The sequence below is a fragment of the Pipistrellus kuhlii genome, unplaced genomic scaffold (assembly GCF_014108245.1).
Source record: "Pipistrellus kuhlii isolate mPipKuh1 unplaced genomic scaffold, mPipKuh1.p scaffold_m20_p_2, whole genome shotgun sequence".
NCBI classification, from domain to species: domain Eukaryota; kingdom Metazoa; phylum Chordata; class Mammalia; order Chiroptera; family Vespertilionidae; genus Pipistrellus; species Pipistrellus kuhlii.
Genome location: NW_023425515.1, coordinates 62,525,721 through 62,586,668, shown reverse-complemented (window position 1 = coordinate 62,586,668; position 60,948 = coordinate 62,525,721). Strand labels below are relative to the sequence as shown.

At 37.9% G+C, this 60,948-nt stretch overlaps 1 protein-coding gene across 1 annotated transcript; it reads right to left on the bottom strand.

Moving 5' to 3' along the window:
- Window positions 1-6,343: 6,343 nt before the first annotated feature.
- Window positions 6,344-24,619, bottom strand: LOC118724167 (60S ribosomal protein L37). Its single transcript, XM_036447136.1, has 2 exons — window positions 24,281-24,619; window positions 6,344-6,356 (listed from the first exon to the last, which is right to left on the bottom strand). The coding sequence occupies exon 1, from the start codon at window positions 24,584-24,586 to the stop codon at window positions 24,293-24,295; it is 294 nt and encodes a 97-aa protein (XP_036303029.1). The 5' UTR covers window positions 24,587-24,619; the 3' UTR covers window positions 6,344-6,356; window positions 24,281-24,292.
- Between the last annotated feature and the right edge of the window lie 36,329 nt (window positions 24,620-60,948).

Here is a 60,948-nt window from a genome sequence, read left to right as displayed (position 1 = left end):
GACATTAAAATTTGGACTTGAAACTTTTGGGAATTGAAATTTGGACTCAAAAAACTGTTTGACATTGAATCTGGGATTCAAAAACTGTTGGCCCAGAAAGAAATGTACTGCAGACTGATTTCATTTGACTCTCAGCATAGCCATTGTTGCTTATTTCATTTTTTTGTTTGTTTATTTCTAGTCTGCATATGTAAAATTTTTTAAGGAAAGAAAACGGGGGAGATGCTGGAAACCAAATCAGTTTCACTGAAAAAGAGATGTTGACAGGAAGCCAGGAAGGCTGGTCAACAACCTTAATTGCTCTAACCTTTAGTTGAGATTATGTTAGCTGAAGCAGAATCTACCTTATTTGTCCTGTGTAAGTTTCTGTTATTTCCTGCCTCAGGGCTACATGTAAATTTCTGTTTATGTTGCTTAAGATGTTTTCCCCAAAGCCTCAATAAAAGGGGATGGCAGGGCCAGAGCAAGAGTAGTTCTCCCGCTAGAGTTGGACTACCGCCTGGCCCCCCAAATCGCCAAATTGAATTTCTTCAAGTCTCTTTTCATTTGTGTGCGGCCCTTCTCCAGAAGCTGAACCCTGAATTGGAACTCTTTCTACGCGGGCCGTGAAAGAGAAGCCTATAGCCCTCCTTTCCGTAATTATTTTAGGAATACCTCCTGAAACCAGGTCAACCCCATCACCAACCAAGCGGTTGAGTTTCTGATACTATATGAATTAAGAAGTCAATATATATAACATTCTGAGGTGACTCAGGTTGAACATTAAATGTTGTGCTATGACTTTTCTTTTTATGCAGAGTATCTGTTTGCTTTCAGAGTGGCTTCCTGGCTTGCTGCCAGCCTGGGCGTAGTCCACACTTATGAGTTCAGGATCTATGACAATGTGAATAATTCAGATGCTTACAATAAAAACACATGAATACATGACTCCACTAATGTTAATGTTTTTTTTAAAATATATTTTATTGATTTTGTACAGAGAGGAAGGGAGAGAGATAGCGAGTTAGAAACATTGACGAGAGAGAGTCATCGATCAGCTGCCTCTTGCACACCCCCTACTGGAGATGTGCCCGCAACCAAGGTACATGCCCTTGACCGGAATCGAACCTGGGACCCTTCAGTCCCCAAGCCGACGCTCTATCCATTGAACCAAACCGGTTTTGGCACTAATGTTAATGTTTAACTTCATGGAAAAAATAGTCCTTTGAGTCTTTGGTGGTTAGAAATTAAAAACCTCAAATCATGTGTGATAAACAGAAAATAAAGTTACTGAATGAAAAAAAAAAATACACTAGAGGCCAGGAAACATTCAAAGAACTGGGGAAACAGTGAATTTCCAAATCAGAGTGTATATTATTGCTACAAATACAGTATTTCCTACTACTTACAACATGTACAATGTAATGTATTAGATGCCTTCCTATCGCATGAATTATGTATTCTCATAGAGTAACACTGGTACATATGTTATAGTTATGGCAGTATGTCATATCCTATCTATATTAATAAAAGGGTAATTACCCTTTTATTAATATAGAGACCTTCCAGAGACCTTCATGCAACTTTCCAGGTGTCCTTCCGGACAAAGCCATGGTGGTAGAGCCGAGGCAGAGGTGGTTAGGGGTGATCAGGTTGGCAGGGGATTAGGGGAAAGTTGGGGGAGAGCAGGCCAGCAGAGGGGACCAGTTGTGGGTGAGTAGGCTGGCAGGGGGGTGCAATTGGGGGCAGCAGGCCAGCAGGCAGAGTGATTAGGGGTGATCAAGCAGGCAGGCAGATGAGCAGTTAGAAGCCAGCAGTCCTGGATTGTGAGGGTGCAGTCGGACATCCCTTGAGGGGTCCTAGATTGGAGAGGGTGCAGGCTGGGCTGAGAAACACCACCCCATGCACGAATTTTGTGCATCGAGCCTCTAGTGATAAATAATATACAATGGACTCTGTGATGAGTAACTATACAAATTAGGTGTGTTTCTTTATTCCGTTATTAGTTGTCTTTTTACTCCAGCTAATGCAGAAGCTGAGTTGTTCAAACTACCTAAGATTCCCATTCCAGGCTCTAGATTGAATTACTTAAATTTTGAATTTAAAAAAAATTATTATTATTGTTTTCATTTCTTTATTGATTGTTAAAACGTAGCATTCACAACGGGAATGCACCAGTCTGGCTTAGTTCAGATGAGAAACAAAGTAATAAAACAAAAATTTGCTGTTTCCTGACTGAGCAGCTTTGTTTAGCTGTTTTTCAGCAATTCATAGTTTTGGGGGGAAATGAAATGACAAATTCATAACTACATATTGTTAAAAACCTTATATTTATATGTAGAGTCTTCAATTATAATTTTTCTTTATAATAACATTATGAGAAAGAAAGGGTAAGTATTTGTACCAGCATTTTATAGGTAAGGGGGTTGAATTGCTGAGAGATTGTGACAAAGTAAAAGGTAACTAATCTTTTTACCCCTCAATTTTTAATTGTTTAAAATATTATATACTAAGCACCTGTTGCTGGAATATTCCTGCAAGACTTCTGGAGGGCTTCCCTCCCGCCACCTGCACCTCTTCTGACCCACCACCTCTCCTGCTGCAGTGGGCAGAACTGGGTGGGGTGGGCAAGATGGGCGGGGCGAGCCCTGCCTGCTCCACCAGGCCCGAGGCCACTGCAGCCGCTGTCTCTGTGGCCGCACCCGCTGCCTCTGCTGCGCACCTTGTCCCTGCAAGCGCTGCCAGTGCTTTCCCTCCAGCAGTCGCAGCCGCCTTGCTTTCCACTTTCCCTCCCTCCTTCTATGCTGTTTTCAGTCATACTTCTCCCTCCCTCTGAGTATGCAAATCAACCATCATCTTCACTGGGTTAATTTGCATACTCGCTCTGATTGGCTGGGGGGAGTGGCTGGTGGGGGTGGCTCAGTGAAGTGGAGTGATGGTTAATTTTACATATTACTCTATTATTAGGTTAGATAGTAGTACATATGTTTCCTCCCCTGCCCCCATTGACCTTCCCCCAGGCTTCCCTACCCTCTGTCCCATGCCCTCATCCCACCCCACAGTATCTTGTGTCCATTAGTTGTTCTTATATGCATGCATACAAGTCCTTTGGTTGATCACTCTCCTCTCCTCCCCAGCCTTCTCAATATAATTTGACAGTCTGTTTGATGCTTTTCTGCCTCTATATCTATCTTTTTGTTCATCAGGTTATAATTTTCTTTATTTTCCATAAATGAGTGAGATCCTGTGGTATTTTTCTTTCATTGCCTGGCTTATTTCACTTAACATTATGATCTCCAGTTCCATCCAAGCTGCTGCAAATGGTAAGAGTTCCTTCTTTTTTATAGCAGCCTAGTATTCCATTGTGTAGATGTACCATAGTTTGTTAATATACTCATCTGTTAATGGGCATTTAGGCTGTTTCCAAATCTTAGCTATAGTGAATTGTGTTGCTATGAACATAGGGGTGCATATATCCTTTCTGACTGGTGTTTCTAGTTTCTTGGGGTATATTCCTAGAAATGGGATTCCTGGATCAAATGGGAGCTTTTTTGAAGAAACTCCATACTCTTCTCCACAGTGGCTGCAAAGGGTAACTAACCTTTAGACTGCCAGTCTCTGGCCCCAAACTCTAATTATGGTCTATATGATAATGCTATTTAAAATATGGAGTTGGCTATATATATGCCAATCATTTTGTACAGATTTAACAAATTATATAAGTTTAATAGGTTATAAAGACATATTACTATTTGATGACAACTTGCATACGCACTTTCTCTCTTAATTTTTTATTATTTAAGTCCTTTGAAACTGTTATTTCTTACTTAAATTTCTAACTCAGATGAATTTTGTATTTTTCTCAGCCTGAAGGCATTTGTAGGTTTATAAGAATGTGGATTCATATATAATAGATTTCTATAACAGTTGTATTTTAGACTTTGAGTAGCTTATTCCCAAGCATTTCTGTAAGATTGTCGTAAATGTTTTCTTTAATATTACCCCTAGAGAGTATCCCATGCCTTGTTAATTGAAATTTTATTGTTATCTTTGTACTAGAAGCAGATATTGTTCCTTATGTATTGTACAGGGTCATCAGTATATATATATATTAATCTCCATTTGTGACACTGACCTGATCATGGTATCTTTCATATTTTTCAGCTAATGAATATGATTTTGTCTTTCCCGAATAATTATACATATTATACAGATATAACAGGTTGCAAAGACACAAAAATCTACCTTTGAGACATGACAGGTTTGCATTACCATTCTTTCTCCTCAAAACTAACACTGCAAAAAGATTAAAAAATAAAACACATTTTTTTCCCTCCTGTACAAATTGTATGTCTCAGAGGAGCTCATGGATGCTTTAAAGATTTTTACAACAATATTATTGTGATGTAAATATTTTTTTATTATCATCAACAAATATTGATTGAACTTTTATTAAGCTAGGAAGGCAGGAGGCAAAGATATTTAATGTTGTATAAGCCTCAAGACAAGGTATATGCTAGATGGAGTATAGAAGACTTACTAATAAGAGATAAATAAAAATGCAAATATTCTAAGTATATTGAGCATTGCTCATGTTATAGAAGCACAACTACTTAAACATTTTCTAAGTAGGAAATGTCACTGATGTGAACTATACTATTGGCCAGAGCAAAAGCATGCCAACCCAGCATGCCAGCATGCCAACAACAGATGGTGTTGATGGCCTCTTATAAAAAGCATTAGGCTTTACAAATAGATGGGGTTTTAAATGGCCTTTCTGATCCTAATGATTGTAATTATATGTAAATGCCAAAATAATTCAGCAAAGAATTCAAAAGATTGAAGTAGTTGGAGAATATGGGACTTAAGATATACTTTAATGAAAGAGTTAGACATATTAATAGACAGCAGGAAAAGGGAATGAAGTGAACAAGGAAATGGAGATAAAAATGTGAATGACCACTTAGGACAGCGTTTTTCAACCGCTGTTCCGCGGCACACGAGATGTTGCCTGGTGTGCCGTAGGTGCAGACAAGACAAGAATTTTATAATTTTTCACTATTTTGTTTACTTAATATTTCATAATAAAGTAATTATAAAATACTTTCTTTGTGTTTATTTGATTCCTATTCAAGAGAATTACTTTATATATAGTCAATATAGGCACAGAGTTAAATTTTTTAACATTTTCTAATGGTTGTGTGCCTAGTGATTTTTTTCATGAAACAAGTGTACCTTTGCCCAAAAAAGGTTGAAAAACACTGACTTAGGAAATACTAAGTAGACTTACTCTTTAGGGTTAAGTGTAGTGTTGCTTTAGATGTTTAATATATTATATATCCCATGACCAGGTAGATAGAGGGCAGATTGAAAGTTTGAAAGTAGAGAGTTATGTATGCAAAAAATGTGTTAAATGTATGAGATCTGTTACTGAGAGAAGGTGGAAATCAAGCAACCAGTTTTAGGTGAGAGAGAAAAGGAACTGCATTTAATTAAGCATCTACTATGTGCTGTTTATTGTGGTAGATGCTTAAAATATGGTTCTTCATTTGACTTCAGAAACTATTGTAAAAACGTAGGATGACCTACGTTCATGGGGTAATATTAAAGGGAATAAAAAGGAAAAATAAGTGTTTTTTTTTTTTTTAAATTTATTTTTCAACTAGAGGCTCAGTGCATGAAAATTCATGCACTGGAGGTGGGTCCCTCAGTCCGGCCTGTCCCTCTTACAGTCTGGGAGCCCTCAGGGGCGAGAGGTGACCTGATCATCAGGCGAAGGTGATACCCCCTTAACACCTCTGCTGCTGCCACTTCTGGCTGTGCAAGCCTCAGCTGGCCCTGGTTGCCTGAGCCTTGGGCAGCTCTGGGCGGCTGGGCAGCTACCAACCAAGGCTTGCCTGCACCTTGGGCGTTGGCTGGGCAGCTGCCATCTGAGGTTTGCCTGTACCTCAGAACAGCCCTTGGCAGCTGCGGGCTTGAGGAGATTGGGGGCCTCTGGAGGTAGGTGTGCAGAGTGGCTGGGTTTGCCACACACCTGCAGCCCCAGCATGGCCGAGGGGACTGGGCGCCACCATCTTGTGGCTGTGGGCACCACCATCTTTGAGGGCATGGCAGTCAATTAGCATATTCGCTCCTTATTGGCTATGGGTGCTGCCATATTTGAGGACATGAGAGTTAATTAGTATATTCCCTCCTTCTTGGCTGTGGGCTCCACAATCTTTTGCAATGGTGTGAGGGTCAATTAGCATATCCCTCTTTATTAGATAGAATTACAGTTTATATTGAATACTATTTTGTATTAGTTTCAGATTTATAGCAGAGTAGTTAGGTAATCATATACTTTACAAAGTGATTCCCCTGATAATTCAACTAATCACCTGCACTGTATATAGTGTTACAACACTATTGACTATATTCCCTGTGTTGCACTTTACATCCATGTGACTACCAGCTTGTATTTTGCAATTTCTTCACCTTTTTATCCAGTTACCCAAACCTCTTCCCCTCCAGCAGCCATTACATCAGTCTGTTTTCTGTCCCTATGAATCTGTTTCTATTTTATTGTTGTTGTTGCTCATTCACTTTGCTCTTTAGATTCCACCTATAAATAAAATAATATGGTATTTATAAAAAAAAAGGAACAGTTTTAATTTGACAGGACTTGATGCCTATACCTAGGGGTAAATTGAGTATGGGTCAAAAGTATCTTAATGTTTTTGAACTGAGTTTAGAGATACTAACATTCAGGAGTTGGGAGGAGGAAGGAAAATTGTGATTCCAAAGGTAAAGAGCTTGAACTAAAGAAAGAGAATGGGATACACAGAATAATAGAAACCAAGGAATGACAAAGTTTTAATAATAAAGAGCCCCATTTATAATTTGGGTCCCCCTGTTTCCAGTGCTATCATCTATTCAATTACTAGTATGGCTTCTGGGGTTTGAAATAAGTGTTTCTTTCACCTATAAACTTAGCTCCTTAGGGAGAAAAATGGTGGGTCATGACTCTTTTGACAGATTCTGATTTTCCTTTTTAACTTTCAGGAAAAAAAAAATCTTTAAATCATTACTATAAAACAACAAAACATTAACAGTCTCATAGAAGTATTCATTAGCATTATGTGTGGGTGCTCTTTTTCAAGAAACTCTTTCTAATTTTTCTTCTCTCTTCCTGTATTTGCTTTCTTTTGTTTTCTTTCTTTCTTTTTCTTCTTCTTTTTTTTTTTTTTACTTAAAAGATCATTATTTTATTGATTTTAAAAACAATAAAAGCTTTTAAAGGTCAAACATGTTCTAAATTTCTATTTATGTACCCCTAACCCTCTTTCATTTAGTAGTGAAATGAATGGTATTTGGAGATAATAAATTTACACAAAAAATATTATCTTTACACCTAGTATTTTGGAGACCCCATAGTCCTTTTGAGTGGTTCCTAAACTGTAGCTATATCTGATATCTATTTAAAAGGTTTCTTAAGGCTACACAAATCTGTTTTTTTTTTCTTCTGTTTGTATGTTTGTGTGTTTCATGTTCTATATGAATAAAATTTTTGTGCTGGGTAAATGATTCCCCCTTTCTAGTTTCATTCATTTCACAGATGTCACAGAGAAAAAATAAAGACTAAATTCACATTTATAATTAAATTGGTTTTAAATTAGTCTCTTTGCTTAATTTCTTGCTCTCAATTGCTGGGAAATAGTCAATGAAAAAACAAGAAAGCAGAATAAAAAAAATACCCCAACACTTGGTTATTTGGATAACATGAGATAATGGTATCTTGGTTACTGCCTTATATCCCCAACTGTGCCATTTAGTACTCTGAAATCACACACTCCAATTAATACACACAGAGAGGAGAGTGAAGAGCAAAATCACAAAATCTGGGTAATCTCAGGGTAATGTCATCAGTGAATCTCCACTGCAAATTTCACTGTTCTAGCTAAAATAGTTTCTTGTTTCAACAATGAGGAAGATGCTTTTCATAGTAAGGCCTCATTCAAGGATGAAGGACTAATGTAAACCTATTATTTAAGTTGATGGGTGTAGTTTGTCTTTAATCAAATATATTTGAGCTAAACATGATGGGAAATTTAATTTTAAAACCTATTCCTGTATAGTTTTAGCATCAGACATATTGTCTTAAGATAATAAATTTATTAAATGACTTCTTTCTAACATTTGTGATATGATTTATTATTGAAAAGAGATCCCTCAAAAAGTGAGACAATGGGAAAATTGAAGCTATATTTACTGTACTAGTATGTCATTAATAAAACATTATTTCACATATTGGAAAATACCAAATTTTATTTATTAGTCATTATCTTTAATTGTGCACACATAGCAAGTGAATGCCCAGATTTATGAAGTGCAATTTGAAAATGTATGTTTACTATTGTAATTGAATACATAAAGTGGATTTTCCTGTACTTCTGTCTATGATTGCAAAACAAAGCAACAGATTTAGTGTGAACACTGACCTACAGTCAAATTCCACAAGGGCTGGAAGAGAGAGTTTGTGGAATGCAAACCAACTGCACACATTCATAGCATGGCAATATATATTAGAATCATTAGAATATATATCCAGTACCCATTTGACACCATACATAGAAATTATATTATTAATGACTAGATTCCCTATGCTGCACTTTATGCTTAATTTCTAAATAATGCTAAGGAGGGATATTTCTAAATTTGTCCAGAGAATAAATGGGATAAAAGAGGATAGAATATGATCTTTTTTTTTTTTTTTAATATTTGTGTATCAAAGTGGTTGAAAAATAATACTTGGCATATAGAGAACATTCAATAAATATTTACTCAATAATTGGTTGTTAATGACTTAAGCTTTCTGAATTCTGCTTTCTGGTGATTAGCTTTAGTATTCCTTAATGTATTAATTTTATTAATAATGTAGAGTAGACTATGAAACCTGGAATAAGAAATATAGTAGAAAAAAAGCAATGGGACTTTTTTGGGGGAGTAAAGCTGTAGTACACAATTCTATTTAAGTCTAAGCATTAAGGTTTGGGAAAGACCATATATATAAGAATGGAGAGAACAAAAAACTATAAGCTTGGAAACTACAATGCTTATGAGAGCAATAACATTTATGGTTGAATTTATGCATTAGAACATTGGTTTCTAGAATCACTTAGCTGTTCATCTGTAAAACAAATGAAAAATTTGTCACTCTGGCTGGCATTGGGCAAAGTCAGCTTGGGGCTACGCTACTTTGGCACCCAACTTCCTCTATGACAATCAGAGAGGGGCTCTGAAGTGCCATGTGTAAAGATAACTTAGAAATAAGCTAAGTGGGTTTCACAGAAACACAAATATTTGTTGAATAAATGACTGTGTGAGTACAAAAATAGGCTCATGAGAGACTACTTGGTGAGATTATTATAACCTAGAATAATATTAAAAGGTTTTGTTGAGATGGGACATAAAATAAAAAAGTATAGGATAGGTAATATTTTTAAAATATATTTTTAAACGTTTTAAAAATATTTTTTTCAATTTTACTTGACAAACATTATTATATTAGTTTCAGGTATACAACATAGTGATTGTACATTTATATAACTTATGATATGGTCACCCCAATGGGTCTAGTACCCACCTGACACCATAAATAATTATTAAATTTTAATGACTAGATTCCCTATGCTGTACTTTACATCCCTGTGACTAATTTTATAACTTCCAATTTGTACTTTTTAATCCTGTCATCTTCTTTTTTATCTATCCTCCCAAGCCCTCCTCCCATCTGGCAACCATAAGTTTGTTCTCTGTATTTATGAGTTTGTTTTTAGATTTCATACATAATTGAAATCATGTGGTATCTGTCTTTCTGTGACTGCCTTACTTCATGCTAGCCTCTAAGTCCATTTTTGTTGTCCCAAATGGATAGATTTTATTCTTCTTAATGGCTGAGTAATATTCCATTGTATGTATGGCATGTGTGTGTGTGTGTGTGTGTGTGTGTGTGTGTCTTCATCATAGACATGGATGGACACTTAGGTTGCTTCCACATCTTAGATATTGTAAATAAAACTACAATTAATATAGAAATGCATATATCTTTTTAAATTTGTATTTTGGGTTTCTTCATATAAGTATCCAGAATACCAAGAGGTGGAATTACTGGGACATATGGTAGTTCTATTTTTATTTTTATTTATTTCTTAAAAATATATTTTATTGACTTTTTACAGAGAGGAAGGGAGAGGGATAGAGAGTTAGAAACATCGATCAGCTGCCTCCTGCACACCCCCTACTGGGGATGTGCCCACAACCAAGGTACATGCCCTTTTCCCAAATCAAACCTGGGACCCTTGAATCTGCAGGCCGATGCTCTATTCACTGAACCAAAGCGGTATCGGCATCGTAATTCTATTTTTAGTTTTTTGAGGAACCACCATACTATTTTCTTTTCTTTAAAAACATTTTTAAAATTAATTTCTTAGAGAGGAAGGGACGGGAATAGGTAGAAACATTAATGATGAGAGAATCATCAATTGGCTGCTTCCTGCACGTCCCGTGTTGAAGATCAAGCTCCCAACCAGACATGTGCCCTGACGGGGAATTGAACCACTTATCTCTTGGTTCATGGGTAGACTCTCAACCACTGAGCCATACCAGCTGGCTCATACTGTTTTCTATAGTGGCTGCATCAATTTACAATTCCACCAACAGGGCATGAGGTTCCCTTTTCTTTAAAATCTTGCCAACACTAATTTGTTGACTTATTAATGATAGCCATTCTGCCAGATGTGAGGTGACATCTTATTGTGGTTTTAATTTGCATTTCTGTGATGATTAGTGACTCTGAACATCTTTTCATATATCTATTGTCCATTTTTATGTTCTACTAGTATTTGGAGAAATGTCTATTCATGTCCTCTGCCAATTTAAAAATCAGATTGTTTTTCTGGTGTTAAGTTGCATGAGTACCTTCTATATTTTGACATTAACTCGTTATTGGATGTATTGTTGGCAAATATTTTCTTCCATTCAATAAGTTTATGGTTTTCTTTATTGTGCAAAAATTTTTAGTTTGATGTAGTCCCAGTTTTATTTCTCTTGCCTAAGGAGACATATAAAAAAAAAAGTATTCCTAAGAGTGATGTAAAAGAGTTTACTGTTATGCTTCTTTCTAGGAATTTGTTGGTTTCTTACATCTTACATTTATTTCTTGAATGTACCTGTCTAAATTTCCTAACACCATTTATTGAAGAGAGTGTCTTTGTCTCATTGTAAATTCTAGACTCTTTTGTCATATAGGCATTGTTTTACTTCTGGGGTCTCTATTTCTTTTTTTATTTATTTAATACATTTTATTGATTTTCTATAGAGAGGAAGGGAGAGAGATAGAGAGCTAGAAATGTCAATGAGAGAGAAACATCGACCAACTGTCTCTTGCACACCCCCTACCGGGGATGTGCCCGCAAACAATGTACATGCCCTTGCCAGGAATCAAACCTGGGACCTTTCAGTCCGCAGACCGACGCTCTACCACTGAGCCAAATCAGCTTTGGCTGGGGTCTCTATTCTGTTCTATTGATCTATGTGTCTGTTTTAATGCCAGTACCATGATGTTTTATTAATATAGCCTTATAATATAGTTTGATATCAGGTACTATGATACCTCCAACATTGTTCTTCTTTCTTAAGATTTCTGTGTTTTTTTAGGGTCTTTTGTGATTCCATACAAATTTTAAAATGTTTTGTTCTATTCCTATAAAAATGCCTTTGGCATTTTGATACGGTTTGCATTGGGTAGTTTAGACATTTTAATGATGTTACTTCTTTCTATTTATGAACACAATGTATAGGATATGAGAATGATATGGGAATGTTCTAGGAAGATATAAAATAAGAATAAAAACATGGATTATAGATGTTATATATGCAGGCATCATTGTAGATCAAGATCTGAATTATGTTTTGGGTTGGGCAACTGAGAAGTAGAATTGAAATGATGATATAGTATTTGGAGTGTGACTTAGTTTGCTCAGGTTGCTGTAATAAAATACCAGAGACTGGGTGGCTTAAACAACAGTCATTTATTTCTCACAATTCTGAAGGCTTGGAAGTTCAAGGTCAAGGCACTGGAAGCTCCAGTGTCTGGTAGCAACCTGCTTCCTGATGTGAATTTCTGTCTTCTCATTGTATCCTCATAAGGCATAGAATACAAAAAGAATGCTCTCCTCTGTCTCTTCTTATAAGGGTACTGATCCTATCATGTGGGCTTCACCCTCATGACCTATCTCTCTGGGTCCATCTCCAAATACCATCTCATAGGGGATTATGGTTTCAAGTTATAAATTTGGAGAGCAGGAACAGCCATTTAGTCTATAACAGAAGGTCTTGAACAGAGAGTTTAGAGAGTGTGTTCTATTTTGAAACTGATGGTGGATGTTTTTTGGAGAACCAAGTAGTAGGTACAAAGTAATATGATTACAGAAGTACTATAGTGGGATTAATGTGCTTTTGGATACAAGGCTAATTAGTAAAAGGATTGAATAGATCTGAACTAAGGATACGTGTGAAGAGTGATAATAAAAACTCAGGAATGGGTTAATGAATACCAAAATTGGAGTCATGGCAATGGGAATACCATTTAGCGGAGAAAATCAGGCATATATATGATGGCTGAATTTAGTTACTTACATTTGGTCACAGGTTAGAAATTTGACAGTGAATTTCTGCTGAATATTTTCTAAGGTGCAAAAACAACTTTGTGATGTGATAGTGAAATACAGTGGCTGTGGCTCCCCTCCCCCGCCAGATGGTTCAATTTGTTGCAGCTGTAAATCACCATATAAATATCTGGCAACAGGAAACTGGTGTTAGACACAAATTGTGTAAAACTGAAACAGAGGACATATGGTATTATTGAGAAATAAATATAAACAATTTAACAGAAAGAGAATTTGGCACAAATATATTAATTGGAAATTAATTCACTTGCATGGATCATCTATTATGCACATATCTAATTATACTGCCAGAGATTAACACTCACTTTAAAAGACCAACCATAACATTTACACTTGACAGAGATATAGTTCTCTTCAATTTTATGGATTTAATATATGAAGTCATTTTAAATGTTAGTGGCAAATTGCTGCAATTGGAAAACTATATTCCTATAAATTTTCACCAGAAAAAAATGGTTACTGGTAATTTTAAGATGTTATAGCCATTCCATTTTACCTGATATTAATATCATAGGACAGCAGAGGTGGTAAACTTTTCCATAGCAAATATCTTGCTATCCTAAAATTCAAAAAATACTATCTATCTATACTAATAAAAGGGTAATATACAAATTGGCCCTTACAGTAACAACTGACCAGCAGGCTGCATGGGGCGACCAGGCTGGCAGGGGCGGCAGTGAGGAGTGACCAGGCCTGCAGAGGGGGGCAGTGAAGGGTATCTAAGTCAGTGGGAAGGGCAGTTGTGTGTGACCAGGCCAGCAGGGATAGAAGTTGGGGATGACTAGGCTGGCGGGGGGGGGGGGGGGGTGTGTGTGGAGCAGTTGGGGGTAACCAGGACAGCAGGCAGAGACAGTTAGGGGCAAACAGGCTGGCAGGGGTGGGCAGTTAGGGGTGATTAGGCTGGCAGACAGAGGTGGTTAGGGGTGATCAGGCCAGCAGGGGGGCAGTTGGAGGTGACCAGGCCCACAGGCAGAGTCAGTTAGGGGCAACAAGCTTGGCAAAGGGGGCCGTTAGGGGTGACCAGGCTGGAAGGGGGGCAGTTAGGGGAGATCAGGCTGGCAGGCAGAGGTGGTTATGGGCAATCAGAAAGGCAGGCAGGTGAGCAATTAGGAGCCAGTGGTCCTGGATTGTGAGAAGAATGTCCGACTGCCGGACATCCCTTGAGGGGTCCTGGATTGGAGAGGATCCAGGCTGGGCTGAGGGGACCCTTCCCCCCCCCCCAAACATGCATGAATTTTATGCATCGAGCCTCTAGTAATGCATAAATATCAAAGGGTATACTATACATTTTTTTTACTGTAATATTTAACCAATGTCTTTATTGCCATCAGTAGAGCATATATTTCAACTCTTGGGTTGGAATCTAAGGCAATATAAATTCTGAATAGTTTAAACTGAAAATGAAGTGATGACATTTGTTTAAGGGGATAAATGAACAGGGATAAATGTTCACTAAATCTATGGACATGTGAATGTGCTCAGAATTGTATAATTTCTATCACAATGTACAACTTCCTTTATGAATAGCTCTGGAGGATCCCCATTGCTGGCTCATGAGGCTGTTAAAGACTAAAAATGGGGAGGGAAAGAGAGAGAGAGAGAGAGAGAGAGAGAGAGAGAGAGAGAACATTCCATGATATATCCTACAGAAGGGCTGAAGGTCAAGGTGTAAAGGGCTAGTTTTTATGCCTTAGTACGAACATCCCTCTGAACTCCAACATTCTAGAGTTATAATATGGCTGTCTCTCTTCTCCCATTCATGTTTTTGCTTCATAATCCCCATATTTTTCAGGGTTTGGAAGATAAGGCCAAGAATTTATTTTACTTTATTTTATTTTTCACTCTCAGGTTTTCTGTGAGTTCTGTAAGAAAAAAGTTAAGAGGAAACAAAAAGTGAAGCCAACTTAAAGCTGGGTTGAGAACGATGCCAAGCCTGGCTTTGGTGTCTTCTGACCTCTCATTTGTTGATTTTCTATGATCCCTCAGTTTGTCTTTTTCCCAATATTTTTGGACTGAATTGTGTCCCCATCAAATTCCTATGTTGAACTACTATGCTTCAGTATCTGAAAATGTGACTGCATCTGGAGATGGGCCTTTAAAGTAGTAAATAAGGTAAAATGTAGCTATTTAGATGGGCTCTATAAAATTTGGTTTCATTATAAAAAAATAAAATTGGATGCACAGAAAGAAACACAAGAGGTGGTATGTGTACAGTGGGATAACCATCTACAAGTTGACCATCTACAAGCCTAGAAAAGAGCCCTCACAGGAAACCTACCCTTGATTTTGGACTTCCAATCACCAGAACTGTGAAAAAATAAAGTTCTCCACTGTTTATGTCTTGCTCTATCTCTTTTTTCTTCTTTCACCCAGGATATGGGATTTTGTTATGGTAGCACTAGCATACTAATATACCAATGTTTTCATGAAACTCAAGGTACCCCTATGATTGCCTCATTTATGCCATCATTATCTTCCCAACTAATGGGAAGTTATTCTGCTGGATATAAAGTGTTACTTCATTAAGCTAATTTATGGTAAAATAATCAAAGCACAGAGTTTTATCATTATCAAATTGCCTAATAGCCTATATAATTTTTTTTTGGAGAATTTTATACTACTTCCTTTAGCTTTTTAAAAATTAAAATATTTTAATTTAAATTCTTATTTTAAATTTAAATTCTTTATTGTTTAAAGTATACATATGTATCCCCCTCACCCCCTACCATTGATCTTTCCCTGGACATTTCCACCCCCTAGGGCAAATTCTCACTGCCCCAATGTTTGTGTCCATTGGTTATGCTTATATGCATGCAACAAGTCCTTTGATCTCTAATTTCCCCCATTCTCCTGACTACTCTATGAAATTAGACAGTCTGTTCAGCGTTACCTTATATCTGGATCTATTTTTGTTCAACAGTTTATATTGTTCATTATATCCCACATATGAGTGAGATCATGTGATATTTATCTTTCTCTGACTGGCTTATTTCACTTAGCATAATACTCTCAAGTTCCATCCATGCTGCTGCAAATGGTAAAATTTCCTTCTTTATTATAGCAGCATAGTATTCCATTGTGTAGATGTACCACAGTTTTTTTAATCCACTCATCTGCTGATGGTCACTTAGGCTTTTTCCAAATCTTAGCTATTATAAACTGTTCTGCTAAGAACATAGGGGTACATATATTCTTTCTGATTGGTATCTCTAGTTTCTTGGGATATAATCCTAAAAGTGGGATTACTGAGTCAAATGGAAGTTCCATTTATAGTTTTTTGAGGAAACTCTATACTGTTCTCCACAGTGGCTGCACCAGTCTGCATTACTACCAGCAGTGCATGAGGGTTCCTTTTTTTTCCCTTCATGATATTCAAAATTGTTTCCTAAGTTAAGTTTTTTTTTTCTTAAATCAATCTTTATTGTTCATATTGTTACAAAGGTTCCTCATTTCTTCCCCCCTCCACCAGGTTCCCACCCCACCCTCCGCCCCCTCCCCATCCCCCATTGTCCTCATCCATAGGTGCAGTTTATGTTCAGTCTCTTCCTCCCTCCCTTTCCCTGATAGTAAATCCCTTTTCAGATAGTAAATCAGTTACTTAGCATTTTCTCATATCAATAATACCACCACATGCCCAATGATACATTTCACACAAAAGACATTTCCAAATAGGTCAACCAGCCTCATCCAGGCCCCACCCAAGTCACTCACAGGTCAACACCCCAGCCCTATACTAACTCAACACATCCAGATCTAAGCCTACATCACTTGATTCAGCAGACCCTCAAGTTCCCACAAAAGTTTCCAGCCATGTCTGAGAGGCAGCCGTGGGGCAGGGACAGGCGAGGAGCGAGCTGTTCCGGGCCTGACTGCTCCGGGCCTGGCCTCTGTTGCTCAGGTTAGTTCCACAACCAGCTGTTCCGGGTCTGGTCACTGCCGCTCCTGACCTAGTTGCTCTGGACCTGGCAGCTGCTGCTCCAGGCCTGGCCACACCAGACCCAGCTGCACCGGGCCTGGCCGCTCCCAGCCTGGCAGCCGCTGCTCCGGGCCTGGCCGCACCAGACCCGGCTGCTCTGGGCCCGGCTTCTCTGGGCCCGGCCACTCCGGGTCTGGGTGTTCCTGGACTGGCCTCCCTGGGCTTGGCTGCCTCCGCCTCAGGCCTGGCTGCCACTGCCCCAGGTCTGGCTGCTCCAGTGCTGGCTGTTGTTGCTCTGGTTCTGGCTGCTGCTGCTCTGGGGCCTGGTCATTGTTGCTCCGGGCCCGGTTGCCATTGCTTTGTGCCTGGGCACTCTAGGCCTGGCTGCCGCTGTTCCAACATTCTGACCTTTTTTTTTTTTAAAACACATTTATGTTGCAATGTTGGCTGGTGAGTTGAGTTCTGACTTAGTCTTTGAATTTTCAAGATCTTCTTTGTATTCTTTCTTCAGTAATTTTACTATCTTTTGCTCTCACTTGATTTCTTCACATTGAGAACTTTGGTTTCTTCCTCCTTGTCCTGGGAGCTCAGCAGGTTGGCCTGTGGCACCCCTTTGTTCTCCGTGGGCTCCCGTGTTGCTCCAGCCTGTTGCCAGGGTCAGTGTCGCCGAGGAAGCAGCCCCTGGCCTTGGCTCTGTTGCCCACACTCAGAGGTCGATGGCTCAGGGGCACCCTCCCCCCCCCCGCCCCGGGGGCCCCATCGCCCGGCTCCCTGCAGGTGCCCTGCTGGCTGGTGTCTGGCAGGGGCTCCTGCTCCCTGTCGCATTCCTCCAGTCAGGAGCTTTTTTTTTTCTCCTTCCCGCTAGGGGAGTCCAGGATCAGAGTCAACAGACTGTTCTCTGCACGCAGTGTGCGTGACTCTGGGGGCTCCGCTTTTCGCCACTCCCCTGGGATTCCGCCTCACAGCCCCATCTCCCCCTGCCCGAGCCTGGGTCCCCAGGGTCTGGTCCAGGACTGGGGTTCAGAGCAGTCCGGACTGAGGCTCAGCACCGCCGGAGGCTTTGTTTCTTCACGCTAGGGTAATCCAGTATCAAAGTCAACATTCAGTCCTCTGCTTGCAAAGTGCGCGTGACTCCCGGGGGCCCTGCTTTTCGCTGCTCGCTTGGGATTCCGCCTCACAGCCCCGTCTCCCCCGCCGGAGCCTGGGTCCCCAGGGTCTGGCTCATAACTGGGGGTCAGCGCTGCCGATTCGGGGGTTTAGCCCAGGCTGGGGATTTTATTTCCTTCCTGCTAGGGAATGCCAGGCAGCACCCAGCCCTCTCCTCCTCTCCGGCTGCGATCTCACCACGCGCGTGCCTGAGTGCGAGAGCGCAGCATGTCTCAGTACCTTAGGCTTTTTTTCAGCTCCTCTAATTTTCCTTCTGGTTTTCTCTTTCCTTCTTGTTGTAGAATTTTCAGTCAGTCGACTACCTGTAGCTCTGGGCGATGTCCACTCTACATTTTAGTTGTATTCCATTGAAATTGTGTGCTGCTGCGGTTAGGTGTCTACCCGAGCAGCCATCTTCTCCACCAGGGTTCCTTTCCCACCCCCCACCCAAATCCTTGCCAGCACTTGTCAGTTGTTGATTTGTTGATGATAGCCATTCTGACTGGTGTGAGATGAAACCTCATTGTCATTTTGATTTGTATTTCTCAGATGACTAGTGTGAGCATGTTTTCATATGTCTTTTAGCCTTCCTTATGTCTTCTCTCAGAAATTATCTATTTAGGTCCATTGCCCATTTTTTGATTGGGTTGTTTGTCTTCCTTTTGTTAAGTTGTATAAATTCCCTGTAAATGTTGGAGATTAAACCCTTAATAGAGATAACACTGGCAAATATGTTCTCCCATGCATTTTTCTTATTGTTTTGTTAATGTTTTCTTTTTCTATATATTTTTTTTATGTAGTTCCATTTGTTTATTTTCTCTTTAGTTTCCATTGCCCTAGGAGTATATCAATGAAGACATTGCTTTTGGCATCTATCTGAGATATTGCTTTGGCATATATCTGAGATTTTGATCTAATATTTTTATGGTTTCCCATCTTATGTTTAAGTCTTTTATCCATTTTGAGTTTAATTTTTTGTATGGTGTAAGTTGGTGGTATAGTTTCATTTTTTTTTAACATGGGTATGACCAAATTTCCTAGCACCATTTATTGAAGAGACTGTCTTAAGTCCATTGTGTGTTCTTGCCTCCTTTGTCAAATATTAATTGAGCATAGTGGTTTGGGTCAATTTCTGGGTTCTCTAAGGTATTTCATTGATCTATATGTCTGTTCTTATGCCAGTATCAGGCAGTTTTGAGAACAGTGGCTTTATAATAGATCTTGATATCTGGTATTGAGATTCCTACTTTGTTCTCTCTCAGGATCACTGAAGATATTTGAGGTCTTATTTTATTCCAGATGAATTTTTGTAGAGTTCTTTCTATATCTGTGCAATATATTGTTGGTGTTATAATTGGGAGTGCATTGAATATATAGATTGCTTTGGGTAGGATGGGCATTTAAAAAAAATATATTTTATTGATTTTTTACAGAGAGGAAGGGAGAGAGATAGAGAGCTAGAAACGTCGATGAGAGAGAAACCTCGACCAGCTGCCTCTTGCACACCCTCCACTGGGGATGTGCCCGCAACCAATGTACATGCCCTTGACCAGAATCGAACCTGGGACCTTTCAGTCCTAAGACCGATGCTCTACCACTGAGCCAAACCAGTTTCGGCATAGATGGGCATTTTAATGAAGTTGATTCTACCAATTTATGAACACGGTATGTTCTGCCATCTGTTTATGTCTTGCTCTATCTCTTTTTTCAATGTCCCATTGTTTTCTGAGTAGAGGTCTTTTACCTCCTTATTTAAGTTTATTCCTAGGTATCTTAATTTTTTTGTGCAATCCTACCTAATAAAAGAGTGATATGCAAATTAACCATCACTCTGCTCCACAAGCCATGCTCACCAACTAGAGCGAGTATACAAATAAACCCAACCAAGATGGCTACAGCCACAGAGAACAGAAGGGAGACGTTTCTCTAGCAACCAAAGAAGCCAAGCTTTCTGCCTGCCCTTGCCTGCCTAAGCCTCCATTCAAGGCTACAAAGTTTCAATTATAGAAGGCAAACAAATCCAAACAGAAACAGCTGTTGCCACTGAGCAAGCAGGAGGTTTGGCTCCGCTCCAGGCTACAAAGTTTCAATTGTAGAAAATAAATATATCCCAGATACCAGGACCTCCACTTGGGTCACTGGGGTGTGTGGCCAGCCTGCAAACCACCACAAGCCCCTCACTCAGGCCACCCCATGCCCAAAGGGAACCCCCACCCTAATCGGGGACAAATCAGCTGGCCCTCACCCATGCACCAGGCCTCTATTCTATCTAATAAAATAGTAATATGCAGATTGACCATCACTCCAACACACAATATGGCTGCCCCCATGTAGTCAAAGATCCTGCCCCTATGTGAACACAAGATGGCCAGCAGGGGAGGACAGTTGGGAGGGATAGGCCTAAAAGGGAGGGCAGTTGTGGGTGATCAGGCAAGGAGGGGAGGGCAGTTAAGAGGCACCAGGCTTGCAAGGGAGGGCAGTTGAGAGGGACCAGGCCTGCAAGGGAAGGTGGTTGAAGGTGATCAACCCTGCAGGGGAGACCATTTAGGGGTGAACAGGCTGGCAGAGGAGGGAAGTTGTGGGCAAACAGGCTGGCAGTAGAGCAGTTAAAGATCAATCAGGCTGGCATGGGAGTGGTTAGGGAATTATCAGGCTGGCAGGTAGAAGCAGTTAGGGGCAATCAGGAAGGCAGGAGATGGTAGTACTGGATTGTGAGAGGATGTCTGACTGCATGTTTAGGCCCAATACTACTGGGCAGTCAGACATCCCTCAAGGGTGCAGGCTGGGCTGAGGGACAACCCCACTCCCTTCGTCCCTGTGCACAAATTCATGCACGGGGGGAAGGTGCCCCTTAACCTAGCCTTTACCTCCTGCAATCCAGAAACCTTCAGGGGGTGCCAGTCTTCCAGTAGTTGGACATCCCTCTCACAATCTTCAATTGCTGCTTCCTAACTTCTCACAGGCCTGCTTGCCTGATCACCCCTAACCGCCTCTGCCTGCTGGCCTGATTGCCCACAACTGCCCCCCCCCCCCCCCCCCCCCAGCCTGGCCATGCCACGCAGCCTGCTGCTTAGTTGTTTGGCCACCCCTCACCAAACTCCCCTGCCGGCCTGGTCACCCACATAGCCTGATGCTCAGTCATTTGGTCATCCCTCACTAAACCCCCTGCCAGCCTGGTCACCCCATGTAGCCTGTTCAGTTGTCTGTTTGATTGTGAGGGTTGCTTAGGCTTTTATATAGATAGATACTTACTTGAGTGTAGTATAGTTTAATCTACTGCCTTGCATCTTTCCAGTCTGAAAAAGCATAACATTCCTTTTAATTCTGGGACATTTTTGAAAAATTTCTTGTATTTTTTCTTCATTTTCTGTGTTCTTTTTTAAACGAAGATCTAAATGTTTATTAATGACTATAGAATGTAAAATTATAGAGTTTGCTATGTAATTTTTATTATTCAAATATTAGACCTACTGAACTCGTTGTTCTAATCATTTTTGTAAATGTTCTTTTTTTTTAATCCTTTTGCTCTTCTTTATGAGAATTTTACTCAATTTTGTCTTTCAACAATTCTACTGAATTTTTTACTTCTGTAATTATATGTTTAATTTCAAAGAGCTATTTTGTCACTTTTTTTGTTTTTGTTTTGGGAATGCTCCTAACAGCACTGTTTCAATCTTTATGTGTGCAATAGATTATTTTTTAAATCTCTTTAAATATAGTAATTATTTTTGCATTTTATTCTCTTTGTATAGTTCCCCCAGGTTGTTATCTTTTGCATGAGAGGCTTTACTCAGATGTTGGTAATTTTATTTGCTGCTCCCATTTAACAGTAGGGGCCCGAAAAACCATTTAAAAGGTCTGAGGTGAAGTTTGGGTTTGTGCATCCCGAGTTTTAATGTAGGTGATATGTTTGGATATTTTTGGAGTGAATCTCCAGTGTTAGTATCTTCCAAGCATTTCCTCTTAAGTAGTCAGACTCTCCAAAGATGACCCTTTGAAACTTCTATTATACATGGAAGTGTAGTAGGTCTAGCAATTGATGATGTTTTGAGACTTGAATAGAAAGAGTGGATAGAGGTCTAAGAATCCAATAAACATTTAGTGCTTAATCTCTCTATTTTTGGTATTATACTTCTATCCTCAACTATTTTTGGTTCCCTTCCAAAATTAGAGACTCTGTCTTTCCTCTAAAAGCCATCCTGCTTGTTTTAGGATATATTTTTAAATAATAATTTTTAAATGTTTTTATTGATTTTTTTACAGTGAGAGAAAGGAAGAGAGAAAGAGATAGAGAGAGATAGAGAGAGAGATAGATAGAGAGAGAGAGAGAGAGAGAGAGAGAGAGAGAGAGAGAGAGAAACATCAATGAGAGAAACATCCATTTGTTCCCTCCTTCACACACCCTAGTGGGGATTAGAAACCACAACCTGGGTAGGTGCCTTGACCAGGAAAGGAACTAGAGACCTTTTGGTTCATGGGATGACACTATAACCAACTGAGTCACACTAGCCAGGGTTTGAATCATCATATTTAAAATAAAAATAAATAGTTAACTGGCGCCAGGAATTCCAAAGCCTTTGGAGGATTCTATTGAGTTAATTAGATTTATTTTTGGCATTATCCGCTACTATTTCTCAGGTAGTTTATGTTATTACAACTGATCCATCTATTCTAAATTTTTGCTATTATTACCTCCTATTCTTCCATCTTCTCTTATGTCTTAAAGTCTCTGTTATATTATTTTAGAGGGTTTTGAGAAGAAAGCAAATTAGTTTTTGCAAGAGAGGCTTTTTCCACTCTAATACTAGAAATGTCAATATTTATTTCTTATATATTTCTCTCATATTATATTTTATATATTTTTGTATGCTACCTTTAATTCATTTTTAAGAGGTGAAAATGAGATAAAATAAATAGACTACCTCAATTAGAGTTCTAGCTGCATCTAAACTCTTCATTATATAAAACTAATCTTTTGGTTTAGCATTACATTATGAAAATGTGAATTTTTATTAACTTAATTCTTTGAAACTCCTCTTATTTCCAGGTTTTTTAAGCACACACCAAGAACTCCTTTTATGTATCCCCAATAACAACCGTTCCTACTACATTCATCCTGGAGCTGACTTTCCTAAAGTACATGTCTATGTGCCTAGCAGCACTTCATTTTTAGTTAGGAAAATCAACTTTCCTCCTGGAAAAAATCCAGGAAGTGGAATGAAAGTATACTCTAGTTTTGGTTGTGCCAAAGTATACCTTTGAGATATGAGCTGTTTTGAAACAGTAGGAATTTGATTGCATTAGGAAATGACATGAGTTTAATTGATTTTTAAAAAGTCCTTTTTAAGTGTGCTGTCACTAACTACCAGAGGTCTGGTCTTTCTCTTAGCATTCTGTGGGGGGAGGTCCCCTCCTTTATTAATTAATATATGTGTTCTTATCTCCTCATTGTCCCTCCACCCCCTTGCTCCTGCCCTCATGCCCCTATTGTCTGTGTCCATTAGTTATGCTTATATGCATGCATACAAGTCCTTTGGTTGATCACTCCCCCTCTCCCCACCCTCCCTGCCTTCCCTCTGAGTTTTGAGGATCTGATTGATGCTTCTCTGTCTCTGGATCTCTGTTCTTGTTCTTTAGTTTATGTTCGTTATATTCCACAAATGAGTGAGATCATGTGATATTTATCTTTCTCCAACTGACTTATTTTGCTTAGCATAATGCTCTTCAGGTCCATCCATGCTGTTGCAAATGGTAAGAGTTCCTTCCTTTCTTCAGCAGCATAGCATTCTGTTGTGTAGATGTACCGTGCTTTTCTAACCCACTCATCTGCTCATGGGCATTGCTGTTTCCAAATTTTAGCCATGGTAAATTGTGCTGCTGTGAACATAGGAGTGCATAAAACCTTTCTGATGGGTATTTTTAGTTTCTTGGGATATATTCCTGGAAGTGGGTGTGTGCGGAGTTTTTAGATGAATGACACATCATCTGTGCAGTGAGGTGCATATTGTGCTGAGCAGTCTCAGGTCAGTCAAGTGTTAGGAAACTTCCTAGAGATGCTCCATATTCAAAGGAAAAAATATTTCTGAGAAGTTCATCTTCAATCACGACTGACCCTCTCATGGTTTTATTTAATCAAAGATAATGTATACAAAGGCATTTATAAGCAAAAAGCACCACACAATTTTTATTCTTTTCTTACATTTATTATTTTCTATGCTGAACTTTGAAACATGTTCTCAGTTATGTACATTATGTTAAAAAGCTATATTTGGAAAAGGAAATGAAAATATATTTTAGTTAATAGGCTCTGGATTCAACCGGTTCTTTAAAATTCTGCTTTTAAGATACGTGGTGGTATAGACTCCTGTTGGCATCTGCATCAAAGTGGACGTGAATGAGTTAGAAAAAGCAGGAAACACACATCTGGGCTTTCAGATCTCCCCTCATCTGAAATGTGAGTTTTTTTTTTTTTTTTTTTTTTTTTTTTTTTTAAAACCGAGATTTATTGCGCAACTGATCAAAATCCTTAAGATGAACTGGATGCGGCCACAGCTGCCCTCTTGGGTTTGGGTGTTGTTCCTTCACGGAATCCATGCCTGAATCTGCGGTACACGATCTTCAGGTGCCTCATGCGGCCGGTCCCGGTGGTGTTTCGTCGTTTGGCCTTGGCACTCCAGTTGTACTTCCTCTTGCGCTTGGCGGGGTAGCCGCACTTGCCGCAGGTGGACTTCTGCAGGTGGTAGGCCTTGGAGCCGCAGCGGCGGCACAGCGTGTGCGTCTTGTTGCGGCGCTTGCCGAACGATGACGTCCCCTTCGTCATCTTGCTTCTGCCGCCGAGACCAAAGAGCTGAAATGTGAGTTTTTGAATGAAGAAACTTAGGCAAATTTTTATCCACAAGTACCAAACAATAAATCAAGATGAACACAAACATTTAAGATTTTGCTACATTTATCTGGACAGCAGTTACTTGGATAAACAATCACCACCAGCTGGTGTCCTGTGGGGATGAAATAACTTCAACATCCTATATAGGGTATTTTTTTTAGCTTTAATGGAATACTTCTGGCGAGGGTCCAGTGGTATTTTATTTAAGTTTAATTTTAATCTCTCAGTTACTAATAATGTTGAGCATCCTTCATGCATCTGCATCTACAAACCATCTAAATATTTTCTTTAGTGAAATATCTGTTAAAAAATTTTACCCATTATTTTTTGACTATTTGTTTATCTTCTACTTATTGCTTATAAGAGTTCTTCATATATTCTAGATACAGCCCTTTATAAGATGCACATTCATATTTTCTCCTAGTTTGTGGCTTGCTTTTACATTTTCTTGTTAGTGTCTTTGAAGAGTAAAGTATTTTAATTTTAATAAAGTTCACAATCTTTTAAAAGACTTTTGCTTCCTATTTTAAAATTTTTTTGCCTAATGCAAGGTTACTATCAAGTTTCCCCCTCTTCCCATTTAAGTGTTACATTTTATATTTAGGTTTCAAATTATTTTTTTAATCTAATAAATCTTTATTGTTCAGATTATTATAATTGTTCCTCTCTCCCCCATAGCTCTCCTCCACCAGATTCCTACTCCACCCTCTGCCCTTACATATCCCCCTATGTCCTCATTCATAGGTGTATGCTTTTTATCCAGTCTCTTCCTGCACCCCCACTCACCTTTTCCCCCAAGAATTTTCTGTACACTCCTTTTCTATGCCCCTGATTCTATTATATTCACCAGTTAATACTGTTCATCAGATTTTTATTCACTTGGTTTTTAGATTCACTTGTTGATAGATATGTATTTGTTGTTCATAATTTTTATCTTTACTTTTCTCTTCTTCTTCCTCTTTTAAAAAAATACCTTTCAACATTTCATCTAATACTGGTTTGGTGGTGATGAACTCCTTTAGCTTTTTCTTATCTGTGAAGCTTTTTATCTGACCTTCAATTCTGAATGACAGCTTCGTTAAGTTGAGTAATCTTGGTTGTAGTTTCTTGCTATTCATCACTGAATATTTCTTGTCATCCCTGTCTTGCCATTCCTGTCTGGCATAGTTTCTGTTGAGAAATGAGCTGACAGTCAAATGGGTGCTCCCTTGTAGGTAACTAGGTAACTAACTGTTTTTCTCTTGCTGCTTTTAATATTCTCTTTTTGTCTTTTGCCCTTGGCATTTTAATTATGATGTGTTTTGATGTGGTCCTCTTTGGATTCCTTTTGTTTGGGGTTCTGTGTGCTTCCTGGACTTGTAAGTCTATTTCTTTCACCAGGTGGGGGAAGTTTTCAGTCATTGTTTCTTCAAATAGGTTTTCAGTATCTTGCTCTGAAAGATACTGAAAACCTATTTGGCATCCCCATAATTCTAATGTTGGTACGCTTAAAGTTGTCCCAGAGGCTTCTTACACTGTCTTCAACTTTTTTATTTCTTTTTTCTTTTTTCTTTTCTGGTTGAGTGTTTTTTGCTTCTTTGTATTTCAAATCTTTGCTTGGTTCTTGCAATCCTCTAGTCTGCTTTTAGGTCTCTGTATAATATTTTTTATTTAGTGAGTGTATGCTTAATTTCTAGTTGATCCTTTTTCATATCCTCAAGGGTCTCATTAAATTTATCGGCCCTTTCTAGGAAATTTTTAAAAAAACCTTATAATTATGATTTTAAACTCTATATCCAGTCATTTACTTTCCTCCATTTCCTTCATTTGTGACCTGCCTCTTTGTCTCCACATTTGGGATGCTTCCCTGAGTTGATGGAGTGGCTTTGTGTGCTAGATGTCCTAGCAGGGCCCAGTGGCTCAGCCTCCCTAGTTACCTAAGGTGAACACTCTGTGTGCCCCTTTGTGGGCTGTGTGTGCAGTCTTGTTGTAGTTAAGCCTTGCTTCTTTTGGTATCACTGGAGAGAGTTGATCTCCAAGCCAAATGGCTGTGAAGCTCAGCAGTGTCTCTGGTAGGAGGACTTCTGTGCTCAGCTTAGATAGGGCAGAGTTTCAAGGCTGAGTAGACAGCCTTGGTATTCTGTCAGTCCCGCCCTATGAGGCTCCTGTGACTCAGTGTCCCATGGCAATTGCTGCATGCATCTCTGATAGAAGGCTGCCCTGAGTTTTGCCAGCTGCCAGACAGTCCAGTTCCTCCCCAAATGAGTCTGGGTACCCAAAGTCTGACCCGAATCTGGATTTCAGTGTAGTTGGAAGGCTTTGTTTCTCTCCCGAATGAGAAAGCTAGCCTTGTGCATGTTGCCCACTCTCTCTGAGCGCCACAAGTAAGCCAGCCACATATTCAGTCGCCCGCCTTTTCCAAGCACATGGGTCTCTTCATCTGTCCTCCACAGCTCCTCTGGGTCTCAGTGTCTTTTTATCTTTCCTTCTAGTTGTAGAATTTCCACTCAGCCAGCATTCCGGTGGTTTTGGACAATATCTGCTCTGTCTTCCAGTTGCAGTTTTGAAATTGTTGTGCAAGGGAGCAGTATAGGTGTTTACCTATGCCACCATCTTGGTTTCTCTTGAATTAATTTTTGCATATGGTGTGAGGTAAAGTTTGAGCTGCCTATTTCTCAGCATATGAGTATTCTAACTCAGTGAGGAAAATGATAATCTTTTATTGTTTTTAAAATTTATGTTTATTATTGAAAGTATTACAGATGTCCTCCCCCTCTTTTTTTCTCTCTCTCATCCTACAGGCCTTCACCACACTACTATCTGTGTCCATGGGCTATGCATATATGTTTCCAAGTAAGGATAGTCTTTTGAATAAATGAACTAATTCATATATGGTCAGAGAATCAGGAAGAAGAGTTTTTGAGGTAAAATACATTCACCTGTTAAAGAATACATATAACAGCATGAGGCAGTGTGCCAAAGCACTTGCACTGGAGTCATACTCCTGGATAAAAATCTGGATGTATATCACTATGCTTTATATGTAAATTATATACATACATATATAAATTATATTTTCTTTAATGTATCCTTCTGTCTGTTCCTTAATTAGAATATGGTTTAACTGTGTGACTTTGAGGATATAACCTAACCCATCTGTACCTCAATTTCCCCATCAACAATGTGAAGATCAAATAATATCTGCCTCATAGAGTTCTTAAAGGGTTGAAACAGAAAACACTCAAATATTAGACATTATTAGCACCTGTCCCTTTCCAGTGAATGTCATAAGCAGCTAACTCACTCAAACAGGGACAAGTAAATCTTCATAGGATCATTCGAAATCATGTTCTTGCCTCATCTGTTCCTTCTGAACAATAAAAATGTCAGCACAGATATCTAGTTACTTTCCCATGATTAACAATTCTGGAAGTGGTTCTTCTATCTCAGTAGTTTACAAAGACATTGAAAGTGATTAATTGAGAATGACTCAACTCACATCATGAAATTAATTATATACAGATTATTAAGCAGTTCACTTAAGCATAAACAGTTAAAAATGATATCTAGATAAATTTATCCCTCCTCCACATTTATTACCAATTATTTTTTCAGAGGCTTTGTGAAAACACTCTGCCACTACTGCTAAGGATATTGTCCTTCAAATTTTTATACATGTCAATTTCCTCTCTGTCCTTGTTGCCATAGTCTATAGATCCACTTGTATATTCCATGCTGGGACAATACCTGCTAATCTAATCTGTTTCATATTAGCATTGTCACTCTGTTGATTTAAATTTATAAGGATTATATACTAAGATTACAAGAATTTCTAAGAACCTTCTCTGTATTTATATTAATCTAATAATTCTTTCCTCATTTGTTATTATAGACATTTAAGCCACTTCTCCCATTTTTGCAAATGTGGTCTCTAGCCATCTATTACAAAATATCTCCTTTATATATTGCTCTACAGTGAGGAGCTTTGCAGAATCTCCTGGATAGGACCAGACACATCCTTTGTGGGACAAAGTGTAAAATGAAGATAGGTAGTTCTTTGTGCAAAAATTATTAAAACTTTCAAGAACATGACAACAGAGCATTAAACCAAGAGGAGCTTTTTAAATGGGCTCTGTACAACAAATCAAGTTGCACACCATCAAATTGGCCTTGATACTGGATTTTGGTGAGAAGGAAAGAACACCCACATGGGTGCTTCTTGAAAATATCTGATCTATTGCTTAGAAAACTCAACTTGTCTGTTACATTTTCTGCAGTATTAGTTTATGTTCCATCTGCCATCTTCCCAACCCCATTGGTAGCACTGTATTTGAATATCTTCTTTTTGCCTTAATGGTTTTGTGGTTTAATAATTTCATACACATTTCTATCTTTTCTGATTATAAGAGGAGACATAGTAAGCCCTTTGATGCTGATGATAAATATGTATCAAACTGCAGAGTCTTGCGCTTTGCAGTATGCAGAGAGAGCTAAAGAGACACAATCCCTACACTACTATGTAACTTTTATGTACCAGACTTGACTACCGGATTTGAATTATTTACTCTTTATGAACAATTTCCTTTCATTCTTCCCTTTTTTTTTCTTTCCTCCTTCTTTATTCTATCTGTCTATCATCTATCTATCTATCTATCTATCTATCTATCTATCTATCTATCTATCATCCTTCTACCTATCTGTCTATCATCTATTATCCATCTATTATCTATTTTGGTTGTGAAAGATGGTGACACTGTTCTAGGCCTTAGGAAGTCATTAGCTTCACAGTATACTGAAGGGGAGCAAAAATAAAATATAACATATTAAATCTGTGGGAACATAAAGGAGAGATTCAGAATCTACCTAAGGGGTCTCTGGGAATTCTTTGGGGAGGAGGTGACTTCTGAGCTGAGACTTAACGGATAAATGGAATTAACCAGGAGAAAACTGTGGTCCAGAGAGGAGGAATAGTATATACAATGTGGATTTATGCTTTTTAAAGTTTCATAGTCTGTTTTGGTGTAGATCTAGGATTGAAATTTTTAAATTTAGAATTGCTTAATTAATTAGCTGGATAAGGAAACAGAGAGATCAGAACAATATAATCTCTTCAGCTCTGCCTGTTGTCTGCCTGCATCCCCGTTTCTTAGTATATTCTAGTGAATTTTGCCTTTTGTGTTTGACCTTATATGGGGACTAACCCAACTATGTGGCTTTTGTGTTTTGTGGTTATGACAACTATCAGAGGATCCTGAAAGTATACTGAGACTATACTGAGACACAGTTTGTTTTCCAAAGTCTGATTAATGATTTTAAAAAATATATATTTTATTGATTTTCCACAGAGAAGAAGGAAGAGGGATATAGAGCTAGAAACATCGATGAGAGAGAAACATCGACCAGCTGCCTCCTGCACATCCCCCACCGTGGATGTGCCCACAACCAATATACATGCCCTTGACCGGAATCGAACCCGGGACCTTTCAGTCCGCAGACTGACGCTCTATCCACTGAGCCAAACTGGTCTCGGCTGATCAATGATTTTTTTTTTAAAGCTGCATGTTGGCCATTTATCAGTGATTTTTAGTATCTGTATCAGGGTTTGTTCCTTGCCTGTTTTCTCTCAGTCTAATCTTGTAAGAGAATAATTTGAGTGTGGGAAGCCGTGTTCCGTGGGGCCCGAGGGCAAGGATGGAGCATAGGGTAGGGACGCCTACCTGCTCTCCTACAGGGGATTGAGTGCAGGGTAGGGACGCCTACCTGCTCTCCCCTAAGCCTTCAGAGTCAACCAAGGACAGGGCAGACCATAGCCCCATTGTTAGAGAGTGCACGTGATGCACGACTTATCTGGATGTTCTCAGCTAGGCTGTTCTCAGTGATATCTAGCCAGATGCTTGCTCTATGTATCTTTTCCAAGAATGTCTTGAGGAACTGTCTGGTGGCCTTGTCCTGGGAAAGGGGCACTTGGAGAAATGCCCAGAAAAGCCACATAAATGTACGCTTGCAACTAATAAAGTTACTGCAGTCTCATCATGGACTAGCAGTCCTCCTGAAGCCCCGCTTTCTCTTGTCTTTATTTCTCTTAAAACCTCCTAGCCCTACCTCCAGGACCTGTGATGCCGGCTGGATCCGGTATTTGAGATATTTAGTTTAGGTGAATTGTTTTAGCTTACATTAGCTTATAAATAATAGAGACTGGATTTGAACCCAGTGCTCTGAGTACAAGATCATATTTCTTTCTTCTCTGTTTCAATAAAATTTAGAGACTTTATTCATATATTTTTTGTCTTTTGAACTACTTAATTCATTCTAATTCTATTTGTTGTCCATCAACAGACAGAAGCAATTTGTGGGGAAGAGGAGGAATTTGGTTGTCATGGTAATGAGTCTTCAAAGATGGCCCATGCACTCCCTCCACTCCTGCACTGTATGACACTCCTTATAGCTGTGCCTGTACTTACAATGGGATTATGTCTAGCTATACTTATCTTAAATTGAAAATATCCTAAGTAAAAAATGTATTTACAATAATACACCTAATCTTATCAATCAGCATAGCTTCATCTAGCCTATGGTAGTGTGCTCAGAACACTTAGATTGGCCTACAGTTAGACAATTATCTTGAGTTTCATTCTGAAGAGTAATTGCCTACCTCTTCTTCTTTTCACTAAAAGCAGGAAACACAGATGGGTATTTGGTAGACATGATAGAATGCAAAAACATAAAACACAACACCCCACAATGCTGACGACACAGCGCTCTGTAGAGTATTGGTTGTTTATCCTCCTGATTATGTGGCTGACTAGGAGATATGGCTGACTGCCTCTGGCCAGCATCATGAGAGAGTACTGTAATGCATATTTCTAGCCCAGTAAAAGATCAAGATTCCAAGTACAGTTTTTACGGAATGAATATTACTTTCGCACCATCATAAAGTAAAAAATAGTAAGTTGAACCATTGTAAGTTAGGGACCGTTTTGTATACCCCCTGTCTTTGAAAGTGAGCTGCTTTGATCAATAGAATGTTTTAGTATTTGTGAGCCTAGGACTTAAAAGGAAGGATAGTTCTTATTCCTGTCCTCTTGAAACACTCACTCTTGTGATGTTCCTTTTGAAAATCTATCAGCCGCTTGATATCTAAGGTGTTTTGGTCTATAACTCAAGATAAATTCCCAATGGACAGTCAGTACCAACTGCAGCTGGAGCTTGATGTTCCAGTGTGTTTAGCTCCCAGACTACTGCACACCAATACCCAATGGAACAGAAGGACCATCTAGTCAACCTACAGAAACATGACTGATACTAACATTGCTGTTATTATAAGCCACTACATTTTGAGGTGATTTATTACACAGCAATGGATAAATAGCCTCAAAATGTGAAGTTTGTAACAAGGCTTATATCTTCTTTCAATATTTTGAATAATGAAAGCAATATGTGAAAAGCAATAAATCTCCTGTGACTTGCTAGATAGACCAGTTTATTATATTAAAGTAACAATGATCTCTGCTACAATAGAGTATTTCTAAAATTTATTTTTAATGATCAGAAGTCCAGCTATTCTGAGCAGAGCTAAAATGAAAATGACAGTGGAGTTTAAAAAGCCTCATTAATTTGAGGAGAGTACATGATCTAGAAGCAAAGGAACTTGGATCAACTTTCTGAATATCCTTTTGTGACTTTTAAGAAAACATACTCATTGTTTTATGTTTGAGACTTGAATTTGAGCTAAAGTGCCTAAAGAAATTAGCTATTTATGGGCCAAGACACAGAAGAAGAGTGAAATGCGCGGGCCTAATAGACATCAGTTCTTGCTAGGGGATTCTGCACTAGCCTTTAAGGTTAAGAAAATGGACTAGTGGTGCTGTTTTAGAAATGTATTTTCTTTTAATTTTCCATCATATGGAACATATTTTTCAAATCAGAAATTGGGGCATCTGCTTAACAGATTTATATGAAATTTGAAGAAAATAGGACAGAATGAACAAGAAAAAATCCTAAAGGCATAGACATATAATACATAATGTAAGTAAAAAAAAAAAAATTTAAATAACATTTATCATGTCCCAGGTAGTATTCTACGTGTCAGGAAATAACTTATTAAATAGTTACTTATTTAATAGGTCCTATGTTAATCCCTATTTTTCTAATGAGGAAATTGAGGCACAGTCTTTTAGGTGGCAGAATAAAGTGTGAAGTCAGCCTTATTCTAGAATCATACACTTTACTACTACATTACACTGCCTCTAAGTATAATACAATGTACAGGTTAAGTATAAAAAAGAGATGGCTATAAGTCTTAAGTACTGAGAAGGAATAATCATGGCTAATACAAGGTCACATATACAATATTTTTGGAGCTTTACCAAAGTGCAAGTAAGATATCACCTGCCAATCTAACTCCCAACTCCTCTAAAAACACTGATGACAAACTTGAAACTACTGTCTAGAAAGTGGCCCCCATGACAAGCTCACTAGTTACGTAGGGTTGTGTTAAGCAAGAGAATGTTCAGATAGCATTGCCACTACCTTCGAAGAACTGGCCACACACATGACCCTATTAGCTCGAGATCCCATGAGGAACATGAGTTGTTCTTTGTGAATATTCAATGCTTTGCTACCCCTGTTGTATGCACTTGTAATGTATGAAAAATGAGGAAGAAGTGAGGCTTTAACCCGAGTGTCTGATAATCAGTTTCAGTGTACCCTGATTGTCAAGGACAATACAAAGATCTTCTCAACTACTTCTGTACAATAATAGCAGGCTGCTAGTATACATCAGGACCTTGAAAAGGGAACACAGGGTATTGTATGTAAATGCCACCTACTTTAGACAAAAATTATTTGTTAATCTATTATTTTTTTTTCTGTAGTATTTGAAAGTTATATGTCACTCCATGACCTTGAGGATACTATGCCACTAGCTAGTGTTACTATAGTCAGAATTGGAGGCCACATTCAGTTGAATCCCAATGACTTGAATACAAGGAGGATAACATTACACAATCAAAGTTAAACATAAGATCAACACAGGAAGGATCTGACCAAATAAATTCAAATTCACCTGATGGAAAAGGGACTGTTAACCAACTTTATATTAACAAGAAATAATCTATTAAAATAAAACATTTATAGAGGAGATTTTAAAAAAATCAAATGGGAGTTAATCATCCTGGAAACACAGAAAGAAATGAAGAATTGTTGATGTGAAATTGGACACAGTCATATGCACAATGAAAGAGAAAAGAATTCTCAACTATTAGACAGGAGTATTTCTGGGATGATGACAAGACCATTCTTATTTAGGCATAGATACAAGAAATAGAGTGAATTTTCAGTATTTCTGATCCTCAATGGCAGTATTAATCCCTGATGGAAACCCTACATGTGGCTATAATAGACTGGGGACATTAAATAATCATAACTCCTCTTATTTTGACATTGTTATAGGCAAGCAAACATCTGGTTATGATTTGATTTCCTATGTGTGTCTGCATTGAAAAGGCTGTAAACTGAAGACCCAGAGGCCAAATTCAAACCAAAAAATTTTTATGCAATTAAAATAAGTATTCATAAATGGTTGCAAATATATAAAAATTGGAAAACTAGTTTGGAACTTATCTTACTTCCTCTTCAAATAGAGAAAGTTTTTTTTAAGGGATTAGGTTTAAATTTCTAGATGGTAGCTACTGACTGGAGATGAATAGCAGCTGCTCCATTTAAATAGGATATTTATATTCTATTTTACCAGAATCTTCACCATTCCTGTGATATTGCACCCAGCTGTTCACCAACTTAACTGCCAGCCCCTGTAGACTTTTTGAGTTTTTATATTTTGAGCATAAAGGGAAACTCTCTGATTACATAAAAATAAATTCTTGAAATCTTTGATCATTCTTCCTGGCTAATGAATAAAGGGACGCATATCTTACTTTCTATGCAGCTTGGCTGTGATGATAATGAGGACCTAAATGGTGCACAGAAATTTTAAATGATCATTCTTGTGATTACTTTAATGTTAGGTAACTTTGATTTAGTGAGATTCTGCTCTAAGAACTTATTTTTTTCTGGGCATGGGTAGAGCAAGGCTGACCTATCTAGACAGGACTTCAAATCTCAGGACATGGAGAATAAGGCATTCCTGCTTGTGTATTCTAGATGACACAGCTGCCACTTCTTCTGATTTTTGTAGAGGAAAACAGCACTCTGAACGAAGACTCACTAGAAATCTGGTTCTGTGTAGTTCCATCACTCAATTGGCTGTGTGGCCATAAACAAACACTCTAATATGCCTTGGCTTCAACTTGTTTATCAAGGAAATGAAAAAGAGTTGAATTGAAATATCTCTAAATTTCATTCTGTTCTGGCATTATATAACTCAGCTATACCTGCTCTTACATTCTGGAGCTCTTTGAATGTATGATTTAAATCCTATATCTGAAGACGTTAATTAAACACAACTTACATTACTGCCATATTGGCAACTATATTTATATCCAAACACAGAAGGTTAGATTTTGGACATATTTCAGCAACATTTGGATATCTAGTGATTTTTATAAACTGTTTTTAATTATTCAGTATCACAGAAGTCAAACAAAAACAACAAAACAAGCACATCAAAACATGTTTGACTTGAACAAAAATAGCAGGCAGCTGGGAACACAGGCACACTATGCAAAATAGGCCTGCATATATCACACTTTACATATTTATAACGGGGTAGCTCCAACAATATTGGCAGTTAATGAAGTGACAATGAGAGAAAATCTGTCTCAAAGGCTTCTTTTTATTGGACAAAAAGAAAAAGAGCCAGGAAACCTTGTTTTCTTTTTGCCAAATTAAGTTATCTGGGAGAGTAAGTCATTCATTTCCTCTGGGCAGGCCACATATGTTCTTATTTACCCAGTAGCCAACCCAGAAACATGAAGATATAGCCATCTTCATTTATGTCCAAGTTGAATCAAGCAAACAGCAGCAATGTTTTTTATGTAATTGCTTTAGGGGTTATGGATGAAGGTAATGCATTTGACCAGCCAATTCCTATAAACTAAAACAAACAAGTAAAAAAGAAAAAACACTCTAAAGGTTTAACAACTATACAGAATATATAATAATTTGCAGGAGGGGATGGCAGAGGAGCCCAGGGAAAAGTAAATATTTTCTAACTCAAACAAGATAGAGATGTTTTGGATTTAGTGGGATAGTGGTAGCAGCAGAAGAAAAATGAAGCAAGAAATAAAAGAGTATTTATTAAACCTAAATGTCATGAGGTACCCACATTTATTTTATATTACATATTCAACAGAACTGAAAGTAATAGAATATAGAAGCATGAGACTATGGTTTCCCCATTTGCAATAAAAGGAAACAAGGAATATACCACTTCTCTAAGTCTTAAATAATGTAGTAATATAAATATAATTGGAATGTGAGACTGCTACCCCTTTGTGACAAAAGATTGGTAGTAAAAATCTTTTTATGGTCAGGACCAGAGAAGTAGCAAGTGAGACTTAGGTTTAGTCTCTAGTTCAAGAAGCAAAATTGTGGAGCATAATTTGGTCATAGTGACCAAGAAGGTCACTAAAATATACAAAAAGCAAAATTACAGAAGAATTCAAAGGCATAGTTGTTGAAAAATGTTCAAAGATTAGTCATTAGGGAAAAAAGTAAGAGAGTTGAAGTCAAAGACTTCTAGGTTGATCCAATATTGAATTTGCATTACACCTGTGTGGCCTTAACCTCTTAAATGGGGTGTCTGTCTTGCTATATAAGATATTTATTAGCATTAGTTATCTGCACAACAAATTTGCTATATACATAAAAAATTATCTCCCCAAACCTTAGCAGCTTATTTTTTAAATCTATTTTTATTGATTTTAGAGAGAGGGGAAGAGGGGTAGAGAGATAGAAACACTGATGAGAGAAAACTATTAATCGGCTGCCTCCTGCACACCCCTCCTAGGGATTGAACCTGCAACCCAGACAAGTGTCCTGACTTGGAATTGAACCAGTGACCTCTGAACCAAAATGGCTGGGTAGCAGCTTATAGGAACAAATATCATCAGTCTCTGTGGATCAAAAACTTGAGAGCAGTTTAGCTAGGTGGTTCTGGTACAGGGTCTCTTATGAAGTTGAGTCAAGTTGTCAATCATAGCTGAAGTCATTTGAAGGCTTGACTCTGGCTGGAAGATCTACTGCAGTCACTCATATGGCTACTGGCAGTTCCTTGCCATTTAGGCCTCTATCTAGGGCTGCTTGAGTGTCAACTGGCAATTGGCTTCCTTAGAGTGAGGGATTCAAGAGAGAGAGAGAAACAGGAAGTCCCAATGCCTTTTCTATCTTAACTAGTGCCCCAGTGCACATTGAAAGGAAATTAATTAGAAGGTGGCTGGCAGGATGAGACTAGGCGAGATGGGCCAGACATGCCCTGGAGCCAACTTCCCAAGATCCCTCCCCAGCCAGCTGCAACTAGCAGTCTGATATTCTCCAAGGAGTCCCAGAGAGTGAGAGGGAGGTTCTTGGGTGATGCACCCCGGAATCAGGTTTCCTCCTCTCTGGTTCCTGGGTGTGTCACCTGGGAACCACTGCTGCCATGTAACCACAGCTCAGCAGCTCTTGTGTTGAGCTTCTGCCTCCTGGTGGTCAGTGCATGTTATACATACTGGCTGGTCAGACCATCTGATGGTCGCCTAGCCTTTGATATATATAGATAAGCAAGTCATATGATGACAACACTTCTGTCACTTTCTACAGCCTACAGGAGAAAGAAATTAGGCCCCATTCTTTGAAGAGAGGAGTATCAGAGAATTGGTGGGCATATTTTAAAGCCACCACAGAGTGATAAAGATATATGCTATCACCTGAAAGTGAATGGGAGTTATTAATTAAGGTTTCTTGGGAAAGTAGTTTGGAAGAGATATATGTCAGTCAGTATCCTACCAGGAAATATATAAGTTCTGGAAGGTTTAATAAAGGGACCATTTACAAAGATGCATTCAGGGTATGCAGAAGCCATAGGGATCACATATTCCCAAAGGGAAAATACGTAATGATTACTATCCTCAGAGGCTAAGAAATGGAGTAATTTCTGGAACATAGTGGGAAGGAGTGATAAGGGCTGCCTTTGGTTGAGAGGTGCAGCCAGATCAAGATCACCTTTATAGAAATAGATGAATGCAGTAAACACCACACCTCACTCTCCTCTCTCTTCCCTTCCCATTTCTGCCAGGGCTCCCCTTTGGCCAAATTCCACTGATAGCTTGAGGTCAAAGGTGCCTTTTAATGTAGTCCATCAGCCATCTGGGCAGAGGTAAGGGTAAAAATGTGGAGAGTTGATCTGGAAGGTTAAATAGAGGATTTCTTAGCTTTAAGGGTAACTTGGCTTTAAAGATGAGTTAAAAGTAGAGCTATTAAGGGTTAGGTTATGTTAAGCCAATGTATGTGGGGTTAGAAAAATAACTGAAAATCAACTAAAAGAGAGGTTGTGTGGTATAGAGAAGCTGAAATAGATTGGCAATGGCTATGGATGAAACCACATTATGGAGGTTCCTAGATTTCTTATAATAGGCAGAACTTGGCAATTTTTAAGCATATGTATGCCAAGGTAATATAAATGAGAGAGAAAGGGAACATTTAAGAGATATATTTTGGTTTAGATATCAGGAATAAATGAAATAATACCAATAAAAATTCAGTTTTGAACAAACTTTCAGATAAAAATAAGTAAGAATTAATGATCAAATGAGCCCAGCTGGCATGGTTCAGTGGTTGAGCTTTGACCTAAGTACCAGAAGGTCACTGTTAGATTCCACGCCAGGGCACATGCCTGGGTTGTGGGCTCGATCCCCAGTAAGGGGTGTGCAGGAGGCAGCTGATCAATGATTCTCTCTCATCGTTGATGTTTCCAGCTCTCTCTCCCTCTCCCTTCCTCTCTGAAATCATTAAAAATATATATTTTTTAAAATGGCCAAATGAATAAAAATATGAATTTGTTGGAATGAGATATCCATGTTTACAGAATCATGCTGTCTACAATTTACTAGGACTGCAAGCAAGAAAGCCTACAATTATGAAAATTTCAATCTAGAACAATTATATTTCATCAAAGTATGAACCTAAAAATAAAAATAGTTTTATAATAGAACAATCATGCCAAAATAGAATGAATGATCTATTCTTTGGATGTTTGTTTTTTAAATGAGTGGCATTGCTAAAGGTTTGGCTTGGGTACATGATTTATTTGCTTATCCATCTATAATTTGAATACTTAGTAGGAAAGTCCTATGAGATTCATGTAATCCTTCATTCCAGATTTTATTTGAAACATACATAAATTATAGTATTTCATATGTACATGAGAGATTTTAATGAAGGAAAGCAAATGTAATAGGAAGAAACATTAGCATTTATATCATGGTTTAGAAAAAAAATGTTAGAGCTTACAATGAAGCCTGCTTGAATCACACCTATCCATTTAGCACATCTGACTGGCTATCAATACAGTAATTCAGAGGGGAAAAGCAGCAATAAATACTTAGAGATTGCTAATACAGAGTGGGGCATAAAAGAGATATATGACTGATTATGCTCAGTGACACTTTAATATTACATTTTATAGTAAAGCCTGTTTTACATGGTGAGATGTTAACCATAAATTTCCTAACTGTACTTCCACACATTTAAAATGTAGGGATAAATGATGTTAACAGAAATGACCCTGGAGTGCCAACTGAGGTTAGGAAAAAAGAAAAGATGTTATATTCTGAATGTGTGCGCATTGTGTTGAAGGTGCTTTCCTGATACTTTGAAACTTGCCAGTGCATATGTGCATAGCTCATGTACACAGACAACAGTGTGGTGAATGCCTGAGGTGGGGAGGTTGGGTAGAGGGGGACAAAGGGAGAATATGGGGGACATCTATAATAGTGCCAACAATAGAAAAGGAAGGAAGGAAGGAAGGAAGGAAGGAAGGAAGGAAGGAAGGAAGGACGGACGAACGAACGAAAGAAAGAAAGAAAGAAAGAAAGAAAGAAAGAAAGAAAGAAAGAAAGAAAGAAAGAAAATTACCAGTGCAGTTAATAGCATTGTAACAATCAGGAGAAGGATAAGCGATTCTTGTTCAAATCTTACCTAATAAGCATAATTGACTATTGTTACTTTTAAAGCTTAATACTCATGCAGGACCTTCCAGAAACTATGTAACCCGAGGAATGATCATATAAAAAAAGTTTCTGAAAAAATATTACTTCATATAATGCTATTTACATTCATTCACTAAATTATTTGAGTATATAGGAGTATATAGTATTAAGTCAAAGTAGTGTTGAAAATACAAATATGTCCTTGACACTGATGTAGATTGCAACCTAGCAGGTCTTACTTTAAAGAAATAAAACAGAAATGATTAATTTATCCTTGTAATAAGTGCTACAATAATCTGTTCAGAGGCTAAAAAAAAAAAAAAAACAAACCAAAATACACACACACACATAAACCCCAGAGATGACAGATTAGAAACGGACTAATATGGTAGGTTAGAGGATGTTAAACTCTGTTAGTATTAGTTTCACAACTAACCCCTTCTGTTTTAATAGCAAATCAACACTTAAAACAAGGAAGATAGCACCAGCTGCAGCACAATAATCAATCTTTCTTTCCCAATTAACCTTTTTTTTTCTTTTCTTTTTTTTTTTTCAAATTGAAGAATTAAAGGTCAACTTGTAGTCCTTCATGGAAGAACCAGGAAGGTCTGGTGGGAAGGGAATCTAGCTTCAGGGTTTTCACAATGGTTCCTAAGAAATAGTGATCCCCCACTCCACCCCTATGTCCCAAGATCACTTTACTAAGAGTCAGATATAGAAAAGAAAATGCACTGGAGGTAATCCTATTCCATGGTTATTAAAGATAAACTCAATCCAGTAGAATCTATATCCTTACCTTAATGATTGATTTCACCGCTGTCTTATGCTGCTGTTTTCTGTTGTTGGAAAAGAAAGAAAAACAGATGAATGGTGGACTGGATGTATGGCAAGAGACTTACCCTGACGTTAGCTGGGTCAACTCCAGTAAAAGTCTTAGGGTGCTAGAAAGATGCAAAATACAATTTCCAAAAGTAAAAGAAGCCAAAATAAGAGGCTTTGGACTTATTTTCAGAGTACTAGAACATCATCTTGCTCAGGCAACCAATTATCAAAATTGTGATTGGATTATTTGAAAAATTGGAAAAGTAATAATATGATGTTGTCTATAGGTGTGTGTATGTATGGTTTGTGAACACATACATGTTATCAGAAACAATCTACTCAAATTGAATATTTTAAAAATCAAAAGAAACAAACTAATTTTAGAGGAAACATCCAAATAGCTGAAGAAAAGGGAAATGCTATTGAATAAGCAACCACTCTCCACCAGCAGCTGGATAAAAAAACAGCACCGGTCAGAAAGAGGTCACCCAAGACACTGCCTGACTGGCGTGAGCCTCCATCCTCCCATAGGCCTCATCACATTTAGGGCTTAGATTTTCCTGCAGATCGTGGTAATTGCTAATCAGCTCCCACAGCTGTGAATCACAGCTCACAGATACAGAGGGAATAAATTTGAAGTTCAGCATCTCTGCTGGGGAGAGAAGGGAAGTGACTTGTTTATGTAGCATTTCATCACTCTCCCCAAGAGGCACTAGCCATGGGTTTATGTTCCATTAAAGGTGCAGTGACATGGTTTTAAAGCAAGTAGAAGATTGCTTGTTTTAACATTAGAGATTTTGAATTTAATTAAAATCATGGAATATTAGTGCTGCAAGCAAACTAGGTGCAATCAAATTTAATTTTTTTCCATTTATAGGTGAGAGTCCTTTGACCTTGAGATAGTAAACAATTTGCCAAGTTAATGATAGCATCTGGAATAGAATCACCAGTAGCCTGTATACTACCGGTACGTCTATAATGTTATTTAAACACACTTGGGAAAAATATCCTGGGACCTTGAGGCTTATGCCAAACAACTGTTAGCAACCTATTTTCTCCATGTCCTTGTTATTTATTATCTATTATGTTCAAGGTTTTTCTGCATCCATTAAGAACTCTGTCTGGTTAATAATTTTTGTTTTACAATCCTCAGTCCTGCTCTAATCTAGGTTATTTAAAAAACTATAGGGATTTGTTAACCCAATTTGCTAAATTTAGATTTTTTTTTCTACCTTTTACTCTGTTTTCACTTTCTTTCAGCAACCAACTCCCGTGATCCACTCCTTTTGTTCCCCAGAACAACATCATGTCTGCAGTCACAAAATCTAATATTCTAATCTCTGATTTTAACTCCTATTCTTCTGGATCACACACCATTATTGCACCCACATCTTTCCAGGTTAGGCTGTTGAAACAAGGGGTCTTCTTCATGTAACAATTCAGAAGTGGTTGGTCCAAAGTGACAGATGGCTCTCTTCTACAAGGTCATTAAGTGACCTAAATTTCTTCTATCTTGTAGTTCTTTTACCATTATATTTGTTTACAAATTTGAAACTGTTTTACTATTATATACTAGAGGCCCTGTGCACAAAATTCATGCACGGGGGTGGGGATATGTCCCTCAGCCCAGCCTTCATCCTCTCCAAACTGGGACCCCTTAAGGGATGTCCCACTGTCCGATCCTACCATCAGGCCTAAACAGGCAGTCAGACATCCTTCTCACAGTCCAGGACTGCTGGCTCCCAACTACTCATCTGCATGTCTTCCTGATTGTCCTTAACTGTTTCTGCCTACCAGCCTGATCACCCCCTAACCATTCCCTTGCCAGAATGATTGATGCTTAACTTCCCTCCCCTGCAGGCCTGGTCACCCCTAACTGCCCTCCCCTGCAGGCCTGGTCCCCCCAACTTCTCTCCCCTGCAAGCCTGGGTCCCTTTCAACTGCCCTCCCCTACAAGCTTGATCACCCCCAACTACTCTTCTTTGCAGGCCTGGTCCCTCCCAACTACCCTCCCCTGATGACCATCTTGTGTCCACATGGGGCAGCCATCTTTGACCACATGGGGGCAGCCATCTTGTGTGTTGGAGTGATGGTCAATTTGCATATTACTCTTTTATTAGATAGGATACTTTCCAGCACTTGGGAAGAAGAGAAAGAATGAGCAGCTTTTCTTACTAAAAAAAGTAACCCAAAAATTGAACATATTTCTTACATCCTTATCCTATTGGCTAAAGTTGGTGACATAGTGTATTTGAGTTACTCTAACAAAAAGCTATATATTGGGTGTCTTATAAACAAAATAAATTTATTTATTATAATTCTGTAGGCTGGGAAGTCCAAGATTAAGATGCCACTATATTTGGTGTTTGATGAGAATCCACTTCCTGGTTCATAGACAATTGTATTTTTGCTGTATTCTCACATAGTGAAAGGGTTAGATGGCTCTCTAGGATCTCTTTTATAAGGGTACTAACACCATTCAAGAAGACCACACCCTCATTACTTAAGCACTTTCTGAAGGCTCTAACTCCAAATGCCATTACATTGGTGATTAGGTTTCAACATACAAATTCTGAAAGGGCATAAACATTCAGTCATTATCATCTACCTAAAAAGAACATGGGAAATGTAACCTTAGCTGAGCAATCTTGTGTATAGCCCAAAATTGGAATGCTCTATTTTGAAAGGAAGAAAGATGGAATCATTTTGGAAACACAATCAGCTGCTTCTTCTATAACTTTCACTGCACTTTTGTTCAATGAATTCATTGGTATCTTGAAATCTTTGATCCAATATTTATAGCCAAATTCATTAGTCCTTTCTGGATTCATTGCTTTTCTTCCAAATGAGGATCCATGGTACACAAGCTTAAACTATATCTCACCAATCCTTTCAAAAATGTATCTTAGCTATTTTCTGCATTATCTCCTAATTATTGTTGTGTTCTCCTACTTTAGATTAATGATTCTGGATAAAAATCACACAACTCTTCCCCTAGGTGTTGACAGTCCAGTGTTTTCTAATCCAGTAGGGGCCATCAAATTTAAATTCCAAGCAAATCTGCTAAATTGTAAACCCTTTCACAGCAAGTTATTCATCTTTATAATGTTCATTGCCTAGCTTTCTGGCTCTGAATTAATTTAAAAACATGTTTGTTGAATAAACATATGAACACTAATGTCTTTCCAACTTTGAAATTTATTATCATATTAAATTAGCTTTTCATATTTCCCATTTTAGAGGTAGCATTATTCTTTTTCTTAGGCTAGCATCATCATTATAGTTTTGCTTTTGCTTTTGCTAACACATCTAGTCAGTCACAAATGTCTGTGTATGCCAACCCTAATTATCTTTTAAAATTTATTTATTGATTGATTTTTAGACAGAGGGAGAGAAAAATAGGGAAGGAGGGAGGGAGAGAGAGACAGAGAGAGAAATTTATTGTTCCAAACACTTATGCGTTGATTGGTTGCTTCATCAAAGATCAGACCTGAAACCTTGGCATATCTGGGATGATGCTCTGGGATAAGCCACCATGACAGGGATCCAATGCTAAATACTTTTTAAATTACACTTTCAATTCACGGTCACACATTAAGGGCATATATTATATCTCTAAACCTTACCTTTAGGTAAGTGCAAAGAGTTAATTTGTATACCTTCAATTAGTCTTATATCCTCAAATCCACCCTCCATACAATAAACAAATAACCCACGTATTTATCTCCTCTCTTTACCAAGACCCCATTTAGTGGTAATGACAACAATAATTAATGAAGAATTTTGATAAAATGTAAGAGGAAAAGTAGATGGATTATTGATAAAATTATTTAATAGGATTCAAGGGGCCATAATTTAAAGTGTGTACCCTTCAAAACTCCAGTTACATTGGATAATGAGGAAGAGCAGTGTATCAAGAAGTCAAAGAAGTAGGTTTAAATGCTATGTAGTGAATACACAAGACATTTAAATAATTTTTCCTATCTTGAAAAGTCAGTGGAAATGGCATGGAACTTCAGATCATAACAGAACTAATGTAGTCTGTAACCACAATGATTATATCATCAGCTCCATCTTAGTCAGTTTACACTGCTATAACAACATTTCATGGACTAGATGGCTTAAATATTAGGTGCTTTCCCCCTCTTCTGCCCCCCCCCCCCCCGCCCCTAATTCTGGAGGCTGGGAAATAAAAGATCAAGGTGCTGTCAGATTGGGTTCCTGGTGAGAGTTTACTTCCTGGTCTGCATTCTCTGTGTCCTTATATGGTGGAGAGAGAGAGAGAGGAAGAGAGATTGAGACTTTCTTCCTCTTCTTATAAGGACAGTACTACCATAATGACTGTCCACCGTATGATTTAATCTAAATTTAATTACCCCCCACACACAAAGGTCCTTCTTCCCAATACCATTACATTGGGCGCTAGGACTTCAGCATTTGATTTTTTTTTTTTTTCCAGGAGAAGGGAACAAATTTTAGTTCCTCTAAAAATAAGCTCCCTCTCCTCTTTTTAGGAAATCAAATTTATTGGGATGACTGCTTAATAAGATTATATAGGTTTCAAGTGTACAATTCTATGATGCATCATCTGTATGTTGCATTGTGTGTAGTTTGTCACCAATTCCCTCTCCTCTTATCACAACCACAAAAACATCAACAGCTTGGCATCTATACCACACATAGAAGCTTGGAGAATTCTCAGGAGATCCTGAAAACCCCCTGAAAAAGTCTTTCAAAACCTGGAGAACTCAAAAATGAGTTTAACTTCATGACTACAAACTCAGAAATGATGCCATCCTACCCTGCACTCAGAACTAACAAACACTGCTTTTTCACTCATAGATTAATATACAAAGAAACATTGCTGCCATTTGTGTAAATGAATCACCTTTAAAGCAGAGACTAAAGAGAGGGGGGGAGGGGAAAAGAGACCTATCTATAGTAATAAAAGCATAATATGCTAATTAGACCGCACAGCCAAATGACCTTCTGGATGTCATTTTGGACATCCTTTCAGACTAAGCCATGGTGTCAGGAGTGAGGCAGAGGTAGTTAAGGGTGATCAGGCAGGCAGGTGAAGAGTTAGGGGTAATCAGGCAGGCAGGCAGGTAAACGGTTAGGAGCCAGAGGTCCCGGATTTCTAGAGGGTACAGATCAGGCTGAGGGATCCCCCTCCATGTGCATGAATTTTGTGCACCAGGCCTCTAGTAGTTGATAATTGGGTTAACTGTAAAGGTCTCAGGTCAAAGAGAAGATTATTATTCTCTGTCTTTGTCATGAAGTTTCACACTCTGTCATTCTGCTTGCTCGAAACAAAGGTCTGAGGAGAATAGAGAGAGCTTTTCCAAATATATTCACAATCTGTCTTATTCTTTTTATAAAAATCTAAATCCCAATCTCATGAATAGTTTTAGAATATAATACGAAAAAAACTAGAGAAAATTTAACAAATGGCTATCAATACATACCGTATTTTTTGGACCATAAGACGCACCAGTTTTTAGAGAAGGGAAATGAAGAAAAAAAGATTCTGAAACAAATAATGTCCTAAAATATTTTATGTGCATTAAAACCCAACATCACAGTCATAAACACATGTAATCAACCCTGTAAAGTAAAGTATATTTTAAAAACTTTTTTTTAAAATATACTTTAAAAAACAAAGGGCTCTAAATGATGTTAATGAAAAATTGTTCCACACAATACCAATTGAAAGATAGAATTAAGTATGGGAAAATAAAGAAAAAAAATTTAGAACCATTTTAGAGCTGGGCAAGCACACAGAGACCACACAGAGCCGGGCAAGTAAAAAAACTTTTTTTTAAAAGTATATGTGTAGGCTATATTTGGACCATAAGACGCAGGGACTTTTCCCCCCCACTTCTGGGGGGAAAAAAGTGCGTCTTATGGTCCGAAAAATACGGTACGTTTTATCTGTTGTTAATCAATTTTGTTATAAATCACTATGCAATAAACTTAGTAATTTCTTCTCTCTTCTTTTCATTTTTCTCAATTTTTCTGGCAGATATTTTGTGTCAAACTCAGGACAGGCAGTGTAAATCCTGATATTTAAAACAATAACTTGTTCTTTTTGTCTTTTCTATGAAGTGGATTTACAAATGTTTCTGATCATTTCTAAACCTAAAACCAAACAGGAGCTTTGTTTACCTTTGAGACTGACTTTAGAAAATAACAATGCAATTTGTTCTCTGAGGGACAGAATATATAACAAAATAGAGTATAAAAATGGAGAATAATCATCAGTCTCAAGGTACAGGGTTTGGTGGCTTGCAGAAATATTATATTTTTGTCTTTTATTATAAATAATCTGGGTCAGAGCCTTTTAAAAAAATCTGGACTTCATTCTTTTAGGTCCCGTCCCTGGAAGCCTTTTCTAGTTGGTGTATCGATAGTTGATTCAGAATTAAAAACAAAACAAAATTCAAGTGCTACATTCTGCAGCAATCTAAATATTCAAGTAATGATGTGTTATTTAAATAAGATTTCATAAGAAAAATGTTACCATTTCATTAGTAATGAAAATAGCTTTGTTACTTATAAATTAAAGCTGTAATTTCTAAAATGTCTCCTGTGACCAGGAACAAGATAACCAAATGCTCATATTTCCAACGATTGCGAGAAGATGAGGCTCCAAGCCATTTTTTCACTGAAATTCAGTAGTGCCCAGCATAATGCTGCTTCAGAAAAAGAATACAGAAATTGATAAGCATCTTCAAGTTGCCCTTGGTTTTTCAAAGAAATGTGATAAGACTCCGTTTAATGACAAAAATGGGAGAAAGTATTTGATACGGTTTTCCACAATGTTGCAAATATAAACCAAATGGGCCTGAAAATAATAGAACTGCATGAACTAAAGCCTAGCTTAAAAAAAATACCAGTAGGAATAGAGGCATAAGATTAGAGTCTCCCCAACAGGAAGGTCAGAGAGAGTGCAAAGGAAAAAAAGGAAGTTGATATGAATGGTCTCTCTAAGAGAACTCTGGAACAAATTGGGATAGAAATAAATAAAATCTAAGCAACGCAGGGATCCCTAAAAAAGGGATCCAGTCTGGCTGGCCTGACTAAGCAGTTGACTGAGCATACACCTATGAACCAGGAGGTCACCATTTCATTCCCGGTCAGGGCACAGGCCCAGGTTGCAGGTTTGATCCCCAGTTTGGGGTATGCAGGAGACAGCTGATTAATGATTCTCTCTCATCACTGATATTTCTATCACTACCTCTTCCTTCCTCTCTGAAATCAATTAAAATATACTTTAAAAAACAAAGGGCTCTAAATGATGTTAATGAAAAATTGTTCCACACAATACCAATTGAAAGATAGAATTAAGTATGGGAAAATAAAGAAAAAAAATTTAAAAAACAACACCCTACAGCTCATTTACAGACACAGCTTAGAAACGACCTGAACCTGCTCATGTCTGGCGCCATTCTCTCTCACAACTCTTTTCCTTACCCCTTCACCGTATGCCACACAAGGAAACACTTGAGTTTTCATTGTCACATGCAAGAACTTGTGGCCCTGACTCTTAAGAGCCCTCAAGAAATTTTCCTACCGTTTGGTTAGCATCATTTAGAGGTCTTTTTGAACCTGCTTTTCTGGTTTTTTAAATTTGTATCCCAGCTTGTTCCAGAGTTTGTGAGACTATTCATACTGGCACCCTTCACAACATCACAGGATAGACATGGAAGACACTAGAAGTGAACACGGGGGGGGGGGGGGGGGGGGGGGCGCAAAAGTAGGTTTGCAATTGTTATACAAATAAACAATGAAATAATTAATGAATAATAATATAAGAACAAACTGTGTCTCAAGTAACTCACAACTGTAAACCTACTTTGCCCACCTCTGAACAGATGATAGCAGGTCCTTGAGAGAAAGACCCTGCTCTCTGCTTATTGGCCATACTCTCAGGAACAAGAAAGAAGCTGCCCGGGGTTGCCTAAGGTTGGATACTTCCTTGCCTAAATTCCTGAGCCCCAGCATAGCCTGCAAGGAGCAGAGATTCAAGTGAGTCCTGGAAGTAGCTAAAGAAGCTAGACATGGGAATGCAGAGTGTTTCCCGGGCAATCCCCGTGATGACTGAGAACCCAATAAGATGTTTCTATGTGGACAGATGGCATCACACACTATATGGCTCAGCCCCATGTCCTGGTATTGTGTGAAGTCTCTATAAATTGGATGCTATTCCTAGGAAACTCAACATACAGAGATCAAGTTGCTGTCACTGTGGCTGAAGGAGGATTAAACAACATTAAATTGTTATAGAAAATGCAACAAAAGTATTATTTTTACATCTAAATTTTGAACTACTATTTATTCTTTTACACTGATTTATCAGGGCAAATGAAGAACACATGAAGTTCTGAATCCTGAATCCATAAATAAGAAATGTCCTTTAAACAAACAAAAAGAATTAGCTTGCAATATTTCTTCCAACCACATTTTGTAATATTATTACATGCTTTCTTTTCTGTTTAAACATTTTTTAGTTAGAAAGCATCAGAATAGTAATTAGTAAGCTTAATTCTAGAAAAATATTACCAGGAAGAAAACTTTAAAAGTTTTTTACACATGTTACTTCAATTAATCTTCAAAGAAGCCTTAGGTGGGAGGTACTATAATATTCACTTTCCAGATGAGAAAATTGAGACACAGAGAGGTTAAATTCATTCTTTCAGCTTCCACATCTGATAGGTGGTAGATTCAAGATTTTGGAAGGTAGCTATGCTCACTACTATACCACCAATTCCCAATCCAAGGTTTTGAACTTGATCCTTCTGTCTCCAGGGTATGGGGTCTTAATCATAAATGAGTGTGAATGCCACTGTGCTATGAGGACCTGTTCCACTCTTTCAGAATCCAAGCAGTACTTAACCTTCAGCTGCTTCTTGGAACTGTGATTAAAATTAGGAATAGCTTAGTTAATACCATAATTATGATGTAAAGCAAACAAACAATCTCTTCTTATTTCAAGTGAACACCTACATAATCCCAGATCATCCTCAGGACAACTCTGAGAAAGAGATATTGTAATCTCTATTTTACAGAGGAGGACACTGAAGCTCATTGACAACCCTTTCAATTGGGAAGTCACAGAGCTAGGGTTTGCTTTCTTTTCTTTTCTCTTTTTTTTTTTTTAAATAAATCTTTATTGTTCATATTATTACAAAAGTTCCGCATTTTTTTCTCATCCACCAGGTTCCCACCCCTCACTGTCATCATCCATAGGTGCACAGTTTATGTTCAGTCTCTTCCCACACCCCCACTCCTCTTTTCCCCGAGAATTGTCAGTCCACTCCCCTTCCGTACCTCTGATTCTATTATATTCATCAGTTAATATTGTTCATCAGTGTTTTTTTTTTTAATTTCTTTGGTTTTTAGATTCACTTGTTGATAGTTACATATTTGTTGTTCATAATTTTTATCTTTATTTTTTTCCTCTTCCCCTTCAGCAATTCATATAATTCTGGTTTGGGGGTGATGAACTCCTTTAGTTTTTTTAAATTTTTATTTGTGAAGCTCTTTATCTGGCCTTCGATTCTGAGTGATAGCTTTGCTGGGTAGAGTATTTTTGGCTGTAGGTTCTTGTTATTCGTCACCTTGAATGTTTCTTGCCATTCCCATCTGGCCTGCATGGTTTCTGTTGAGAAATCAGCTGACAATCGTATGGGTGCTCCTTTATAGGTAACTACCTGCTTTTCTCTTGCTGCTTTTAATATTCTCTCTTTGTTTTTTGCTCTTGGAATTTTAATTATGATGTGTCTCAGTGTGGTCCTCTTTGGATTCCTTTTGTTTGGGGTTCTGTGCACTTCCTGAACTTGTAAGTCTATTTCTTTCACCAGGTGGGGGAAGTTTTCTGTCACTATTTCTTTCAATATGTTTTCGGTGTCTTGCTCTCTCTTTTCTTCTGGGACCCCCATAATTCTGATGTTGGTTCACTTGAAGTTGTCCCAGAGGTTTCTTACACTATCTTCAACTTTCTGGATTCTTTTGTCTTCTTGCTTCTGTGGAGGAGTGTCCTCTGGCTCTTTGTGTTCCAAGTCTTTGACTTGATTCTTGCAATCTTCTATTCTGTTTTTAGGACTCTATATAATATTTTTTATTTCAGAGAATGTATTCTTTATTTCTTGTTGATCCCTTATTATTTCTTGTTGATTCCTTATTATTTCTAGTTGATCCTTTATTATTTCTAGTTGATCCCTTTTCATATCTTCATAGGTCTTGTTTATTTTATTGGCCTTTTCTAGGAGATTCTTGAAAAACCTTATAAGTGTGGTTTTGAACTCTATATCCAGTTGCTTTTTGTCCTCCATTTCTTTCATTTGTGATCTGATTCCTTGTCTTGGCATTTTCGCTGCTTCTCTGAGTTGGTAGGGTGGGAGGATCAGCTGTATCTATGCCAAGAGACAGCCTTATTTGACTAGACTTGGAAAACTGCAAGAGCCTCTGTGCTCAGCTTGGATGGGGCGGAGTTTAGGGTGTAGACTATAGCCTTAGCTTCTGGTTAGCCCTACCCTATGAGGTTCCTGAGTCTCAGTGTTCCTCAGTGTCCTTTGGTACTCACTGCAAGCACCTCTGAAAGAAAGGTGGCCTAGAGTTTCGCCTGCTACCAGACAGTCTAGTCTCTCCCCCAACGAGCCCACAACTGGGATTCAGTGCAGTTGGAAGTGGGGTTAAGAGCAGTCTGGAGCTTATGTCTCCTTCCCACTAGGGCAATCCAGCGGCTCAATCAACAGTCTGTCCTCTATGCAAAATTTGCGTGACGTGGGGGCTCTGCCTTTCGCCACTCCCCAGAGCTTCTTCCTTACAGCCCAGATTCCCTCTGTATGAGCCTGGGGCCCAAGGGTCTTACCCAGAACTGGGGTTCAGTGCTGTCGGATCTGGGGTACAGCACAGTCCAGAATTTTTATCTCCTTCCCGCTAGGGAACACCAGCCAGGCACTCAGCCTCCCCCTCCTCTTTGGCTCTGTCCTCTCTGCGCATGCAACGTGTCTCCGTACCTTAGGCTTTTAAACTCCTCTGATTTTCCTTCTGGTTTTCTCTTTCCTTCTCATTGTAGAATTTCCTTTCAGTCAACTTTCCTGTAGTTCTGAATAATGTCCACTTTATATTTTAGTTGTATTTTTTTGAAATTGTTGTGTGAGGCTGCAGTTAGGCAGTTACCTATCCACCATCTTGGTTTCTCTCCGGGTTTGCTTTCTTTGTTAGGTTCCACTATCCCTCAAAAATAGTCCAGTTTGGGTGCATTATGAATTAAGTAGGTCATTGTGGTTTAGACTGTAAATACGTGGAACATTTATAATACTGTTTCTGGCTGGAGGGGGAGAAGTATATTCTTACTTCTATATAGCTGATTTCAAAAGTAAATTCTGATAATGGCTGGAGCATCATCCCATACACCTCCCATATATTGGAGGGTTGAGAAGTTGATTCTCGGTCAGGGCCTGTGACTGGGTTGTGGGTTGAACCCCTGGTCAGAGATAAGGGATGGATGTTTCTTGCTCACATTGATGCTTCTCTCTTTCATTCTCTCCTTTCCTGTCTCTCTCAAAAAAAAAAAAAAAAAAATCAAGAAATACATATCCTCAAGTAAGGATTAAAACACCTTTTTTTTTAAAAACAAAAAAAACAAAAAAACAAAAACTAAATCCAGGGACACAGTGCATTTGAAACTTGAGAACTGCCTACTTTTGATACTAGAGGAGAAAAAAGCTTGAATAGTGAAAATACTTTTACTTCCAGATTTTTGAGGTTGTGACTATATTCTACACTGCGTGTAAAATGTTTATTTATTGAATCAACAATATCAGCAGCATCAGCAGATTAGGGGAAAGCTGAAATATGCGGTGAATATGCACTCTTGTGATTTTCCTTTTTGGGTTATTTTATGCTTGGCAAATTTATTTTTTCAAAACATGGGTTGTGTTTCTAAGAGTGGAAAATAAAAAAAAGATGTTTGAAATGAGGAAAATAACAACAATGCTTATTTAGAAAATTTAAAAATTTAAAAATTGAATTCTTCCCATTTTACAGTGAAGCAAAAACAACAACAGCAGCAACAACTAAAAAATAAAAACACCAAACAAAACAAAACATTTGTTATTAAGTAAACTAGAGGGCAACTGTCTTGAGAAGTCTGTTTTCAGACTAGCGGGCAGCTGTCTTGAGAAGTCTGTGTTCAATTAATTCCATATAATTACTGTAATGTCCAAGGCCTCACTACCTCTAGGAGCTGACATTTCACTGAGAAACACATTATGCTGGTATATCCAAGGTATATCATCAATAGAGCTTCTTTATTCCATGCCATGCATTTTGATCTTACTAGTAGTTACGGCTCACAATTTATAAGGGACCTTAGTAACCCTCTAGTCCTGTACCCCATATATTACTAATTAAAGAGAATGAATTGAAGAAAAGTGACTCCCAAATAGAAATCTAGAACCTTTTTTATTTTTCAAACCTAGAGCTGACAGTGTACCTGAAATGTAACTTCCTTTTTTTCATTCCACACTCTTCAGTAATGATCTTATTTACTATTTCAAGGATGGGACTCTATTATGCCTAAATTTTAATTATATGTTATTATAGTGTTACTGTAAATAATTTAAACTATTTAGAAGAACATAAAGTAAAAGTTTATCTTCCAGATTTTATGTGCATATACAAATATATGTTAATAAGTATAAATGTGTATAATGTTTTTAAAAATGAAACCCTCTGATAATAACACTTAACAACTTGCTTTTTATTGTTAAGAATATCACAGATGTTCCTCTTTCCTCGCCTACCCTCATTGCCCTCCTCCACTGGGTTCCCACTCTGCCCATATCTTGGCTATTGTGAATGTTGCTAGAATAAACATGTACAGATAATTAATAAAAATAATCTCTATGAGATACTGATTTCCTTTGGATACATACACAGAAATGAAATTGCTGGATAATAAGGTAGTTTTATTTTTAATTTTTGAGAAATCTCCATACTGTTTTCCAAGATGGATGTACCAATATACATTTTTACCACATTATATTATACAAAGAAGTGTTTTCTTTTCTCCATATCCTTGCCAACATCTGTTATCTTTTGCCTTTTTTGATAAAGCCATTTTTACATGTGTGAAATGATATCTCAGTGTGGGTTTTATTTGCATATCCCCAAATGATTCATGATGCTGAACATCTTTTCATATACCTGTAGGCAATTTGTATTGTCTTCTTTGGAGAAATGTCTACTCAGACCTTTTGACCATTTTTAAAATTGGGTTATTTGTGGGATGTTTTTTGCTATTAAGTATTATAGGTTCCTTATATATTTTAGATATATGATTTGTGAATATTTACTGCCATTCCATAGAATTTCTCTTCACTCTATTGTTTTTCTTTACTGTGCAAAGATTTTTAGTTTAATGCACTCTCACTTGTCTATTTTTGCTTTTGGTGTCAGATCTAAGAAATCATTTTTAAGACCAATGTAAGGAAGGTTTTCTTTGTGTTTTGCCCTAGAAGTTTTATGATTCTAAGTCTTACATTGAAGTCTTTAATCCACTATGGTTAGTATTTGTGTGTGGGGCTAGATATGGTTCCAATTTCATCCCTCTGCATGTGTATATCTAATCATCCTTTCCTGTAAAAGACCAACTAGCAACTATTTTAGATTTTGTGGGTCATACTATATTTGCCACAACTAATCAGCTTTGCCTGGTGCAGAACAACATAGACAATATATAAGTGAATGAACTTGGTTATTTTACAACATACGTTATTGACATTAATATTTGAATTTAATATAATTTTAAACTGTTATGTAATTGTACTTTTTCTTTGCTTATTTTTCAAGCAAATAAAAGGGTGAAAGCCATTTTTAGCTCTAGGGATATAAAAAAATAATATTTGCTATCTCCTGTATAATTTACCTTTGTTCTAAATGTGACCCTTTTTGGTTCATAACTAAAAGCCTGGGTTTTCGTTAAGGTCTCTCATCTCACAGGCTTTGAACTCCAGTCTATCTCTTTGGTTGCAGTAATCTTTGCTCAGGTTTTAGCTTCCTACCTACTGTTTTCTGATGGATTTCCTGGGATAGCTTGCACTTATGGTGTTTAAGAGTCAGCTAGTGTTTGGAGGGAGATTTGTAGTCAGATTTGGGGATCATTTCTCTGAGGTTCCTTCTTTCAAATTTTATTCTTCAGGATTCAAATGTTTGGGAAGCTCCTTACTCTGATATGGACCTCCTCAGACCAGATTGCTGCATTCTGTTTAGGCTCTACTGTCCACTCCTCATACTCAGAGAATTAGAAAATGTCCTGAAGAGAAAGTATCAATTTGAATATGAAGTTTATTAAGTTAGTTTTAATATGAAGATTTATTTGTGTTTTCTTCTTTCTAAGATTGCAATTCCACAAATACTGTCTTCAGTTTTTAAATCTCCATTGTCTTCAGTTGCCCTATATATTGTGTCAAGCTTCTATTCTTGTTTCAAACAAGAGTTCATTGGATTATTGAGAGCAAAAAGTTCTATATAGGTATTGTGAATTGATACATGCTAAAAATTTTCAATATAGCTCCTAGGTTTTGTAATAAGCTTAGAAAAATAATAAATCTTTTATTTTCAAGTTTTACATTTAAATCAATTTTTAAATTAAAGCCATTGACTAATCTGAAATTCATTTTGGTAAAAGATATGAAAGAAGATTTCCATTTTTCTCAAATGGCCAGCAGTTAAAAAAAACACACACACTGATTATTGATTTGAAATGCTATACTTATATTAAATTCCCAGACCTACAGGGATATATTCTGAGGTTCTATACTATGCTTCCCTGTGTATCTATTTAAAGATTGATTATGCTATTTCAGAATGTATTTTATTATCAGGAAGCCCATTCCTCCATTAGTCCATTCTTTTAGACATTTCCTAGTTATCCCTTCATGTTCAATTATTTGATAAATTAGAAGAAAAAAGTAGAACATCAAAAGCACAGGCAACAAAATATAAATATCAATAAGCTGACCTTTATAAATATGAAAACTTTTGTGCATTAAAGGACACTATCTAATGGTAACCCATAGAGCAGCAATTTTCAACCAATGAGCCCTAGCAAAATTTTTAAAACATGGAATAACTGACTATTTAGTCACGGGCACCAACTTCTTTTCCTTTAGAATATAAAATAAAAAAACAACAACAACCAACATAACAATAATGTCTAGTGTGAATGAATTAAAAATCATACCTATTTTTTTGTCATATAGGCAAAAAATATGTTTTGGTTGTGCTGCAGATTTTTAATAATTAGTTTATGTGTACCATGAGATGAAAAAGGTTGAAAATCACTGCCATAAAGTGGAAGAAAATATTTACAAATCATATTTTATTGATATCTGAATCTATAAAGAACTCTTACAACTCAACAACAACAATAAAAATGAACAGCCCAATAAATGGGTCAAGGTCTTTAACAAGCATTTATCCAAAGAAAATTTATAAATCATCAATAAACACATGAAAAGATGCTCAACATCACTAATCATCAGGGAAATGCAAATCAAACCCATAGTAAGATATCATTTATTTATTAAGATTGTTATTAATAAAAAATAGAAAATAAAAAATGCTAGCAAAGATGTGGAGAAATTAGAACCCTTGTGTTTTGCTCTTGGGAATATAAAATTGTTCAGCCACTGAAAGAGGGTAAAGTGATTCCTCAAAACTTAAATTGATTAACCTGAAATGGATTAATCTGAAATTAATAGAATTACCATATAATCTAACAATTCCACTTCTGGATATATACACAAAAGAACTGGAACCAAGGATTCATACAGATATTTTACACCAGTGTTCATAGCAGCATTACTTACAATAGCCAAAAGGTAAAAACCCATGAATCTATCAAGAGATGAATGGATTAACAAAATGTGGACTATATAATACATAATAATTATACCTAATTATAATACATAAGAAGCAGAATATTATTCAGCTTTAAAAGGGAAGCAAATTCTGAGACATGTTTCAACAAGGATGAATCCTGCTAAGTAAAATAAACCACTGAGAAAAAGATAGTGTATGTTTCCACTAAAATGAAATACCCAGAGTAGTCAAATTCATGAAAAAGAAAAAGAAAAAAGAAGAATTGTGACTGTTGGAGGTGGGAGTGGAAGGAATGGATAGTGTTTAATGGGTTTAAGTTTGAGAAAGTGAAGGTTTTGAAGGTTCCCCCCCCCTCATTTTTTAGCTGTTTTTTGTTTGAATGTAAAATAGTGTTCAATTATTTTATATTTCTTTTTACCAAGCATCTTCTTTTTCTAGCATATTTTTCTCTATTACTATTTTAATCCCTTCAAACAAGTATTTATTGAGCTTAATTTGAGTGTAAAGACATTTATTTCCAGAATCTTACAATCTTTCTGGGGAATAAAACACCATACCACTTTATTTTTTTAAACTTTGAAAATTACCTAAATTCTAGACTTTCATTTTCTAAGGAAAATAAACTTTATAAAACTGAGATATATCTCACCTCACTAAATTAATGGAACCTTTAAAATGGTATGCTAACCTTTATGAGGTAGTTTCTATTTCACATTACCTTTTACTGTAATCATAGCAGGAGAAGGAAACCCAGGCAGTCATTTAAGATATCCTGGTCACACCAGGATCCTGAGAACAACCTTGATGGAAATAGTCCATGATCCAGGCAGTGCTCCCTAGGCAGAGGCTACAGACTCCCTTCCAGCTCTGCGCGTGGTCAGCTCAAGTGTCGGTCTGGGACCACTGACCCTGGTGTGGTCTTCCTCCCCTCAGGTGCCATATATCTCCTTCTTGAGTGGGCACCTCAATCACATTGGAGACCTTTTCCTGTGCCCGGCTGCCTGGCATGGAGTTCTCGACTCAGACATGTTGTGGGGTTCATGTATCGGTATTTTAAGTATGACTTGGGTAATTCTTCTGATGCAGGTAAGCCCTGAACCACACTTTGGGAAATAATACTCTCCTATACTAACAACTTCAACCACTGACCGCAAACTATTGATACTTTTTACTGAGAGATCGTTCAGTAAGATTCTATTTACTGTAAGACTGTTCTTTTCAAATGTCAAATTTCATGTTCCAATCTCTAGTATAATAGTGACTCCTTACCGTACCGGACCCTGTCTGATGGCAGTACACACACTGACCTCTGTCCTTTCTCAGTACAGCTTCGCTTCCCCACCTGACTTTCCTCCTTGGAATTTCCTTAGTCCCTCACTATTGTGCCCAGTGTCCTTGATTTTCCCTGATGGCAATAGCCTTGCCAGCAATCCCCAGCTGCCCTGCATGCAACATTTCCATCTTTGCTGTTAACCTTCTGAGTCCTGTCATTTAGCTTTCCAAATACTACCTCATTCAACTGCTTTCACATATTCTGAATCCCAAGGAACTTGACAATACTCACCAGTCATAGCTATGTTAATTTTTAAAGCATATTACAGATATATTAAATCCTATTATTTATTTCTACAGATGCCACCTGTCCAATTATTCTCCACTTTCATATTTATGTAGTCTATATTTCAAAGAACATACTATTACAACATTTTCCCCAGCTTAAACAATGTCAAGTAAAACAGCATAGAACTAAATTAATGCAACCTTTAAAATAGTATGCTAACCTTTATGAGACACTTGAAGGTTTTAAAAAACCCATTAATTAAATTAAAAAATCCCAATAAATATGCCTCCTCTTGTATATTGACAAAATTGAGATTCAATATGGTTGTTTTTGTTGTTCAGTGTATTCATAAAAATTGCATGCCCTCTGTATATTCCATATAAGCCTTAGTTTCTGGACTTATTGTAATGAAAAGTTCCATGCAACCACTGACTACACTCCTGGTGAAATCTGAATAAGCCATCCCTGGTGAAATCTGGATAAGCCATTCCTGTTTCCCTTTAGAATAGTGGTGCCCAATCTGTGCCAGCCTGGATCTCTCTGATCACTTTTTCTCTTTCCTTCCTTTATTCTTACACTGAGTGAATATCTGGCATTCTTAAAGCAGTCTTAATGCAGGGACCAGGAGAGGGGAAGATAGTAGGCATCAGCATGTTGTGTAATAAGGACAATTTTGCAGGAAGCAATTCATTATCACATTATGTGTTATCACACTTTTTATTCTTCAAATCAACCCGACATGAGCAAGGAGGTTAAGCATATTGCCAACTATCAGTCACACAGCTGCAACATATGAAGACTGTCTGCCACTTTATACAATGGTCTAGGTACCCACATGGGAATGTGAGTTTTTTAAAGGGGCCCTGGGAAGTCTTAGCCCCTTCACTGGTTTATAACAACTACAAAACATATGGACAGGTAATTGTGAGGAGAGGCACAATGACCAATTATAAGTAGATAATGGCACTTTAGTATTTCAACTCCCTCCCTATGAATAGGACTATCACTACTGGGATTTTTAGCAGTCTACCTAAATGCCTTCATCTTCTCAGGAAATCTGGCAGCCAGCATCTAATTCCTCTTCACTTTTATTTGCAAATCAGCATTAAATCTACTTTTTACATTTTCCAATCCTTGTCCTACATCAAATCAAAGACAATATTAAGAAACTAGAGGACTGGTGCACGGAACTCATGCACTGGTGGGGAGGTTGTCCCTCAGCCCAGCCAGTGCCCTCTTGCAGTCCAGGACCATTTGCTTCTTACTGCCAACCTGCTCACTGCTCCTTACTGCTTGGCTTGCTGCTCCTTATTGCTGCCACAGAGGTGGGAGAGGCTCCTGCCACCATTGCTGCACCTGCCAGCTGTGAGCCCAGCTTGTGGCTGAGCAGCACTCTCCATGTGGGAGCACACTGACCACCAGAGGGCAACTCCTGTACTGAGCGTCTGCCTCCTGGTGGTCAGTGTGCATCATAGCAACTGGTTGTTCGCTATTTGGTTGATTTGCATATTAACTTTTTATTATATAGGATAGCACAAATTCTTAGGCTTATAGTAGGGTATCTCAGCCTCAGCATTATTGACATTTGTGGCTAGATAACTTACTCTTGAGGGGCAGTGTCCTGTGCCATGTGGAATATTTAGCAGCATCCCTAAACTCTACCCACTAGATTTCAATAGCACCCCTCTCTGCCCCATGAGCCAACCAAAAATGTCACCCGACATTGCCGCATCCCTTGGGGAATAAGTGTCCTTGGCTGAAACCACTGCCTTAGTGAAAGTAAAATTTAAGCAATGCAATTCTTATTACTCTTTCAAAAAAGATGTGATGCATATATTAATCTTTTATTTGTTTTTAAGATAATGTATGTGACTTCAGTGAATTAGCAAGAGTTCACTCTTGGTCTACAGATGAACAAGGGAATTATGAACTCCTCAAAGAATAGAATTTTTGATATAAGTGTCCATACAAATTATAGCTGAGAGCCAAACCTAAGCACAGGCAGTTGCTGTAAACTGCCCATTCAGTACATTAACCAGGATGTTCATACTCTGAATTAATCCACATAGAAAGACAACATAAGGCATTTCTCTAAACTAAAGATGTTTTCTTTCCAGATATCTAAATTTTAAAGCTCACATTTGGCACTCATCTGTAACCATGCCTCACACAGTACCTGTGTGTTCAATAAATATCTGATGGAAAACTGCTAGTTTATAGAGAAAACAAAACAATGGGTGAATATGAGTGGGTGGATATAGGGGGCATTTCAGGGATTGGTCTCTAGTATTAGAACTCAAAGTGTGGTCAGCAGCCCTGAAATTCAGCAGTCATCAAGCAGATTTCTAGAAATGCAAAATCTTAGGCCTCATCCTTGACCTACTAGGTTATGAATTCATGACTATCCCAGCTGATGCTTTTATAAATTAAAACTTGCTAAGCACTGCCCCCAAACAGTAATACTTCATATTATTAAAAAATAAATTCTGGGAAAGAAATTTGTAGCAAACCAATTTATGGAAGATGGGTTAGGGGTGTCGAACTCAATCAGAGAAGGGGCCAAAATCTAAAATCCAGCCTAAATCACGGGCCGAATGGTTTACTGAACAGTCATAAACTGTCATTGTGATGGAAACACAGCGGAGTGCAGTGATGACAGGGCGGTGCGGGCCACATTGCAAGGCCTGGCAGGACGGATTTGGCCCGCGGGCCTTGTGTTTGACACATGTGGGTTAAGTAAAGATATACAGGTTTTTATACCACAGTGCCTCTCAAGAAATATGTGTTTAAATTCTGACTTTCTAAAGTTGGGAAGTAGTGGGACGTGTTAAGCAGTCATTTCCAAATTTATTTTTCCCATAGGCATAATTATGACAACATTGTTGTTATGTGCT

What these genes read in the sequence shown, in the direction of transcription:
- LOC118724167 (XM_036447136.1), bottom strand. Translation starts at nt 24,586, where the DNA reads ATGACGAAGGGGACGTCATCGTTCGGCAAGCGCCGCAACAAGACGCAC.